At 38.8% G+C, this 72089-nt stretch overlaps 2 protein-coding genes across 2 annotated transcripts; both read left to right on the forward strand.

Annotated features, from left to right (window-relative positions):
• The first annotated feature begins 17295 nt into the window (after positions 1 to 17295).
• pop4 (POP4 homolog, ribonuclease P/MRP subunit) lies at positions 17296 to 25153 on the forward strand. The gene is made up of 7 exons (XM_028809664.2): positions 17296 to 17384; positions 20669 to 20721; positions 22394 to 22617; positions 22727 to 22804; positions 23445 to 23506; positions 23736 to 23837; positions 23934 to 25153. The coding sequence occupies exons 1-7, from the start codon at positions 17378 to 17380 to the stop codon at positions 24068 to 24070; spliced, it is 663 nt and encodes a 220-aa protein (XP_028665497.1). The 5' UTR covers positions 17296 to 17377; the 3' UTR covers positions 24071 to 25153.
• Positions 25154 to 63620: 38467 nt separating this feature from the next.
• On the forward strand, positions 63621 to 67641 carry plekhf1 (pleckstrin homology domain containing, family F (with FYVE domain) member 1). The gene is made up of 2 exons (XM_028809665.2): positions 63621 to 63743; positions 66506 to 67641. The coding sequence occupies exon 2, from the start codon at positions 66530 to 66532 to the stop codon at positions 67385 to 67387; it is 858 nt and encodes a 285-aa protein (XP_028665498.1). The 5' UTR covers positions 63621 to 63743; positions 66506 to 66529; the 3' UTR covers positions 67388 to 67641.
• The last annotated feature ends 4448 nt before the right edge of the window (positions 67642 to 72089 follow it).

Below are 72089 nucleotides of genomic sequence, written 5' to 3' on the forward strand. Positions count from 1 at the left end.
TGCATCCCTTACTGCTATATATTGTACAGCACATGCCGGTCCTCCAATTTGCAAGGAACACTTGGGTGATGGTGGCAGGGTTGGTATTCCAACCACTGTAAAAAACCTCTCACTGTTCCATTCCATTCGAACTAGTACTGTGCTGAGGTGTCACCCATTGCATGGCTGCGCTTGGGTCCTAATTTGGGATCCTGAGATGGTTTATCGCATGGTGGGTGCGGCAATTTGCTGTATCAGTTTATGCTCAAAAAGGGGAAGGTGGAACTCATGCAAAAAAAAAATTGCCAATAAGAAGCAAAGTCTGCAATTTTAAACCTTATTCTGAATATGTAAATGAAATCTCTATCCATCTCCCTGAGCAAACTGTACAGTTAGTTTGAAATAATAATTCTGTAGGTGCTGACAAATTATAAGGCATCTTCAAATTAAATAATATCAGTATTCTTCTATTATTTAAAATATACCTGTACTTATACAGTGTCCTTTGTACTGACATAACTTAATTCTTTATTCCATCCACATATTATCTTTACTTGGTTTTACAAAAGTGTCAACGGTTCCTATTCCAGTACATTGAATGGCAAGAACCAGTCCTGGGTAAGGCATCAATCCATCACAGAGCACATACTGCATACATTTTACAACAGTTTCAGGACTCCAGCCAATTTTTAACACCATGCTGCAAGAAACAAAGGCAACAAAAAATACCATATAGAAGGTGCCACTCCCTGTAATCGAACAGGTGCCTAAGGTGGCAAGGCTTATTGCCTTGATGGTTTTCCATTCGTTTAAAAGTTAACAATTTAAAAACCAAAAACTGTAACATCACATTCGCCTGCTTAATTTCATTTACCAGGACTAGAGAGTATCCTGGCAGTAGTAGGCAGATGGCAACAGTACCATTCCTAGACAGGGTGCCAGTACGTCACAGGGCAAGCTCATACAGTACATACACCCGCATTCATGCATACCAACTTGGAATCACAAGTTAATCTAACATGGATCAGAAACTCATTACTGGTTTGAATCAGACAGTTTTGATAGACAGATAGACAGCATGCTAACTTATAATAAAACACTCAGTTTAAATAACAATTTAAATCATTTTTATAAATCATTTTATTTTTCTTAGAGTACAGTACATTGAATGCATTGAACACACTAATCTTAGAGTAATCGTGGAACTTGATGAACTGAAATATAATTTAGTGTACCTTTTTGGTAAGTCGTATAATTCGATACAAATAAATACATTCATAAATATATATCCATTCGTCCATCCATTTTCCAACCCGCTGAATCCGAACACAGAGTCACAGGGGTCTGCTGGAGCCAAGCCCAGCCAACACAGGGCACAAGGCAGGAACCAATCCCAGGCAGGGCGCCAACCCACCACAGTAAATATATATTATTATTTTATTTAATGAAGAAAGGAGCTTTTTGTCCAGGAGTTTCACCAGTGTCTATTTTAAAGTAGTGAGTTTCCTATTTTGATGTTTGTTCACAGTAGGATCCACAGTTATGAAGCTGGACAGGTTGCACTGTGCCCATAAAAGTCTTGGCTTTTAACTGAGCTGACCAGATATCTGAAGTGAAGTACACCTAGGAGCCTCCAAGATTACCTGGTGCTTAGAGACAGCAATTGGCTTAAAATGATGACTTTTTAGCAGGGCAGTTAATACCAGTTTATGGAATAATTTACAAAAGATTTCCAAAGGTAAACAGACTGCCTTGTTAACACATTAGTCTAGGACCTGTCTGTGATTACCTACGTTTTCTCCATTTACTCACATTTCCTCCAAAGACTGTCAGATGTGTACGTTAGGTTGTGTGAATGAGTGTGCCCTGTGATGAAATGGTGCCTGGGTTAGGCTTTGCACCAAACGTTTATAGGATATGCCCTGGCACACCATATCACCAAGTGGTTTCAGAAAATAAATAAATTGATGACACCTAAGTAACCTCCAGTCCAAGACATTTCCATTTTCTCTGTCCAACACAAATCCTATTTAGGACTCAATTATGTTTGTATTACTTACTCCATTTAACAATATCTATGTCAGATGTGTCACTTTTACTTTAACCATTTTCTGATTACAAAAGTAATGTTGTTAAATATACTATCTATCTCACTACTTAAGTCACAGGCTCCAGTACAGTACTTTAACATTGTGTTACTTACCAACAAGCAGTTATGTGATCATTTTATTGTTTGCCCTAAAATAATTTAGATTTATAGTACAGACTTAAAGAGAATGATTTTGTAAGCAGTTACCTTCCTTAGTGCCCATGAAAAAATAAATAAAAATAAAATGATAATTTTTCTATCAGAAATTGTTCTCAATTTACTCATTATATACACCGAGTCAAGATTATTTCAAGCCAACAATGTCCAGAGCAAAACTAAATTTACAACGCAGAAAGAAAGCAATTTGCTACAGCTTGGGGGCCACGCTAGGCTAACACTTTACGTTCCACTTAAAGAGGCATCTCACTCGTGTTAACAAAAAAAGGGGGCTAGAATAAGACTTTGAACAAAGGGAACATTAAAAGAGTAATTTTAAGTTGAAATTATTCAAGGATAAAGGTCTGTTCTGGCCTACTGAGAATTACATGATTTGAATTCGGCATAGCTATCCGCAAAAGAAACCATAGCTCTAGATGCCCCAATTTTGTGAGAATAATTGACCTTAGCCCTCTCTATAATAAAAAAGACAAAGCCCCAGGATTCCAGAAGCTGTCAACAGAAATTTATACAGCCTTCTGGAAGTACCTAGCTGATCCATTATTGAATATGATCCACGTCTCTGTCAAGAAATCCACATTTTCACCCAGTGTCAACATCACAGTAATTACACCTCTTTCAAAAAATAATAACGACTCATTGCTCTGTCAAAATTAATCAATACAGATGTTAAACTGCCTGCAAATATTCTGCCACAAATACTCGACAAAGTCATACATTACAGAACTTAGACACTTGTGCCTGCGGTGGGTTGGCACCCTGCCCGGGATTGGTTCCCTGCCTTGTGCCCTGTGTTGGCTGGGATTGGCTCCAGCAGACCCCCGTGACCCTGTGTTCGGATTCAGCGGGTTGGAAAATGGATGGATGGATGGACACTTGTGCATTTCTATTATCATTGGATACAGAAAATTATTTTGATCACCTAAACAGATAGTACCTCTGTAGAATGTTACAGTTCATGAGCCTAGGGATATGTTTATTATAATGAAGAAAGCACAGTGCTCCTTCTTTTCTGCTTGGTAATTCTCACAAGTGAACCCCCAACACACGCTCACACACACAAACAGTTGCCCCCTTTTCCATACTTTTATTCTCAATCTTGTTTGAGCTGCTAGTGGTTAGCAGTCCCTCCCTCAGTGAATGCGGTGTGAGACTCCACACAATCTATACCTTTGTACGACATTTTGTTGTCTCTAAACAATAGGTTAGATGATGTGACACTAGTCCTCAACTTGTGTATTTGATTTGGAACAGTTTTGGGTTATTAAATTACTTGGGACAGCATTAAACACTGGTGCCAATAGAGCACATTTGTAGAATAGCAACATTTAAAGAGAACATTTAACTGAATTTTAGATATCTGGGTGTTAAAACTTTACAATCCATATCTAAGAGAGGGAAATTTCAAACATGTTTGCATCTTTAGGGGAGTAAACACTACCAGAGTGTTTATTCATCTTCCTCCTCTCACATTATGCCAGTCAAGAAAAACTTAGTTTTGTAGGTTTATAGATGTCATTACTGCTACATGTACAGAGTAATGTGATATTTAATACTGTATTTAATATTTAATGTTGTAAAATACAAAAATAAAAAGACAACTGAAGGAGGATCAGGAAAATAAGGATTTGGTCCCCTCTGGTGACTCTCCAAAGTATTGCAGGACGTCCATCCTACTCAGCCTTCTGCGGTAAATTGATGGCTTCTGCTGTGCCTCTGGCTCTTTTATCCAAGATGACTGACTGGAAAAGTTGGGGATTGTTGACGGGTGACATCAGGCTTCTGCTGTCTGATGTTTGTCCATTCTACAGATGGAATCAGATTCTCAGTAAACAAACATTCCACCCCCAAGATACACCCCAGTTTTCCATGAATAAAAGTCAGTGTCAAAGATTCACTAAGCCTATGTGTGACGAAACAACTTATTCTTCTTCTTCTTTTGGCTGCTCCCATTAGGGGTTGCCACAGCAGATCATCATTTTCTTATCTTCCTGTCCTCTGCATCTTGCTCAGTTACACCCATCACCTGCATGTTCTCTCTCACCACATCCATAAACCGTCTCTTAGGTCTTCCTCTTTTTCTCGAGAACAGAAAAGTGTGACACATTATTATGACTGAGTGCAAAGAAAGCAGCAAAATGGTGTGAGGCCTCAAAAAAGACCCAGTTACACAGTTCATGCAAGCTAACATGTAATGACACATTCTCAGCTATAGATTTTGTTTAATAAAAATAATGTATGAGCCATTTGCAAATAGAATGTGGAAACCATCATATAGTTTTCAGACTGTAACGTATAGAAACTTAAAGAAACATAAACAAGATATGTGAGCCTTAAACGGAAACGTCATTGACAAGAGGTTTTCCTTCTTTTGGGTGTATTATCATTTTTTCTCTTAATTTGTGTGAACTGTTTTTGCTTTGAATTTCACTAAAAATTTAAAACAAAGACACTTGAACTTTTGGGGAAATCAGCTGAGGCACTACCATCCCATCAGAATTAACAGCACTGAGGTGGAGTGCATGGGCAATTTTAGATACCTTTACTCTATTAATAACAGGGACAACTGCTAAGCAATATGAAATCGGTAGATAAGTTTACACTTACTGTATAGCGAAGTACACGTAGCAGCTTGTAGGCGGTCATGACGTCGTCGACCTTGTTGCAGAGATTCCTAAAGCAGATTCCATCCAGACTACTGCCTTATCACGTCCACTTGCAACTCGTTTTGCACCCTGGTTAAAGGACACTGCGGCCGTAGATCTTATATGCTTTTCCTCCTTTTTAAATAAAAAGAATCGTGGACTCATTGATGCTGTAATGGTGTCCTGCAGCAGTGTAGCTGTTCCCTTCCTTCAACATATCCAAAACTTTTACCTTTTCTGCAATCATTTGCATCTTCTGTTGGCGCTTGGACACGGCCCCTGAAGCAGTAGCACGTTAATGCTGAATGAGTGAGATGAGACTTCCTGGTTAATGCAACACTCCGTCGCTGAGCCAATCTGCAGCACACAGGAACTTAACTGCGTGCTCTGATTGGGTAGCTTCTCAGCCATCTGCCAATAGCATCTCTTGTATGAAATCAACTGGGCAAACCAACTGAGGAAACAAGTACCAGAAGTAAAAAGACCCACTGTCCACAGAAACCCGCGAAGCAGCGAAATACCCACGTTATATATTTAGATATGCTTACATATAAAATCCGCGAAGTCGTGAATCCGCGAAAAGTGAACCGCGAAGTAGCGAGGGATTACTGTACTTATTTGCTCTTAAAATTCTCAGCAACAGACCTGAGCAATGTCCTTTCTTCCTTTACATATGCCATCAGGAAATTTCTCAGTTGCCTTGCAAAGCATCAACAAAATCAGAGTCCTCAATTCTTGTCCTACCTGAGCATGTGGTTCCACCTAACTCTCTGTACCCATTACAAAACAATCTCACTAACTGACCCCCATCACCTGATGCAAAAGGGTCAACAATAAAGACACAATGGCAAAAGATATGGCCAAACTTGGAAAATGACAACATGCTTTGTTTCAGAATGAGAGTGCTTTGCAAGTCTCATAATTGTTTACTATGCAACCTCTTTCTTGGCAGACAGCATGCCAGCAGCTGGATTCTGTTCTTGTGATACACCAGCTGATACTTGCTTATTGCTTATCATCAGTCCTCAAAGCTTTCCTAGGAACAGCTATTGAAACACAGTCTAGGACTTTTACCAGATACTATACACCGACCTGTGGAGCTAGAATGCAGAGAAAAGGATGTTTGGTAGAAGATGCAACATATGGACATCAACCGTCCCAAAAATTATGAAGAAAACCGAGGCATAGCCTGCCTGAATTAACCGGTCCATTGTAATAAGCAACTCACTTCATAAAAAGTATTTTTTTGAAGTGTTGCCTTCTGAAGTCTGGGCTGCACCAGCATTTGTTGGTACGTCATGTGTAACTACAAGGGATGTGTACTCCCTGAAGCCAAACCAATCATATATGTGCAGTGTATACTGTATGCATGAAAAGATTACTCAACTCTAACACCTATATTTCTTTTTTGGTAACACATGAGTTAACATAGTGAAACAGCACACTTCCCACTGGGTGCAGATCATCAAACAAAGAAGTGACCATATCAAGAGGGGCATGCATCTAGCTGACAAATGAAGGCATGTGAAATACAACTGAGAATCATGGTTCATGGAACAACTTAAATGACTGTGTGAAAAGCAGTAGCCAAACTAATGTCATCCTGGCATTTCAACTTTGTTTTGAGGCCTAACACTGGATTGCCATCAAGAAAGATTCATGTACATGGACTTAAGCAGCAAATCAGAATAACAGAATGTAAGTAAGGATGTATACCAGCTGCATATACACATTGTATCTTTGAAGTACATTACGATGCACATATTCATTCATACATTGCACATAAAAGCAACCAATTTCTCAAATAAGAAAAGTAATGCTGGCATTTGCTCTGATTTTAGTTAAAGGCAGAAAGATTTATTAGAAAATGTAATATATATTTGCCCTAAATATTATAAGCATGTCATCTGCCCCATGAGGGATGCTAATACTCAGGATCACTGCTATAAACCTATAACAGCCACCGCCTGCTGATGCACCCATTTTTCAGGCAGATAGTTCAACTATCAGTACCCCTCCTGCCAGCTTACAAGCAGAGACTGAACCGTAAGGAGTCAGCAAAAAGAAGTGTAAACTTCTCCTCATATCTGAAAGAGTACGCAAATGCCTCAATGGGATTCATCAAAAATACGTGGACAATTATATATATAGAAAACAATCCACATATCTCCTAATAAAAAATACATGATTCACTAGTAATATTAGAAATTTGCTGGAGACAACAATACATTTCAGGAAGGCAACATGGAAACATAAAACAAATGCAGGTATAAGCTCAGTAAAGCAAAATGGTTAAATGTCAGCATGAGAATAAAGTAGAGACTGAATACAGAATCTGTAATGGTTCTTGCTAACTTTGTCCAGATCTGGCGATGCTTACAGACTACAAATTAAAGCCTAATTCAACCTCATCTATATTTTTTCTCTCTGATGAACTTAATGTCTTCTATGTCCTCTTTAATTATAATAACAAGCACATGCCATTTGACGGCCTGCAGCACCACATGGTTGATTCTTCTTTGTATTTATGTCCTAAGGAGGCTTTTAACATAAGTGAAAGACCAAAATATTTATCCCGTCCAGATGAAATTTCAGAGAATGTTTTGAAAACTCCCAATCAGCCAATATCTTCAATGACATCTTTATTATTATTTTGCTTAAAGAACCCATGGTCCCTACTTAAGGAAATAAAAGCAGACTGTCTGAATGAGCCAGCTTCAACTCCAGTGAGAGTTGGACTCCACCAGGGCTGCCCTTTGTCACCGATTCTGTTCATAACTTTTATGGACAGAATTTCTAGGCGCAGCCAGGGTGTTGAGGGGGTCCGGCTTGGTGGACTCAGGATTGGGTCACTGCTTTTTGCAGATGATGTTGTCCTGATTGCTTCATCAGGCCGTGATCTTCAGCTCTCTCTGGATCGGTTCGCAGCTGAGTGTGAAGCGGCTGGGATGGGAATCAGCACCTCCAAATCCGAGACCATGGTCCTCAGCCGGAAAACGGTGGAGTGCCCTCTCAGGGTTGGGAGCGAGATCTTGCCCCAAGTGGAGGAGTTCAAGTATCTTGGGGTCTTGTTCACGAGTGAGGGAAGAATGGAGCGTGAGATCGACAGGTGGATCGGTGCGGCGTCCGCAGTGATGCGGGCTCTCCATCGGTCTGTCGTGGTGAAAAAGGAGCTGAGCCATAAGGCAAAGCTCTCAATTTACCAGTCGATCTATGTTCCTACCCTCACCTATGGTCATGAGCTATGGGTAGTGACCGAAAGAACGAGATCGAGAATACAAGCGGCTGAAATGAGTTTTCTCCACAGGGTGTCTGGGCTCTCCCTTAAAGATAGGGTGAGAAGCTCAATCATCCGGGAGGGGCTCAGAGTAGAGCCGCTGCTCCTTCGCATCGAGAGGAGTCAGATGAGGTGGCTCGGGCATCTGATCAGGATGCCTCCTGGACGCCTCCCTGGTGAGGTGTTCCGGGTACGTCCAACCGGGAGGAGGCCCCGGGGAAGACCCAGGACACGCTGGAGGGACTATGTCTCCCGGCTGGCCTGGGAACGCCTTGGGATTCACCCGGAAGAGCTAGAAGAAGTGGCCAGGGAGAGGAAAGTCTGGGCATCTCTGCTCAAGCTGCTGCCCCCGCGACCCGACCTCGGATAAGCGGAAGAGGATGGATGGATGGATGGATGGATGGATGGATGGATGTCTGAATGACAACATTAAACTTAATAGGAATTCTGGTCCCCATTCTCGCTCTAATTTTTAGCCTATGTAGCCTATGTTTTCAAATGGACCAATGGCAACTGTCATGAAAAATTACAGGAAAATCAGTTAATCTGTTTTTGCATGATTGGTGAACAAACATCGATTTTTTTATATAATTATATACTGTATATAAAAATGTTGCATTCTATGTATACTTTTGTGTGTGTTTTTTGTTGGTATTGTATTTTTGCCACTCTTCTAAGGAAACATGAAATGAAGAATTTCTTTGTATTATGTACACATGTCAATAAATTTGAACCAACTGATACTGAGTGAAACTGTACAAATAACTGAATACTATATAGTAGTTTTGGTTCATCAGGTTCTGGAATGTAACTAATCTTCCATGTAGCCAAGTTGTGGTGAAAGACTTTTTGAGTGAATTAAATATTTGGTTTTTGAAGAAAGATAGTATATATATTTTGGTTATGAACTTCGCTTATTTATTGACAACATCAATTCTCCTGGTTACTACATCTACATAATAAGACCAAGATTTGAACCTAGTCTCTTTGAACTAGAAAGCAGCAAACCTAACCTTATTTTTGCAAATACTCATGCATGAGACTAACCTTTGAAAGTAAATTACTGCAAGTAAGGTTGAAGTATGGTGCACCTTGTCTAAGCATCAACCAATTTATTTACTTATTGTAGTTCAGGGTTACATGCAGCCAGAGACTGTCTGGGCTCCATCTGAAGCAAGGTATGAATCAATAACTAAAGAGATATCAGTCCATCGCAGGGCACAATAATGCTTATTCACAGCAAATTTAAAGTCATTATCATACCTAACACACATCATTTGGAATGTCAGGGGAAATTGGAATACCTGGAGAAAATCCAAATCAATGTGACTTCGCTAGGATTCAAACACTGTCACCAGGATCTCTGAGGAAGTGAGGCTAACCACTGTACTAATGTGTTACCTCAAGAGTATACTGGGCTTGTATTTCTTGCTTCTTGTCATAATGCCACCAATTGTGCTGCATAGAATCATAAATTCAAAAATATGCAGATATCAGGCTATTTTATTTTTATTTAAGCACAAAAATAAGAAGCACCCAGCTGTATAATTGAGATTTACTACAATTATTTCTATTAATAAACAGTGATGGACTACTACTTTCCTACTTCACCACACTCATCATTTTTCCCTTTCATTCCCTTATATACAGTATGTCTTTAATAGACTAATCTTCTTCCCATCTAGGAACACTATACTACTTCCTACTACATGTGTTTATTCCTGGTAGGCAGTAACTATTTGTACCCTAGAATGGTGGTACTTCTCCGATCTGAGGATTCCTTGAAGGTGAATCTGGCATAAGTCAATTGTATCTTCTAGTGACACTGAAACAATGACTTTCAGTTTTTGTATGTGAATTTCCCCTTGGGATTAATAAAGTATCTATCTATCTATCTATCTATCTATCTATCTATCTATCTATCTATCTATCTATCTATCTATCTATCTATCTATCTAAGTGTTAGTGTGACCCCAGATATACAGTCAGGTCCATGAGTATTTGGACAGTGACACAATTTTCATAATGTTGGCTCTTTACACAAATGGATTTGTAATAAAACAATCATTATGTGATTGAAGTGTAAACTTTCAGCTTTAATTCAAGGGGTTTAATAAAAATATTGTATGAGCCATTTAGGAACAACAGCCATTCTGCATAGTTCCCCTATTTTCAGGGGCTCAAAAGTTTATGGACAACTGACTGAGAAGCTATTCCAAAGCCAGGTGTGAACAGTTCTCTTGTTATTTCATCAACTATTTAGTAAATAAAAGGCCTGGAATTGATTCCAAGCATGGAATTTGCATTTGGAAGCTGTTGCTGTGAACTCTCAATAAAAGCTGTCCTTGTAAGTAAAAACTGGCTATCATTATGCTGAGAAAACAAAACAAACCCATCAGAGAGATAGCAGAAACACAAGAAGTGGTCAAATCAACCATTTGGCACATTCTTAAAAAGAAAGAAGACACTGGTGAGCTGAGCAACTCCTCTAGGCCTGACAATCACGGAAGACAACTCACCTGGATGATTACAGAGTTCTTTCCTTGTTGAAGAAAAACATTTAGCCAACGAAGATCAACCCAATGATAGACCTATCATTGCCAAAGTCTGCAATCAACAGAAAATGTCAGGAAAATAAATACAGAGGGTTTACCACAAAATTCACACCACTGGTAAACCTCAAGCATAGGAAGGGCCAGTTAGACTTTGCCAGAAAACAATTTTTAAAAGGCTGTCCAGTTCTGAAACAATTTTCTTTGGATAAATGAAACTAAGTTCAATACAGTATGAATCTGAATGATGGAAAGAGAAGAGTGTGGAGAAGATAAGGGATGACTCATGATCCAATGCATTTCTGCATCATCTGTGAAACATGGCGGAGGCAGTGTTATGGCATGAGCATGCCTGACTGCCAATGGAAGTTGGTCACTAGTATTTATTGATATTATGACTGCTGTCAATTCACTGACCTCAGCTCAATTCACATCCTAAGGAAATGTATTAAATTTGGATTTTACATTTCTTTAATATAGGTCAATGTCATTCAGATATGTTATGTTTCTTTGATATGATATTCACTTATTTCCTGAACTTGCATATTTCATTAAAGGGACATATGTAGCCATAATGCAATATTACAGATAAATAGTACATTTTTTAATGAGAGCAGCATGATGGCACAGTGGATTGGACTTTGTCTTTTAATCTTTTTATCAGTAATTCAAATCTGTTGTAAAATGCTGTTTGAGTGTATTTTTCATGTATACCTCTGTGCAGCTAGATGTTTCATTTGTTGATTTGTCTTTTACTTCAAACACATGCAATCAGATAACCTGATGTTGTGTGAATGTGTGTACATTATGTGGTTCTCATTAAGGGTCAGATGCCACAAACTGTCTTCAAAGTAAATGGATAGAAAAACTCCAATAAGCTCCACATCAACATCTGAGAGTGCATATTTATTCTAATCGGCATGAAAAGTGCCCTCTCTCTCCAGCAATGCTGGTTTCTTCAGTCACTAAAGCTGAGGGCTAGGAATATATATGACAGCTGTGGTTTAGAGTTGCAATGCCATTAAACAAACTTATACAATGGCATGAACTAGGCAGCCTGCTGGAATTGTGCCAGTTAATGTGCAGCAATTCACATTAGAGAAAGAAGAGAAGTCTGGTAAAATTCAGTTTGCACTTCCAACCATAAGGCACTATAGAGTCAAATATACCATTATAGTGAATTGTGGCTGCATTAAAACATAGAACAAAGCAGTCCAGTTGACTGAATAAACAGCTGCAGCTGTCAGCTTTCTCAGGTTGCACACTTTAATCCCATCAGGAGGGATATTTTCTTCACTTCTTATGATGACATACAATAAGCAAAGTTTTCAGAGCCACTGTTTTATATTCAAAATCACATTTTGTAAGAACAATGAAAGTCACAGTTTAGACTGTTTGGACTGTTGCCCACTACAAATTTGAGGTACTAAATACACCTGGCTTCAGTACCTAAAAACTTAGAATGTAACAGAGGTGAAACTGATGGGTAATGAAGCTCTCTCATTAGGATTTTTAATTTAGCCAACAAGACTCCTTGTCTGGGCTTTGTGTAGAAAATAAAATCAGACTTATTGGTCTTACAATATGTATGATATGATGTGTCTTGAATAGGGTTTGGCATTTATGATTGATTTTATTAACAAAACTATCCTTTTATGTTTTAAAGATAAAATGGAGAGAAAACAAAGTTTGTTATGTAAGCACATGCAAGTCAGCAATGGCACAAAAGATGTTTGTTTAGATTTCATTTTTCTCAATAGTAAAAAAATATAGCTCAGCTTATTAAATTTTACAATTATATATTATATCTGTAAGGAATGCTCCAAAACATTGTAGTAGCATATACAGACATGGGCAAAGATTAAAATATCAAGCAATATAATTGCTTTTCTTCTTGCCATGTAAAATATACTGCTTGAGCTTAACATAGCAGTACAGTATGGAAATCAGCATGGCTATCTACTAAATTCAAAGGTAGAACTGTCTGCAACTGGCCAAATGTTACAACAAATTAGAACTGTTTATCCATCTGCATCCAACAGGGGGTGTTAGTTCCCTGGGAATGAGTTATTTTGTAATTGCGGCATGTTACATAACCCAAATCTATATAGATATAATATAAAAAGGCGATACCCCTCCCTTACTGATACGGCAGTAAGAAATTACATAGGAGAAATAACAGCTTTGTTTAATGACAGCTTATGCTGCATAACAGATGAAGGAAGCCAATGGCAAGAACCCAGTTCGGGAGTGGGTGCCCGATGTGCCATTTTCACCGTGCAGTGGAAGGATTTTCAGAATCGGATGACGTTATCGCCCATCTGTCCGTCAGCTTCAAAGGTGAATCATGCCATTCCAAACAAGGCAAAAGAGGATACAGTTTCATGCTGACTTTGATAAAATAGTATACAATACTCCTCAGTCTGACTGCCTGTTTCGCAGTTGTGTCTATCTGTCTTTGCTTATAATGCATACCTAGCAGTTCTATATGGTGAACCCTGTGCTAAATCTGGCTCTGGGTCAACTGTGCATCTGAGTAGAAAAAGTCAGATTTACAGTATAAGATATATTTGCATGGAGTATACAGTGACAAATTAAATGTTGTTGCCCCGTGAAACCCAACAGACAGATGCTCTGAACACAATTGTAAAAGCACTAAGAATATTTTTTAATTCTCTTTTATCAAAAGTGCCTTCACAACACCACATCCACCAAATACACTATAAACTAACACAATAAATACAACAATTCTTTCCTCCCAGTAGCTCCTTCACACTCCCTCCCAACTCTGGCTCTCTTGCTGGGTCTTCACCAGTCCGTTTTATAGTCCTTGACCCGGAAGTGCTTCTCCTCTTCTGTTCACGTGATTTGACAACACTTCCGGGTCAGATGGAGAATTGTATTTTCTTCAGCCTGGAAGTACTTCTATCCTTCCATCCCCGTGACTTGGGAGTACTTCCGAGCTATATGGGAAAATGAAATCCCTGTGTTTCCCTGCAGCGTCACCTGGCGGCACCCACGTTATCCAGCAGGGCTGTGAAGCCGAACTCCATCTCCCATAGTGCCCTGCGGGAATCCGGGGTCCCGCTATGCTGCAGGGAAGTCGCCATCTAGCGTCCTGGGTGTGTCGGCCGGATTGAGTTGCCGGCCGTCCATCACAACGTATACTCTTATTACACCATCCACCCATTTTCTGAACTCTCAACAGCATTAATTCCAAGGCAGGAATCAACCTCAGATAGGGAGATTCTCACTTCTATTTGTTCAGTTTCAAGCCTTCTATTTGTTCAGTTTCAAGCCACCAATCAGTCTAGCAGTATGTATTTGGACTGAGGTTGGTTTCCAATTAAAATTTCATGCAAAAACAAAGAGAACATGCAAAGTAAAATAAAGAAGGAAGTTCAGCTAGAATCAACCTTCTAAAGCTTTAGGATAGCAACACTACACATTGCACCATCCATTCAAATTTTTGAGCAGTTTTACTTTTAACACAACACCAAAGTATTTACACAAATTAAAAATATTTGAAAATTTTAAACTTCATGGCAGTCACAGTAGACCTGTGGTTCTCAAGTTCAGTCCTACAGGCCCACTATGGCTGCAGGTTTAAATTCCAACCAACGTCTTCTTTTAATTGGACACTTACAATAACCATTCATTAACCAAGCAAGTTGCTACTTCCCAGTATGTGTGCTCTGTTTTTGTATCATTCCATAAATTTCAAAGTAGTTGAATTTTTACTGAGTGAAACAGGAGATAATAGCATAAGAATTTGTTTTTTGCTTTTAAATATGTTGTTCTTTTTAGCTTTCTGGTTTTATATACTAATAAGCACAGAGGTAAGTAACATTAAAATAGCTGCCCTATCATTCAGCGTCATTTGCCCCGATGTCTGCTGTGCTTGTCATTAATTGTCAGAATTCAGATATAATTAAGACAGTAAACTCCTGAGAAAAAATGAATTTAAAAGAAAATGACCTAATGAGTTAAGCTTCTAAATATACAATAAAAATACTAATATTTAGTACTTTTATGAATGCAAAATAAGAGAAGGAAACACAATTGAAGGCAATTAAACAATGAGATCAATTAAAAGCAAGAATTACTCGCTTTTGTTGAAACAAAATCATGTAGCCACAGGGTGCACCCGGGACTGAATTTGAAAACCACTGCTATAGCAGTTAGGAGCACGCATTGATACAGTGCGTTGCGGCACCCACTACACAACAGACCAACTCAGGATCCGAAATTAGGACACAGGACAACCATGCAACGCACTAATTTGAATGGAATGGAATACTGTGGGGTATTTTACAGTGGCTGGAGGGCCCACGTTTTCCATGCAAGTTGAAGGACCTGCTTGCAGGGCTGGATGTAGGCTAATGTCATACCCAGGATGATGTAATTACAGGTTCAGGGCCTTGTTCAAGGGCCCAAAAGAGTGGAATCATTTCTGGCAATTACAGGATTCGAGCCAGCAACCTTTTAATTGCTGGCACAGATCCCTAGCCTCAGAGTCAGCACTCCACCACCATCCATCCATTACCCAACCCGCTACATCCTAACTACAGGGTCATGGGGGTCTGCTGGAGCCAATCCCAGCCAACACAGGGCGCAATGCAGGAAACAAACCCCGGGCAGGGCACCAGCCCACCGCAGGGCGCGCACACACACACGACAATTTAGGATTGCCAATGCACCTTACCTGCATGTCTTTGAACTGTGGGAGGAAACCAGAGTATCCGGAGGAAACCCACACAGACACGGGGAGAACATGTAAACTCCAGCAGATCCAGGAAGCGAACCCGGGTCTCCTAACTGTGAGGCAGCAGCGCTACCCACTGCGCCACCGTGCCACCACACTCCACCACCATTACAGACAATTGCAAAATAAATCAGGGTTTGTTATAATAAAGTTTTTTTAGAAGTTACTAAATAAGGGCAAATCATAGAATATCCAAAAATATTTGAAAAAAAAAAGAGGAAGAATAGGAAGAAGGCTCCAAAAAAGGCTGACTTTCAGTTAATCAGCTATATGTATTAATACAAAATTACATTACTAAAATGAGCTTTTAACGATTACGCACATACTCTGGACACAGAGACTATATTCTCTTTTCACTCAGTCTGTATGTTAATAATTCTATCCCTGCATAATCACATAAAAACAAGATGCCTGCTTATTTGGTTGTAGACCTTTTTTGAAATTTAATATAACAAGAATAAAATGTTTATGTAGAAATACAGATAACTGAAGTCCTTGTGTAAAATGATACCCTCCAAACAATTATGATAGAATATAATTGGAAAAATTGATTGTCACTAAATACTTTGCAAAAATAATTATTTGCTTGCTTATTTGTTATTAATATATTTGATGTGTAAACTCACAGCAAACATAGACAGATAAGGTATCTGAAGCGTTAAGAATTAGGTATAAAAAGTCAATGAGAGAGCCATCAATTGAATGAGGTTAAAGTCTACAGCTAATAAGCACATCCTTTAACATTATAACCCACTAATTCCAGTTTAGGGTCGAGGGGCAGAGCCTTTCCTGGAAGTACTTGGGCACTAGCCAGGAACCAACCCAAAATCGGGGTAACAATCCATCCGTGCTACACTCACTTATACTGGGCCAATTTTAAGTCAGTGACTGATGGACCATACACAATTTCAGGAAGATAGAAGAAAACCATAACATCTGATGAAAACCCCACACAGACAAGAGTGCAACTACATACATAAAGAATCCATTTTACATAATATTTGTACATGTATATTCAAACCAACATACTTGAATAAATCAACACTGTAATGTAATACAGAAATTATTCTTATCCTAATATATCTTTCTTATGTTTCTTGATAAAGTGCCTGTCATTTACTATTAGCAAAATCTGCACTCGCTCTAGAACGATTTCATTATTATATATGGTTTTACGGAGCCGTGTAAGAATTTTTTTCTTCAAAGCAATTTATAAAATGACAAGCATAGTTGTGTATATGTTCATACAGAAGCAGAACTGCCAAGCACAATTTCACATTTGGTCCAAATTATTAATGAGTGGTGATGTTTACTGAACCTGCAGCCTTGTGCCTTACGGTCCGTAACCGCCGCAGATACGTCACACCCCTCAAATATGAATCAACAATTGGTTTATTCCAAGTTAATGATAATGAGCAGTTTACAAAACGAACGTGTTCTTTGAATTTTAACAAAAATGTGGTAGGAACAAAAGGTACTCATAAAAGGGATTTTAATATCCTTGAGTCATTAAATGATCCACATTCATTGTGCCCATAAACGTCGCCGACAATACATCTATATTCTGGTGGTACCACAAATGAATCGAGATTCGAGACACGAAAATGTTTTCAAAGTGTCCAGTATCATTCAGAAGTAAAAAAATAAGTATAAAATAATACGAAGTAACGACAATAACTTTACTGTCGCCTGTTTTTTTATTCAATTCAAAGAACTGCATGCATCTTTACCAAACGCCGTTATTACGCCGTGATTACGCTCTCGATAATAGACAAGTGCTGCCTTGTTAGTGGGCTGCTCGCTTGATCGGCAATCGGCTACTTTTGTATCGCAGCGGAAGTGAAATGCACGCTTATTGAGAAGCTTAACGAAAGAGAGAAGGATTTATTTACAATGGAGAGTAAGGTTTATTATATTTTTGGCATGTAATTTTAAATGTGAATTGAAGCGAAGTAATTATTTGGGTTTATATTTTATAAATGCATAGCAGAGTGAGTGTTCTGAACTGTACTTTTACCCTTTTGCATCTAGGCTATAAATCCGGAGGAGAGACAATCCGCTCAATTATTTCATAAAAATATAATGGATATATGAAATATGAGAAAAAAGAGCGATGAAACTATGTTATATGTTCAGGTATCATGTTTTCGAGTAGCTCGGTAGCTCGTTTGATGTTCCTTGTAAGTTGTAGCATGAGCCTTGTTTTCTGCACAAATAACATGACTTACTGTAAGTGCAAAAAAAGCACTTTTGCGCTCTGACAAGTTTAGATTGATGCCACTTTTAAAAAGCCGAACATTTCGTAAGTATTGAAAAGTTTAATTGAATGAAGCTGTAGCGTATCATCTCTTACTGATACATCGGTTTTTCGTACTGAGCATAATGTGCGCTCAAACAGATGAAATAATGAAACCTCTATCCGTCATCTGTTACTGGTTTGACCAGTCTTGGGTGTGCTTTAGCTGAAACCAATCTGGACAGAGTATCAGTCCATCATAGGACAAGCATACACATATACACGATAACTCGTGCTAGTTAAATATACGCAGGGTAGGGTGAACGACCATACGCCCTGTTTTTCCCAGTCGTGCTTTTCTTGGTACCTAAAAGTGTATCCGTCCAGGATTTCTAAATAGCATAAAATGTCAGGGATTTGATGATGCTTCCATATTGACACTTTCTTTCTATAGACGATGTACAGTTAGGTCCATAAATATTTGGACAGAGACAACTTTTTTCTAATTTTGGTTCTGTACATTACCACAATGAATGTTAAATGAAACAGCTCAGATGCAATTTAAGTGCAGACTTTCAGCTTTAATTCAGTGGGGTGAACAAAACGATTTCATAAAAATGTGAGGCAACTGAAATATTTTTTTTAACATAATCCCTTCATTTAAGGGGCTCAAAAGTAATTGGACAAATTAAATAACTGGAAATAAAATGTTCATGTCAAATACTTGGTTGAAAACCCTTTGCTGGCAATGACATCCTGAAGTCTTGAACTCATGGACATCACCAGATGCTGGGTTTCCTCCTTTTTAATGCTCTGCCAGGCGTTTACTGCAGAGGCTTTCAGTTGTTGTTTGTTTGTGGGCCTTTCTGTCCGAAGTTTAGTCTTCAACGAGTGAAGTGCATGCTCAATTGGGTTAAGATCAGGTGACTGACTTGGCCGTTCAAGAATTTTCCAGTTCTTTGCTTTAATAAACTCCCGGGTTGCTTTGGCTGTATGTTTTGGGTCATTGTCCATCTGTATCATGAAACGCCGCCCAATCAATTTGACTGTATTTAGCTGGATTTGAGCAGACAATATGTCTCTGAACACCTCAGAATTCATTTGGCTGCTTCTGTCCTGTGTCACATCATCAATAAACACTAGTGTCCCAGTGCCACTGGCAGCCATGCATGCCCAAGCCATCACACTGCCTCCACCGTGTTTTATAGATGATGTGGTATGCTTTGGATAATGGGCTGTTCCACGCCTTCTCCATACTTTTTCCTTGCCATCATTCTGGTAGAGGTTGATCTTGGTTTCATCTGTCCAAAGAATATTTTTCCAGAACTGTGCTGGCTTTTTTAGATGTTCTTTAGCAAAGTCCAATCTAGCCTTTCTATTCTTGAGGCTTATGAGTGGCTTGCACCTTGCAGTGCACCCTCTGTATTTACTTTCATGCAGTCTTCTCTTTATTGTAGACTTGGATATCGATACGCCTACCCACTGGAGAGTGTTGTTCACTTGGTTGGCTGTTGTGAAGGGGTTTCTCTTCACCATGGAAATGATTCTGCGATCATCCACCACTGTTGTCTTCCTTGGACGTCCAGGTCTTTTTGTGTTGCTGAGTTCACCAGTGCTTGCTTTCTTTCTCAGGATGTACCAAACTGTAGATTTCGGATGGGTTTTTTCTGTTTTCGGTTTGTTCACAGCAAAATCTTCCACATGCAAGCACCACACCTCAAATCCACTCCAGGCCTTTTACCTGCTTAATTGATAATGACATAACGACGGACTTGCCCACACCTGCCCATGAAATAGCCTTTGAGTCAATTGTCCAATTACTTTTGAGCCCCTGAAATGAAGGGATTGTGTTAAAAAAATGCTTTAGTTGCCTCACATTTGTATGCAATCGTTTTGTTCACCCCACTGACTTAAAGCTGAAAGTCTGCACTTCAACTGCATCTGAGTTGTTTCATTTAAAATTCATTGTGGTAATGTACAGAACCAAAATTAGAAAAAAGTTGTCTCTGTCCAAATATTTATGGACCTAACTGTACGTTCTGTGTGTAATTGCTTTGACCTTTCTCTATGGATCCAACAACATTCGATAAAGGGGTTTCGGGTGATGTTTTGACTGCCAAGGGGATAAGAAAAGCTGCCAGTACAATTTAGAAGAGGTGTCCATTTCAAGTACTGAATACTCACTGTGAAACGTGCAGTATCATGTGCTGCATCTGACCTGTATGGTGTGGCCTTACAGATTATTTTATGTATTATATTTATATTAAGAGTCGTTGTGCAAAGAGTATTGCATTGGTTTTGTTTTGCAGTGCATCATACAAGTCACAATGCAGCATGAGCAGGTTAAATTGGCTCTGTAAGGAAAAGACCATGAGTTAGTGGAGATGTTTTATCTGTGTTCTTGTAGTTTTCACTCCATCCATTTAGCTGCCTTTCGGCATTATCAGGATAGCTGCAATAAATACCTCATTCAGTTTTTAACACACAAGTCAGCCTCAGTTAGGGTTGTTCAGGTGCTCATGGTTAAGTCTTTTATAGTTGTAGCCATGAAATTCTCAAATCATGGTTGAAAATGATATTTTTTCCATCTCTTTGGAGTTTTCATTAGTTATTGACCTTATTAGTGTGACCTTTTTCGGGACTGCTGTCATTCAAGACATAGACATATATGGTGCTCAAAGTAGATAACAATAAGACGATGTGAAGTTTCTAATAGGTTTACACTTCAGCATTGTCACAGATATTTTATAACTGATATGAGAACATAGTACATGTACAACAAATTTTGCTAAATTTCTATTATTAGACTAGATTTCAATATGTTTGTATTCATTAAGTAATAGTTGGATCCTATGATTTTGTGATTAGTAATATTTGATGATTTTGAGGGTGGTTATGTTTTCCTTCATTCTGAATAATCACGACTGTTTTTACTTTTTAATTTTCAGATCTCCTTTGCTCCCATATTCCTAGTGAGCATGCAAAACTGTTGCATATTAAGGTAATCAGCAAATATTGTACTGTCTTGCATCGTTGGGTAATCCCTGTTTATTAAATGAATATATTTTCAGCTTTTGAAATTCTGCTTTATTAGACTGGCCTCATCTCAAATGTAAATGCCCTTTTGATATGTTGCTCTTTTTCCTGGTCATTCCCACACATCTGACTGTGGAGGTGGTTCTTTGCAGTGCAGTGGGGCTAAGTTGAGAGCGAGAGCTTGGCTGATGCTAACAGGATGTACTCCACTTCAGATTGCTTATACAGCCTGTGCCTGTGAGAACAGTTAACAGAATTCTCTTTTACCTTATGCTGATAAGGACGGGTGCTTCTTAAAGGCCTTTTTAATCCAGATGTCTTAGGGCCACTGCTGAATACCAAAAGATGTCACACTGCAAACTGTGCCACCTGGGATGGATCGTGGTGTGATTCAACAACAATAAACCAGACTTATCGAGTTATGCCATTCAAACTGGTCATTTGTGTTGTGGTATGTGTGCATTGTTGGAGCATCCTTCCCTGCTGCATGTGCGCATTTACTTTGTTTGAGCAAAGCGTTTATGTGATAAAGAGCTGTATTTTATTTTGCACAGTTTTTTTTAAATTGATGCTAAAAATAACAAAATTCACTAAATAGTTTTTTGTGGGGGTTAAAAGATTTTTTTGGGATGTAAAACAGAGACTATTACTCCTTGAAGCCTTTTTCACACTTTTGTGTTTACCTGAAATTTTTTTTGCAACTAATTAATGAAGGTAATTCATAGCACACGACTAAAATCAAATATATTTTATGGCTCTTGCTTACATTGCCACGAAGGAGCACAGTGTGCTTTTAAAAAATTTGATATGCTGTATGTTCTCCACACGGACATGCATCATCATAGATAGATAGATAGATACTTTATTAATCCCAACTGGAATACTGAAGAATGTATTTAGTAGGAGGCTGTGAAACTACACAAGTAAATTAACCTTCAGCTTGTTGAAGCATCTCAGGTATACATATTATCTTCCTAATAATGCTTTCACTCACTTTTCTTTAACTTCTAATTTTCAGTTGTACATGTCTCTCAGTGAACTTTGCGCTGTTGCTATATTAGCCAATTAATATGTTGTTACTGAACTGGACCCATGACCACCCTACTCCCCCCTTTATTTACTGGTCAATTCAAATGCCTGAGCATGCTTTGGTTTTGTTCACAAGATCATTTTCCAGAAATGACTTATTTAGCAATATTTTAGTAAAAATAAGTGTTTGGGTCACAGTGAGCATACAGCTGGATGACTTGACAAGTAGATAATGTGACACAAGTAATGTGGATATTTTGATATTGTTCCCTGTTTTTCAATGTTGAACAACAGTTAAGTTTTTCTCAGCCATTACTACAAACTACATCGGGTATGTAGCATATTAAAAAAAATGCTGATGTTGGGTGGAGTATTCATTTAATGACATTTGAGTTTTTAACCTGTCTTCATTTTAGTATGTTATTACAATATTGAAATAACAACAAACCTTGTCTTACATAGATGCTTTGTTTTTAGTTAAATAAGTAAAACGTAACCTAGCACAGTATACAGAGATTCTTAATGTTTAATCACACTGCTTTCTCCTTAATCAAGCTGTTTGTACTTTTATAAAAAAAAAATTTTTAATTCTTCTACCCTTTCTACAGCCTCAAGAATCCAAGCAGGCTAAAGCTTTTATAGATTCATTTTTGAAGCGTAGCCTCCATAATCTGCAAGAGGAGGAAATACAGAGACATACTGATTACAAGGCAGTGGTTTTAGAGCACAAATACAATGGCAAAAAAACACAAAAGAAAAAGAAATCTAAAGGCCTCTCTGCTAAACAGAAAAGAGAAATGAAGCTTTTTCATCTGAAACCTGAACAGCAGAGGTCAGTAGTGAGCTTTAATCCTCTTGCAAATGTTTACTTTCTAACTTCCTCTGAACCTGTATTTTCATCTGCTTAACGCTAGCTATTTTATTTTTTTATTCATTTAAAGGTATGCACAGTTTTTGCCTTTGAATGAGTTATGGAAACAGTACATTCGCGATCTCTGCAATGGACTATCCCCAGAATCGTAAGTTTTTATATTATAGGTGAGCATGGTAATGTCTCCTGTATCACATTCTATAATTACCTTTTCCATATGTCTCAAAATTATTATTTTTTTATTTGTGTGTTGTGGAGATTTGGGGTGTCCTTGGAGCATCCCAGAAACAATAGTCTAAACCTCAAAAAAAAATCTAATGTTTACTTAAGTCTTCATCCACTGTAATGAAGAATGTTTAACACTGGAGCATTTGGGTCAGGACCATAAGCACACCCTACACCATTTGGCATACTTCTATACACAAGTCATAGAAAAGTTTTCAAGTTGTTTTGGTGTAGAATGTGTGTGTGTTGGAAGTTCTGGTTCATTGGAAACTCAACAATAGCAGGCATACTAGAAAAAAATATTTTAAAGTAAACGCAAACACACCAAAAAAAAAAAAAAAGTGCAGCTCTTCTTTACTCCAAATGTTAAGTGGTGTAACAAATACGTTCCATTCTAGCAGCTGCATATGAGTTCAGTAGTTTAGTCAGTCCATAAAAACATACTTTCTAATGTGTTTTGATTGAGAGTATAATCTGTTAGGAGTTTGCAGTTTTTTCTTGTGTTTAAGCTGTGCAGTGAGAATGTTTCCACTGTAACATATAATTTTATTTACTTTTTATAGCAATCCCCAGATGATTCAGTCCAAGCTGTTAAAAGCGGACTTCCATGGAGCCATTGTCACAGGTAACCTTTTGGTAACATGTTTATGGAACAGTATAATATAGGACCTGTATTTAAATGTATCGACCAACTGAAAATATCATTTATTAATCACATATCTAATTTAAATAAAAATACCTTCACTGCTTGCTTAGGAATATTAAGGGTGTACTTTCAGATTACAGTTTTTATTCTGTTCTACAGTAGGTATTGCTGATATCGAAGAATAACACTTTTTTTTTCTGATTCACAGTGACCAAATCAAAATGTCCATCTTATGTAGGAACTACAGGAATTATTTTACAAGAGACTAAACATGTCTTCAGAATTGTTACACAACATGATAGGTTAAAAGGTGTGTAAAGCAGCCTATAATTAAGTGGTTGTATTTTGTGTATTTTGTACAGTTTCATTTATTCTAAAATATTTGTCTTATCCTTTTTTTCAACAGTCATTCCCAAACGTAATAGTGTCTTTACAGTGGAAATTGATGGATTTATTACCCATGTCTACGGTAGCAAGTTTCAGCTAAAATCAAGTGAGCGTTCAGCTAAGAAATTTAAACTGAAAGGAACCATAGACCTTTAATCTGAAGCCAGTGCAGCCAAAGATGGTTCTTTGAAAATGTCACTAGTCTTCCCAAAAGAGACTGAATAGAAAGAGGGAACACCTATTGATTTTGATTTTCCATATGTGATTTTGCCATTTAATTTATTTTTATGATTTCTTGTATTGCATACAAAAAAGGTTAATAGAATGTGCTTTTTCTCAAAGAGTAAACAGGCCTATCATCACCTTTTTTAATTTTCATGAAGTATTAGTACATTTTCATTAGTTGTCAAGTAGGATTATAAACAATTTACTTATGTTCTTAAGTTTTTGTTGCATTTGATATAAATCTATTTTATGTATAGCTGTGAAATGAATTAAACTGTTAGTCATTAAAAGATATAACAAATTTATTCTTTTTCAAAACGAAGTATTAGGACACATACATTAGTAGCCTAATATCTACAGTATAAGCTATTTACATCTGTCCTTATGAACTTTTTCATTTGTTGCATTTGATATAAATATATTTTATATATAACTGAAGTGAATTAAGCTGTTATGTTATTCTTTAAAAGATATAACATATGTATTCCAAAATATTGAAGAAAGCACAGTTTGGGGTACATGGTTTGTTATAATCTTTACTAAATTAGGTTAAAGAAGAGGTTATAGTTGCTTTGGAATACAGAAGAGAATCAATACATTGACGATTTAGCTGCCTAAACACCATGGCACTAGTCTCTGTTTGTTTGTATGTGTTTTCCTTCATTTATTTAAAAATAAGCTGATGAGTGAATTAACAGTAACTCTGTTTCCATATATATTTCTGCCACAGTATCATGAATTTCATAATGAGATTCCACCTTGTGTTTTATCTTGCCAAGATGAGATTGCACTTCTCATAGCACAGTAGTATATGCATATTAAAAATGACTTGATGGAACAGAGCTATTACCAGTAATCCTTTCTTAGTGTTTTGGCAGAATGATATGCATTGTGTCTTGCATAATTCAAACAAAGAGCAAAAAAAATGTACATTAAGACAATATTACAGAATCAAAATATTGTAAACTTGCCTATTTTGTTATTGTTCAAATAAAATTAAGTTTATTTACTGTATGTCTGCAATAATATTTTAGCTTCTGTTATTAGTGTGCATGTCAAACTTATTAAATATCATAAGTGACATCCTATCAAATATTCAAACATGGCTAAACTGCTAAATATCACGTCACCAAATGTTAATAAATTGCTCACACTATATGAAATTTGAAGAATTAGATTTGTTGATGAAAAAAGCTGTCTCAAAGTTTGCCCCTGCATCTTCCATTACTGTTTTGAGTAAGTTTACTCTCATGATTGCTTGAGACCACGCAGTTTTATTGCATTTGCTATGTTCTGTCTCCATTTTTACATCTTTTATTAATTGATTTCTTCAGCTAGAGTAAAGAGCATACAGACATATAATCAACCTAACATTAGCCTTAGGAAATGACAGTTTCAAATGAATTTGTCAATCACCTACTGTAGCTAGCAGCAGTAGCGCCAGTGATATTTCTGACCAGGTGGATCCATTACTCCGTCGCTGATACACTCATGGTCAGTATTAATGCTTTGCCAATTTCTTTTTTTATGCCAAGTCACTTATAAATATGCAGTCAGATTACATTTTTTTCTTACAGCGAATGTTATTACAGTAGCAGTAGATGTCTCATTTAGAATTTTTTTTGATCATCTAAAAACACCCTTCAGGAAAAGAGTTCAATTGAGGAAATTGTCACTGATCCTGTTAGGTGCAGGGCAGAGTTTGCTTTATTTAAGATTTTTTTAAAATACATATGAAACTTCATATCAGATTTGATTCACTTGCAAAATTAATCGCACATCTCAAAACAAACAAAATCATTTGTGGAAAAATAGAACAAGATACAATAAGTGGAGTCACACTTAGCTGCAGAAGTTTTTAGTGTGACCACAAAATTCATGAAGATTAAAATGGGAAAACACTATTTCAAATATAGTTGAGAAATCAGCATGCCCTCATCAGTACTTAATCACAAAATAAAGTGTATACACCACCCAGTATACATTTAAATGTTCTAATGTTTGCTGCTTAATAATTTTACCATGTTAGTAGTGTGAAGTTAAACAAAATAAAGTCCACAACCATCAGAACCTTTGTGCTCCTAAATTTTTCTTTTTGTGTATGACTGGATTTCATAATTGCCACAACTCCTTGTTGGGTTGGAACCATGAACCTCTTTGTATTTCCTGGTTTACCGTGGTTTCACAAATAGATTTTTAATCCCACATTAATAAACTGAATGGCTTGTTGAATCCATGGCCTGTTGGAAGCATCTACAGTAGGTGGGGTGAATTAAGGTTCACAGTATTATTACAGGAGACTACCAGTGGCGGTATTCAATAATGTTTATAAAGCTGATTCACAGTTGATTCCTTTAATGCTGATTAATCACAGTGCTGGATTGGTATCAAAGCTTGCAACGATCAATAAATGGACTTGAATAAATATCTACCATCAAGAAGCAGTACAAGTTACTACTCAGTTATTCTCCTTCTATCACGAACAGTAACTTGATTTCATTCTGTTTCATCATGGCTTATTTGGGTGTAATTTTTTTCAAAAAATGTAAGGTTTTGCTTTGATAATAAAATGTAGTGTAATTGGTTCATTTCAGAGTTATTCTTAAATGTACGTAGTAAAGTGAAATTTCTGTCCTCATATTTGACCAACACACAGCAGGCTGAAATAATAAATAGTGGTGAGTGAACGGCTGAGTCTAAATAGGCAAGATCCTGAGAATTTAAATCATGCATTTACTTCTCGTGTGGAAGAAAAATTAGACTGGGGTGGGGGTCACATAGTCATTTACGATAAAGTGTTTTGATTTGCTTTCCATATTAAAATATGGCATTCATTTTAAAGAAATAGCATAATATATGTCAGAAACTTGTTCAGGCATATCAGGAAACCAGGTCAATGTCAAGTGAACAACAGAGACAAAGATGTAATACACAGAATGTATTGAAAGATGATGTAAGTAATCAGCAGATGTCCTGTAAACATTCAGAATGGACAGTTGTTAACATACATAGAAATTTCAAGGTTGGTGAATCAACGCAAAGGGTATAAAAAGAATAAGAATATAATCAAATAGACTTTTATATAAGTCATGTGGGTGTAAACCAACGACCCAAAATAGTTGATGATTTGACAAAAAAAAAGCCACTAAATATCCTTTTATTGATTTAGAAGAAACATTCAATAAATCAGAAATAAAAAAAATCAGAGTTGGATGCATGGGAAAAGGGGGCAAAACAAAAAGAGGAGAAATTATATTAACATACCTCAAGATGGGGCACTCTCGATTAAATTATGCACAATTCAAGACAGGGCAGGATCAGTCTGGAGTGTGTAGATCATATAATCAATTAGAGATAGTACAGCATGTATTATTAAAGTGTGTGGCACTTGAACAATGAGTTCAACATTTTAAATCCCTGGGAATGGGTAAATTGACAGAATAGTTATTAAGGTATGGAGATGAGTGTAAATTGATTCATAGATCCATATTCTGTTTTTTAAGAATTATTTTTTAAGAAGAATTTTAAAGTTATTTGAGACCATTTAATTGGAAAATATAAGTATTTCAAGTTGTAGTGTTTTTTTCCTCTTTCTTAATAACACGTAAGTCTAGCAGGTGACCGTAATGCACCTTAAGTTGGTTTGCCGCCATTGAAAGAAGAAGAAGACAGAGCATCTTTTACAGCTGTGTGAGAATGGTCAAATCTTCTTCTTCTTGGCAGTAATGCTAACTGCCAGTAAAACAAGAAGAAGATTTGATCATTCTCATCATGCTGTAAGCTTGGTGCTGCAGGTGCAATAAATGATGCAGATGGACACGTTTTTATCCTGCCTGATTAATGACAAAGTTTTTGTCAGATTTGTCCTGTTAGAGGATATGTTTCTTTTCTTTAATTAAGATGTTGATTTCTACCGTGCTAGTAGGATTGACTATTGCAGTGTGGTGTTCATTGGCTGCTCAAATCATTCTTTTTACAGCCTTCAGTTAATTTTAAATGCTGCTGTAAGTATTATTACAAGAACCAGGAAGTACAAACACATAACTCCAGTTATACACATGGCTCAAAGTTAAGTTTAGGGCAGATTTCAAAATCCTGCTTTTTAACATTTAAAGCATTAAATGGCAAAAGACCTGCCTTCTTATCTGAGTTTAACATTACTGCTTATGATTCCGTGGATTAACAAAATAACAGTAGGAGGTTGAGCTTTTAGCCACAGGGCCCCAAAGCTGTGCAGTGGGCTGCCTTCCTCAATAATAGATGCCCCTTCAGTCTTAGATTTCAAATCCCAGCTGAAGACTCACTACTTCAGTTTAGCATACCTTGACTAGAGCTGCCAATTAGCTGTGCATACTGTATCTCTGTTATTAGTCAATAGTATTAAAATATAAGTAATATGATATTTACAGTATAAACGGGTGGCGCAGTGGGTAGCACTGCTGCCTTGCAGTTAGGAGACCCAGGTTCGCTTCCCAGGTCCTCCCTGCGTGCAGTTTGCATGTTCTCCCCGTGTCTGCGTGGGTTTCCTCCCACAGTCCAAAGACATGCAGGTTAGGTGCATTAGTGATTCTATATTGTTCCCTAGTGTGTGCTTGGTGTGTGTGTGGGCTGGTGTCCTGCCCAGGATTTTTTTCCTGCCTTATGCCCTGTGTTGGCTGGGATTGGCTCCAGCAGACCCCCGCGACCCTGTAGTTTGGATATAGTGGGTTGGATAATGGATGGATGGATATTTATAAACTATTACTAATCCTCCCCTATTCTGTTTCTTTTCTTGGTATCGTCATGAGGCACTTGGTGCCACTGCTCTATTTGCCTGCCCATGGAAATGTCATTTCAGATAAAGAAGCACTGGAATCATCGGGTACTAGTGTCCTTTCTTCAGATTGGCTGGCCCAGCACTGGCTTAACTGTAGAATGGCCAATAGGGGGAAGATGGCTTGTTGGCAGAGATCACCAGTACTTTGACTGTGTCTGGCTCCTCTAACTCCTTTTCTACGATCCGGCCATGGTTTCTCTGATTAGGTGATGGACAGATATTGTTGGTTTTCATTTATGTTAATTAATTTATACTTTGCTTCAGATGTATTTGAACAAATCATATATAAGATAGTTCTATATTTAGTGAGTGGTATAGTCTGTTCTTGTATTTTGCCTTGAAAGTTGTCATGGCAGTCTGCACTTACTGTACACTTGGTGAGGAACACTGTGCAAGAACAAAGTAGTTTGTACTGTTATATTGTATATTAGAGAGTCAGGCGTCAGGAGGTGTCACAAAACAGGGCCTGTTAAATCCCATTGAGGCATTCCTTGTGATTTAGATTAGATTAAGTGAACTTTATTAATCCAATGGAGACATTTTGGGCTATACAAGAAATAAATAGTTGTTTTTGTTGAGTTCCCTTTTACATACAGTCTTGCGAAATTGATGCTCTGAAACTGTGAAACTCACTAAACAGGATGTTTTGGAGTTTTGAAAGCTTGGGGGAAGGGGTTTGAAAGAAAGTAACAGTGGTCCTTGACACCATACTCCTCTTTTGGATCTGTATATTTCTCAGAAAAAAGTCTAGATGAAAATAAATAGGCAGAAACTATATTTTGGAAATTTAACATGGCTGAACACAACCCCCGATAAGACAATATGATGTACTTTTATACAAAAGTTGTAATCCAGTGTGACCATGAAATCTTTATCCAGATTGGTTAAGAAGAAAACACTGTACCTGAGATCCCGCTTTGGCCAGTGCAAAACTTTGTGTGCACTCATAATGATATCCTCGCATCTTTGAATGCACTCTCCTGCTGCCTGATGGGAACTGTAGTCCCCCTGCCGCCACTGTTTTTTGGGTTGCCCCCTTATATTACAGCCCCACTGCCCAATATATAGACTATATTTTAAGTTGGAAAACGGCAACACACACGTACAATTTCATGAAAATAAACTATGCATGATTTTTGTACAAATACACAAATACAAATCTTACAAATGTATTTATACATATTAAAATTATATTTACATACATCCTGCATGTGCCAGGTTATGGAGTTGTTGATTTAGAAGCTTCTAGAAAGCTTAAAAAGTAAGACTTCAACTGCCACTCCAGCTTTTAAACTGTACCTTTTTATAAGAGGCATTGCTGTTCTGACGTTTCTAACTGGTGTACAGCAAATGGAGCCGTGCATTAGAGGTATGCATCAGGACTGAGATCCTATAGGACACCACCTAACATTTGTGGGTACAGCTCCATTTCATTAGAACAGTCTAGATGAGAACAGGCCATTCAGCCCAACAAAGCTCGCCAGTCCTATCCACTCATTTCTTCTAAAAAAACATCAAGTCGAGTTTTGAAAGTCCCTAAAGTCTTGCTGTCTGCCACACTACTTGGTAGCTTATTGCAAGTGTCGATTGTTCTTCTTTGTGTAAAGAAATACTGCCTAATGTTTGTGTAAAATTTACCCTTAACAAGTTTCCATCTGTGCCCACATGTTCTTGATGAACTCATTTTAAAATAACAGTCTCCATCCACTGTACTAATTCCCTTCATAATTTTAAACACTTCAATCATGTCACCTCTTCATCTTCTTTTGCTTAAACTGTATATGCTCAGCTCTTTTAATCTTTCCTCATAATTCATCCCCTGTAGCCCTGGAATCAGCCTAGTCGCTCTTCTCTGGACCTTTTCTAGCGCTGCTATGTCCTTTTTGTAGCCTGGAGACCAAAACTGCACACAGTACTCCAGATGAGGCCTCACCAGTGCATTATAAAGCTTGAGCATAACCTCCTTGGACTTGTACTCCACACACCGTGCTATATAACCTAACACTAATGTTTGTACACATAAGGATAGGCTGTCAGCACTCAGAAATGCCAGATGGAAAATTGCCCATAATCTCTCTCTGTATAAAATCCAACATCTGTCTGTCTGTCTTTATGTATGTCCGCTTTTCACAAGAGAACTACTTAACGGATTTAGATTGGGTTTTTTTTCCATAATTTGCTTGAACATTCCGGTTGATTATGCGACTTCTTTCATTGCACTAAGTACTGTATGATAGTTCGCTTGTGGTACTGATTTATTTGCACGAATCCAGGCTGGGGGGCCCTCCTCAGTCACGCGCCAGCCTTGGAGTGTATTTTACATCCGCTGAGCTAGCGAACGAGAGAACTGCTTAACTGATTTAGATTGGGTTTTTTTTTAGAATGTTCTTGAACATTCCAGTTGATTTTGCAACTTCTCTCATTGCGCTAAGAATCATAGTTCGCTTGCAGGAGTGATATATTTGTGCTAATCCAAGACAGAGGCTGCGGGCTGAGGGGAGGGGGATCCGTGACGTCAGGAGTGGGGAGTCGGACTACCTCTGCATTTTGGAGTGTACATTGCCTCCGCTTAGCTAGCGATACCTTTTTGTTTATTGATTTTTAAAGTTTGTCCTGTTTCACTACTACGTGGGTGGAGCTGTGGGGGATGGCTAGTTTACAATATTATAAAAGACTGAGGTCTGTGTGTCCAGCCTCTCAGAGCAATCTGATTGGTCAGCTTGGCTTTGGCGTGATTAGTCTGTTTGACTTTGGTGACGCAACGAAAGACAAAGTGCAAGAGTAAGATGCCTGACGAGAAGTAAAGATGCACACAGAGAGAGTTGCCTTCAAAGACAGAAAACATTAAACTGGATAGGAGGCGAGAAAGGTAGCTCAAAAATAATGACAGAGTATGAGAAGCAGGTTTTATGGAAACACAATCAAGAAAAGGAGCACTGGTGAAGAGAGGTTCAGATACAGGTTGGTACAGAGCAGGGGTGGGCAATGTCAGTCCTGGTGATCCGCAGTGGCTACAGGTTTTCATTCCAACCCAATTGCTTAATTAAAAAACAATCCTTGTCAATCTCAGACCTTATTTAATTTTATGGCTTGTTGCTCTGCAATGTAAGGTCTTATATCGTAGGATATCATCCAAATCATTTTCAGTCTGTCACATTTTCTATTATGATGAACACACACAGATGTAAATGGAAACAAGCTAGATGGAGAACTGCTAGCTGCTTTGTCATTTACATCTTATTGTTAATAAGGAGCCATTAAAACAGTGAATTCGGCTGTTTAAGATTGAAATAAGCAATGAAGGGTGGGGAACCTTAACAAGTGAGACCACTAAAATGAAGCATCAAAATGTCATTTCAGCAATAGGCGCTTCATCAGCAATAATTGACTTCTCATTATAAAAAACTGGGTTGGAACAAAAACCTGCAGCCACTGCGGCTCTCCAGGACCGACATTGCCCACCCATGGTATAGAGGAAAGGTGCTGAAAGTACATATAGGGCAAGAGATAGAAAATATTTTTAAATTATTCTATTGCCTTCAAAAGGTACTAGTGTGCAATACAAATTTGAGTAAATTGTTAATGCTTTGAATATGAACAAAATACAATATTATAAAGGCTCTTGTTTATGTATTCAAAAAATGTTCATAATGGTGTTACACTTAAGATTTTTTTTCCAAGTGCCAGATATTCAAACCATATTTAGGAAAAGAAACAGACAACATGCAAAGGGAAATGGACCATTGTTCTGCAATAAAAAAGACAGGCAAGTCCAATATTAAGAGCAAGCTTTCACTGCTTTACGATTCGGTGTGTTTGATGTGCTCGCTGTTAGCATTAAGCAATGTAAAAAATAACCAAGGGTTTTGAACTTGTGTGTGTGAAGACTTTCATGCCTATGATTTTGTAGCCACTTAAGGCATTGCTCATACTTTGCTGGCACAACGGCAAAATACGGCAGATTTGATATCCATATATGAGTAATGCCACCACAAACAATACACAATAAAGTATAAACATTTTTTTTTCTAACTCGATTCCTAGCAGTTGTGAAATGTAAATGTTTGCATACGAGGGACATTGTGATACATCCTTGATACATGTGTGTTCATTAAGAACATACGACCTGGGATGCGGCTCCCATATCAAATCAAAATAAACAAAAGTGGAACTTGGCATCTGAAGCCAAACCATCATTTATAAGTAACCAAAGACATGTTCATGTCAGGAGCACCTACATTAAGAATCCTAAGTTTGCATTGGTTTATCCTCATTTAATAGATTTTAAATTGCTTTGCAGTGGACGAGAGCAGTCTGAGTATCTGTGGAGATGCCCTGGCATTCTCTTAATTCATAACCAGTTTGTGCTGCGTAGCTTAAATCACAGCGTGGCCCCTGTATTTGCTACCAGCCTGCATTTGTCATTGCATTCTTGTGCCCAGCTGCCCTCCCAAAACACGTGTGGTCTCCACGTGTGCGCAGTCTGGTCTTCGACACTTCCTTGTCTTTGACAAACTCTGTCTAAACATCCTCTCCCTAACACAAGATCTCTGCCACACCATCATCCAATTTAAGTGCTTTAAATCATTTTCTAGCCCTTTTGGCTGTAACATTTTCCATCTCTCCACTTTACGTTTTATTTTCAAACTCTTGAATTTGACCCTCCTCCATTGTACACCTAACAGTCTTATGCAAATCTTTTCCTTTACAGCAAAAACCAACATCTGCAAATTTTCTATACTTCTTTTTTAATTTTACTGCATATTCATAGCCTCCTGGTCCCTCGACCACCTTTGGCTTTATATTCGACCGCACAGTCAAGAGGCCTCATCACTAATGTGCACCACAGAGACACAAAATATTGGAATTTATGTACAAAGACTGAAAGCAAAGTGTGCAGAATTCCCTGCTTCATGCTCAGGCTAGGCAAGAGACTCCCCATAGGACTATTGCACATGCACGACATTATGTATTATATATAGCTTGTGCTCTACTTTGACGTTTGTGCGTGATGAGGCATTCTTTACGAATATTGTCCCACCTCTAACTAGACATTTTATATATGCTTTGGTGATGGTTGGATTAATTTGGTTATTAGGAAAATCTGGGCACATAATGAATGGCACATATCAACTCTTCTGTATTATCTACAGTGTGTAATTGGGAAGAGAGTTATAGCAAGACCAGTTTAAGGCCCCCACAGGCCCAGCACTGTCATACATATATACTTATAATCTATGAACATCACATTTAAAAAATAAAATGAGCCAGGTGTTGGTCTTCCTCAGAGTTTTAAGCCAGCAGTCACTTGTGCATTAGATCAATGGCTGACAATATAATGTGCAAGTATTTTGTTAAAGAGCACAAGGCACCTCTGAAACATGAGCTATATGAACGCCACTGAGCCCCAAGCCCCAATCACAAACACACAAACATGTCCCAGGTTTAAAACAAAGGGTTGTTTATTACAAAATACCTTTGTACAGCAATCACAGAGGTTGTCTCTTCTTCTTTCTCTCTTTGCATTGCTACTCCTTCAAGGTGAGTGTTGCCTGTTTCAGCTCCCAGCTGTGACTCACCTGGACAAGGCAGTTCAGTCTCTTTTATTGAAGACTCGGGAGTACTTCCGGTGACAGGGCTGTGCCTGTTGGAAGCACTTCTGGGCCATATGGAATTCCCAAAGAATAGGGAACACCCCCTTTCAGCACCCGTGGACCCCAGCAGGGTTGCGCTATCGGACTACAATATAATCGGTGCCGAGGCCCAGGGATGCTGCCACCTAGTGTATGGCAGGGGGAGAAAATATTCTGTATACATCGCTCTCCCCTGTCCTTTCATATTATTGGCATCCCAACCAGGTAAAAATCCTGGTCTTCTCGTGTCGTCTCTCACAATGCCAAGGCCCCAGGGTACGCACCCTGGTCACCCTGACAGTGGATCTGCTCATGAGTTACAGAGAGGCAGTTAGGCTCTAGATTTGATTCTACTAATGTTTACCTTTCGTAGTCATAACTTTCCATAAAGGGATTTCAGGTGAAGCAAATAAAATTTACAATAATAACAGCAATACTCATTTCGATCTAGTGTAGCTTAATGATTGCAATAATTTGTAATAAGATTACACGACAATTAATCTTTTCCGTGTGCTTTGTACCTTTAAATCGAGAGGAATGTGTAGACGTTAATTACTGATGTGCCGCCATTAACAGGCAATCTGACAGACAGCTGAGCAAACTGAAGAGAAACACAAAACAAAAACAGTGGTTCATTTAAACTTGGTATTGATCTTATTCCGCTGTTCACTGCAACAGCACTTTGACCTGAGGATTATCTTCTCTTAGTACCGTACTACAAAGTCTGGTCTTGATCTGGTCTGAGCTACACCGCAACTGACCCTGTATTTCCAAACACATGCCCTTTAGTAGCCATGAGTTTTCATATAGAGGGATTTGACAATTGAGAGGAGACCATTCAGTCCACTAAGCCCTTTTATATAGCGAATAGCTAAGTTGTCCCAATATCTCATCCAGATTCTGCTGTATCTTCACTGGCCTCACTCAAAGAGACCCTGGTATCAGGGCCATCTTAACAGCATTATAGGTCCCCGGGCAAAGCAGTGCACTGGGGCCCCTACCTACACAACCACTCAGCAAGTCACAACATACATAGATTAGCATGGGGTGTCCCCAGGCAACTGCCCAGCATGCCCATGTTTTAAGACGGCCCTGCCCGGTATCTTTACTGATAGCTTGGTTACTTGCTAGCATCAGACAGAGTTCCCCAAGGCTGCTGCCTTTTCTCCATCATGGTAGTGCCCTCCATAAAGCCATCCTGAGGTAGGGTCTTGGTGCTGTCCTTCTTCCCATACTGTAACGGCATAAATAATGAAATCCCCAAAGATTGGGGTTGGGGAGTTGAGGTTCTCTGCTCATGACTTCCATTATCCTACTTGCACAACAGTATAAATATGAAAATATTTTTTTTCTATTTGGTGTTTTTCAGCAGGCAATTGTCCTTACTAATAAAGCTCAACAGAAATAATTATAGCCCATATATGTAAGAAGGACAGGATAAACTGAATTCTTTCTTTTAATTGTTTCTTTTATTTATTTTTGTTTCACAAAATGGTTATAGTGTAAAATACTTAAATTGCATTGTGTTTCATATTATCTTTATGTTGAATTAAAGTAATATTGACACAGCAATGTTTGACTTGTCCATAGTCTGGATGATTTATTCAGCTAGTGTTTACAAATGCCTCCGCAGAGCACAGTGCCTTGTGACAGACATTACAGCAGCCACTAATGCCATTTTAGGACATGACCTGACATACTGCATGATGCCGCACAAACAAAGCACCCGGAAATTGCAATGTCAAAAAAAACTTCCAAGATAAACAAGATTGAAGGACTGCTAACATCGCAAAAGGCTCAGAATATATGACTAAAGTACACACGGGGCTTTCCATACTTGAGGTGATTTTTCTAGCGGAATTCAGTACGCCCATTAATACAAGCAGACTAACATGGAAAAATGAAGTCAGTGTTTCACACTGGCTTTCTGAGTGACTTGCGTCACACCATTCTGCCAGCCTGAGAACAACTACTACGAACCTGTGTTCTCACTATAATGTTTACTACAGTGTTTTAGGAAATTATTCATCACAACATAACAAGCTAATTCTTTTGCTACACCTTTGTTTAGTGTCATATTTAATTGGTTGTAATGTATTTTTCAAAATGAAAAATGCATCATAAAAGATATATTTCTTATCAGCAAAATTTTCATAAGTAATTAAAGATTTAAAAATTTCATTTTTTATGTTAACTTAATGCTAAAGGGTAAATTAAAAAAATGCTTTTATGATATACAGTATAGCAATAAAACAACTAAATCAGAAAAATGTATTACAGGTTTGTCTAATTTGTAACGTCCTTCAGCAGAGTTACCACATTTCATAACCACTCTTGGCCACAAGCTGCGAGATGCATGAAGTGTACACTAATCTGATTATGGGTCTACGTGTCTTTAACCGGCAGCTTGTGGGATGTTCAAGGGTGAGGAATGCTGTCATCCTTTTATTTGTATGAGCTTCACCAAATCAAACCCAAAGCAAGTGACAGAATAATTACAACACAGTAAAATAAAAATTAGGACTAGTTAGTTCATCAAAAGTTGAGTTTGGTTCCAAACTGAAAATGCTTGATGACCATATTAATGACGTTTCAGATCAGCTGGAAGACGTTAAGCAGGGACTCACGGCTCGAGTTGAAACAGCGGAACAATTGGCGTCTAACGCCGATGAAAAAGCCACAGCTGCGAACTCCGAATGCAAAAAACTTGGAGACAGACTTGCAGCCCTGGAGGATGGGTGCAGAAGAAATAATATAAGAATTGAGGGTATACCTGAGAAACGAGAAAGCTCAAGCTCAAGCCCAAGCCCAGTGAAATTTGCAGTAGAATTACTGTCTAAAATAATTGGAGATGACTTTAAACTCGACATTGAGATAGCCACGGCTTATCGCACAAACAGACCAAGCACCTTTAAACCTAGGTCTTTTATTGTCCGCTTCGAGCGACTACGATGTAAGCTGGATGTGATGGCACTTCTCAGACACAAGCAAGAGATTATATTCGAAAATAATCTTATTCGTATTTTTCCCGACTTCTCACTATCAACAGCTGCAAAACGCAGATCCTACATTGACATTAAAAAGTTGCTACAGAAAGCCGATATCAAATACAGCCTCTTGTATCCCGCCAGACTGAAAGTGGAAGTTCAAGATCAATATTATATTTTCCTAAGCAAAGAAGAAGCTGAAAAGGAACTAAAGAAGCTGTTCCCGACACTTTTTTGAAAGTTAATAAGGAGCCGTATTCTATCAAGGCACGGGAAGGACCTATGATCTGCTCTCTGGATCAATGTTTAAAGAGACTGGTATTATAATTATACATTCCTTTTCTTTATCTGGACTTTATATGTTTATGTTTTAATCAGAGTTATAGAGTTATAGACGTGAGTGTGAAAATGTGGAAGTAATTAAAGTAGGATTCATTTTTTTCTTCTTTTTTTTTTTTTTTTCTTCTACTATACCTTAAAATAGACTGTTTAACATCATACCCTTGGTTTATTGCTTTTTCTACTATTTATACTATTACCATTATACTATTACAGTAGGAATTACCAGGTTCATCCTAGACTAGTTTTTAAAATCATTCCCAGGGTTGATTCTTTTTTTTTTTTTTAATCTTAATATCTTAACTTAAAAGCGCTGAAGATTATTTCAAGCTTAAATACTGTGAATGAGAATATTTTTGGCAGATAGTATTAAGAATTTAGCTGCAAAAGATATCTCTGTTTTAATTCTCTAACGCCGCTGCAGGGTGGGGTTTGTTTTGTTTTGGACGTGCTCTGTCTCTTCGTATGTCAGAGGACTGGAACATCGCGAAGTGGGATCTAGCCTCGTGTGGGGAGGCAAAATGGGGGGGTGGGGGGATAAAGGGGGGAGAGAAGGAGAGCAGGCTATATCTAATCTATTCTTGTAATCCTTATAATTATAAATATCAATGCAACAATAGGCTAAAATGCAATAACTCATGGGGAATCTTGAAACTAAGATTAAAACTGCCATATTACCAATTAAAACTATAAAATGACATTAAAAACTCAGAATCAATGTCTCTATGATGGGACAGTTAACTTTGTGAGCTGGAATGTTAAAGGCCTGAATCACGAATTAAAGAGAAAGAAAGTATGCTCTCACCTAACAGGCTTAAACGCTAAAATAGTATTTTTACAGGAGACCCACTTACTAACCAAGGATCAGTTCAGATTACAAAAAGACTGGACTGGCCAAATGTTCCATTCTAGCTTTATAAAGAAAACTAGAGGGGTGGGAATTCTCATACATAGAACAGTTCCATTTGTAGCATCAGATGTAGTGTCGGACCCTGAAGGGAGATATGTGATGGTCATGGGCAACTTATATAACAGTAAAATGATTTTGATAAATGTTTATGCACCCAATGTTGATGATAAGGAATTCATGCAAAATCTATTTGCATCCATTCCCAATGTGAACACTCATAAAATTATAATGGCTGGGGACTTTAATTGTGTTTTAAATCCACTCTTAGATAGGACTCCTGTGACAGGGGGGACGACATCTAATACTGCAAAGATAATTACACAGTTTTTAAATGATCACAACTTATCAGACCCCTGGATGTTTCTTAACCCAAACTCAAGAACATATTCGTTCTACTCACCAGTGCATTATAGCTACTCAAGAATTGATTATTTTTTTATAGATAATAATTTCCTGCCTACAATTAAATCATGCAAATATGACACAATTGTTATGTCTGACCATGCCCCTCTAGTCTTAGAGCTAAAATCAATAAGCCCCTCACAGTCACCTCGCAGATGGCGTCTTAACCCTCTTTTATTGGCAGACGAGAACTGCACAGAATTTATATCCAAACAAATCAGCTTCTTCCTAGAGACAAACACGTCCACAGAGGTTTCTGCAGGAACACTCTGGGAAACTCTAAAGGCCTTCTTAAGAGGACAGATTATTTCATATCTTTCCCACAGAAATAAATTAGAAACCAAGAAAGTGTCAGAGCCAAGAAATTAAATTACTAGAATAGATGAAGAACAAGATAGGCGTCCAAATTAAGTTCTCCACAGGAAAAGGCAGGCCCTGCATACTGAACTTAACATCTTAACAACTAAAGAAACTGAACAACTTATTTATAAGTCTAGACAGCATTACTATGAACATGGAGAAAAAGCTAATAAGCTTTTAGCTCAACAAATTCATAAACAAGAAGTTCACAATGCAATACCAGTAATCACCAACAAGAATGGAGAAGAAATCATCGATCATAATAAAATAATGCACACATTTAGAGATTACTATAAATCTTTATATTCCACTGAGCCCAAAGAAGACAACACACAATCTAATGCATTTCTGGATACATCACAGATACCACAAATAGATGCTTTAAGTGCTGAGGAACTGGATAAACCTCTAACGCTAACAGAATTATTAGACGCTATAAAGTCACTACAAAGCGGGAAATCATCAGGCCCTGATGGTTACCCCGTAGAATTTTATAAGAAATTCTCCACTCAGCTAGCTCCCCTCTTATTGGCAACATTTACAGAAGCTAGAGACAACCAAATACTACCTCAAACATTTTGACAAGCATTAATCACCATCTTTCCTAAACAAAATAAGGCCTTGTTACAATGTGCATCATACAGACCAATTTCACTCCTGAATAATGATGTTACCCCTCCTTTAACCGCCACCTTATCGTGGTGGAGGGGTTTGCGTGTCCCAATGATCCTAGGAGCTCTGTTGTCCGGGGCTTTATGCCCCTGGTAGGGCCACCCAAGGCAAACTGGTCCTAGGTGAGGGATGAGACAAAGAGCGGTTAAACAAAACCTCCTATGATGAAAAACAATTTTGGACGGCGTTTTCCCTTGCCCGGACGCGGGTCACCGGGGCCCCACTCTGGAGCCAGGCCTGGAGGTGGGTGCTTGATGGCGAGCGCCTGGTGGCCGGGCCTGCACCCATGGGGCTCGGCCGGGCACAGCCCGAAGAGGCAACGTGGGTCCCCCTTCCCATGGGCTCACCACCTATGGGAGGGGCCAAGGAGGTCGGGTGCAGTGTGAGTTGGGTGGTGGCCGAAGGCGGGGACCTTGGCGGTCCGATCCTCGGCTACAGAAGCTGGCTCTTGGGACGTGGAATGTCACCTCTCTGAAGGGGAAGGAGCCTGAGCTAGTGCGCGAAGTTGAGAGGTTCCGGCTAGATATAGTCGGACTCACCTCAACGCACAGCTTGGACTCTGGAACCAATCTCCTTGACAGGGGCTGGACTCTGTACCACTCTGGAGTTGCCCCCGGTGAGAGGCGCCGAGCGGGTGTGGGTATACTTATTACCCCCCGACTTGGAGCCTGTACATTGGGGTTTACCCCGGTGGACGAGAGGGTAGCCTCCCTTCGCCTTTGGGTGGGGGGACGGGTCCTAACTGTTGTTTGTGCGTATGCACCGAACAGCAGTTCAGAGTACCCACCCTTTTTGGAGTCCCTGGAGGGGGTGCTAGAGGGCATACCTTCTGGGGACTCCCTTGTTCTGCTGGGAGACTTCAATGCTCACATGGGCAATGACAGTGAGACCTGGAAGGGCGTGATTGGGAGGAATGGCCCCCCCAATCTGAACCCGAGCGGTGTTTTGTTATTGGACTTCTGTGCTCGTCACGGATTGTCCATAACGAACACCATGTTCAAGCATAGGGGTGTTCATATGTGCACTTGGCACCAGGACACCCTAGGCCTCAGTTCGATGATCGACTTTGTGGCTGTGTCGTCGGACTTGCGGCCACATGACTTGGAGACTCAGGTGAAGAGAGGGGCGGAGCTGTCAACTGATCACCACCTGGTGGTGAGTTGGCTTCGATGATGGGGGAGGATGCCGGTCAGGCGTGGTAGCCCCAAACGTGTTGTGAGGGTCTGCTGGGAACGTCTGGCAGAGCCCCCTGTCAGAAGTAGCTTCAACTCCCACCTCCGGCAGAACTTCGACCACTTCCCGAGGGAGGTGGGGGACATTGAGTCCGAATGGGCCATGTTCCGTGCCTCTATTGTTGAGGCAGCTGACCGGAGCTGTGGCTGTAAGGTGGTCGGTGCCTGTCGTGGCGGCAATCCCCGAACCCGTTGGTGGAGACCGGCGGTGAAGGATGCCGTCAAGCTGAAGAAGGAGTCCTACAGGACCCTTTTGTCCTGTGGGACCCTGGAGGCAGCTGATAGGTACCGGCAGGCCAAGCAGAATGCGGCTTTGATGGTTGATGGGGCCCAAATCTCGGGCGTGGGAGGAGTTTGGGGAGGCCATGGAGAACGACTTTCGGACGGCTTCCAATGAAGAAGCAGAGCCTGGGACTGAGGTCACCGAGGTGGTCAAAAAACTCCTTGGTGGCAGGGCCCCAGGGGTGGATGAGATACGCCTGGAGTTCCTCAAGGCTCTGGATGTTGTAGGACTGTCTTGGTTGACACGCCTCTGCAACATCGCATGGACATCAGGGACAGTGCCTCTGGATTGGCAGACCGGGGTGGTAGTCCCCCTCTTTAAGAAGGGGGATCAGAGGGTGTGTTCCAACTACAGAGGGATCACACTCCTCAGCCTCCCTGGAAAAGTCTATTCAGGGGTCCTGGAGAGGAGGGTCCGTCAGATAGTCAAGCCTCGGATTCAGGAGGAACAGTGTGGTTTTCGTCCTGGTCGCGGAACAGTGGATCAGCTCTATACCCTTAGCAGGGTCCTGGAGGGTGCATGGGAGTTTGCCCAACCAGTCTACATGTGTTTTGTGGACTTGGAAAAGGCATTCGACCGTGTCCCTTGGGGAATCCTGTGGGGGGTACTCCGAGAGTATGGGGTACCGGCCCACCTGATAAGGGCTGTTCGGTCCCTGTACAATCGGTGCCAGAGCTTGGTCCGCATTGCCGGCAGTAAGTCGAACCCGTTTCCAGTGAGAGTCGGACTCCGCCAGGGCTGCCCTTTGTCACCGATTCTGTTCATAACTTTTATGGACAGAATTTCTAGGCGCAGCCAGGGCGTTGAGGGGGTCCGGTTTGGTGGGCTCAGGATTGGGTCACTGCTTTTTGCAGATGATGTTGTCCTGTTTGCTTCATCAGGCCGTGATCTTCAGCTCTCTCTGGATCGGTTCGCAGCCGAGTGTGAAGCGGCTGGGATGAGAATCAGCACCTCCAAATCCGAGACCATGGTCCTCAGCCGGAAAAGGGTGGAGTGCCCTCTCAGGGTTGGTAGCGAGATCCTGCCCCAAGTGGAGGAGTTCAAGTATCTCGGGGTCTTGTTCACGAGTGAGGGAAGAATGGAGCGTGAGATCGACAGGCGGATCGGTGCGGCATCCGCAGTAATGCGGGCGCTGCATTGGTCTGTCGTGGTGAAAAAGGAGCTGAGCCGCAAGGCGAAGCTCTCAATTTACCAGTCGACCTATGTTCCTACCCTCACCTATGGTCATGAGCTATGGGTAGTGACCGAAAGAACGAGATCGCGAATACAAGCGGCTGAAATGAGTTTCCTCCGTAGGGTGTCTGGGCTTTCCATTAAAGATAGGGTGAGAAGCTCAGTCATCCGGGAGGGGCTCAGAGTAGAGCCGCTGCTCCTCCGCATTGAGAGGAGTCAGATGAGGTGGCTCGGGCATCTGATCAGGATGCCTCCTGGACGCCTCCCTGGTGAGGTGTTCCAGGCACGTCTAACCGGGAGGAGGCCCCGGGGAAGACCTAGGACACGTTGGAGGGACTATGTCTCTCGACTGGCCTGGGAACGCCTTGGAATTCTCCCGGAAGAGCTAGAAGAAGTGGCCGGGGAGAGGGAAGTCTGGGCATCTCTGCTCAAGCTGCTGCCCCCGCGACCCGACCTCGGATAAGTGGGAGACAATGGATGGATGGATGGATAATGATGTTAAGATACTCTCAAAATCCTAGCTAGAAGGATGGAGAAAGAGGTGCCCTCGGTAATATCACAAGATCAAACTGGATTTATTAAAGGCCGACACCTATCTTCAAATCTCTGACGCTTGTTTAATGTTATATATTCACCAGCAAAATCAAACACCCCAGAGATATTACTATCATTAGATGCAGAAAAAGCATTTGATATGATTGAATGGAATTACCTTTTCACTGCATTGGAGAAATTTGGGTTTGGCCCGAATATTTGTGCATGGATCAAACTACTGTATACCAATCCAGTTTGTATTAATAACATTTGCTCAGACTACTTTAAACTAGAACGTGGTACCAGACAAGGATGTCCCTTGTCGCCACTGTTGTTTGCAATCACTATTGAACCATTGGCGGTTCACTGCCGAAATTCTCATCAGATAAAGGGGATTGTCAGAGAAGGACTGGAACAGAAAATTTCTCTATATGCAGATGATATGGTCCTATATATATCAGACCCAGAAAACACTGTCCCCGCTGTTTTAACAGCACTAACAGAATTTCAAAAGATATCTGGTCTTAGAATTAATCTGAATAAAAGTATACTCTTTCCAGTGAATTCACAAGCATATAATATTAGATTAGACACCCTACCTTTTACCATAGCAGATCAGTTTAAATACCTAGGGGTAAATATCACAAGTAAACATAAAGCTCTTTATCAACAAAATTTTGGCGTCTGTATGGAAAAAATGAAGCAAGACTTGCATAGATGGTCAACCCTTCATCTCACTCTAGCCGGAAGAATTAACATTGTTAAAATGAATATCCTTCCTAAACTTCTCTTTTTATTTCAAAACATTCCAATATATATCAATAAATCGTTTTTTAAACAGTTAGATTCAACAATAACCTCATTCATTTGGAACTCAAAACACCCACGTATCCAAAGAGCGACCCTACAAAGACCTTAGGCAGAAGGTGGCATGGCTTTACCTAATTTTCAGTTTTATTACTGGGCAGCAAACATACAAGCCATAAAAACCTGGACACAAATAAATGAACATACACAGGCTTGGTTCGCAATAGAAGTAAAATCCTGTAGTACTTCTTTATATTCCCTGCTCTGCTCTCCAATAAATGAAAGTTATCGCAAATATACTAATAACCCAATTGTGCTTTACTCACTCAGAATATGGAACCAAATTAGAAAGCATTTTAAGATGGAAAATCTTTTATCAGTGGCACCTCTGCAAGAGAACCACCTCTTTCAACCTTCGCAAGTATATCCAGTTTTTAATACCTGGAAAAGTTTTGGGATTAAAATGCTCAGAGATCTTTATATAGACAACATATTTACATCTTTTGAACAATTACGTTCAAAATTCAACCTCCCAGCTACACATTTCTTTTACTATCTTCAAATTAGAAATTTTGTTAAACAGAAATTGCCCGATTTCCCCCACCTTGTACCCTCCACAATGCTGGAAAAAATACTGCTCAATTTCGAGGAAATAAACACCATTTCCGCAATATATAAAATCTTATTAGAGTCCCTACCTTTCAAAGATCCAAGAGGACATTGGGAAGAAGATCTCTTAATCAATATATCAGAAAAGGAGTGGAAGGTAGCAAAGCAGAGAATTCACTCGAGTTCTATATGCGCAAAGCATAGAATTATTCAACTAAAAATTATATATCGAGCCCATCTGTCTCGCTTAAAACTGTCCAAAATGTTTCCAGGGCAGGATCCAACCTGCGAACGCTGCAACCAAGCTCCTGCCTCACTGGGTCACATGTTCTGGGCCTGCACCAAACTAACATCATTTTGGACAAAAATTTTTAAGTGCCTCTCAGACAGCCTGGGAATCACAATCCCTCCTAACCCATTAACAGCTGTGTTCGGTGTTCTTCCAGATGGACTTGAATTGGAGAAGGACAAGCAAACGGTGATTGCATTCATTACACTTTTGGCACGCAGACTTATTTTGTTAAATTGGAAGAATCCTAATTCTCCTCTTATAAGTCAGTGGGAAACCGATATTTTATATTATTTGAAATTGGAAAAAAACAAATTCTCAGTTAGAGGATCTGTACAAAATTTTTTCAAAACCTGGCAGGATTTAATCAATATTATTTTAGAATAAGAGAAATAACTATTACCGCATTTAACTCCCTTCTCCATCTCTTATTTACATAGATATTTACTTCTCCCTTTCTTTTGTCTAATGTTGCCTTATTAAAAAGCCTTAAGCAATTTTCCTTTAGCTAAGCTCTCCTTCTCAGGGGTGGGGTTTGATTTGTCTTCAAATTTGTTGGGTTATAAATTGATCTATTTGTATGGAATGATTACAATGAAAATTAATAAAATAAAAATATTAAAAAAAAAAAAAAGTTGAGTTTGGTTCAATCTCTTGGTCTGGAAATTTGGCTTATTTACCCTATTTCTCATATGATTCACTTCAATAAAATTCTTCCTCCATCAATCCATCCATTTTCCAATCTCACTTTTTCAGAATTGGATTGGAAAATGGATGGATGGATAGGCTTTTCCAGAGTAGGGTCACAATGAAGCTGAAGCTTATCCCATCAAGCAATCCTTGGACAGGGCACCAGCCATCACAGGGTGACCACACATACACCCATCAGGGGCCAATTTAGCAATCTTCAACGACATGTTTACATTTCTAAACATTGGACTGATATATCCATCCATCCATCCAACCTGCTTAAACCTAACACAGGGGCACGGGAGTCAATCCCAGCCAACACAGGGCGCAAGGCAGGAACAAATCCTGGGCAGGGCGCCAGCCCACCACAGGGCACACACACTAGGGACAATTTAGGATCGCCAATACACCTAACCTGCATGTCTTTGGATTGTGGGAGGAAACTGGAGCACCCGGAGGAAACCCCCACAGAACATGCAGCGAACCCAGGTCTCCTTACTGCGAGGCAGCAGCGCTACCACTGCGCCACTGTGCCGATATGTAAAAAGAAATAATATGTTCACCTTGATTCTTTTATTTTATATATTAATGTGTTACGCAACATGATCGTAATCAGAAGAAGGCACCCACAATGCACATAAACCACAATTTAAAAAGAAATGGACCATCTGGGCTCATTACACCTACCAGGGCTGCTGTTAATACCTCAGACCCTTTTGATATCTGCTTCTTTTGCAAAAAGATAGATAAGTGTTAAGAAGCTTAAAGTCCTCCCTTGTTCCCCTTTGAAAAGCTCTCACTGTAAAAATCCATCTTTCACACCTCATTCCTTCACGTGGCTGTAATAGTCTTTGTACAGTAAATAGGCCCAATTTTTCACATATTATTTCAGTCATTATTTCGGTCTTCTGGCTCCTATCCCAGCTAGCACAGGGTACAAGGCAGCAAGAATAGGGGACAATTGAACTATTATTTCAATTGTTCAATACTTTATCATATTTTTGGTTGATTATATTTTAAACTGCATGATGTAAAATAAACATTGTTTCACAAAAGATTAGGTGGCTGAAGAGGATATAAAGGACTGGAAAACAGTACAGTAGGTCTTGGTAAATTTAAAACTATTGAAGTTTATATAAATATAATGTGAATATTTAATACAGTGCGTGGCCAATGGGGGTAGATCTGAGCCCCACACCCTAGACACAACTGAAGCACCACAGTAACAGGTTCAAATAAAAAGTTTTTCTTTATAAAAATACCTTAACAGGTTTCTTTTCCCTGCCTTGAGCACCACACAGCACAATACAATAGAATATAATCCTTCCACTCTTCTCCATTCATGCAAGTGTTGTTCTCCTTCTCCGACTCTAACTTTCAGGCCGAGGTGAGGTGGCCCTTTTCATGAAGGATTCGGGAGTCATTCTAGTGTTACAGTATTGCACGGCAAACAGAAGCCCCTTCAAAGTAGGGTTTGTTCTCCCTGGCATCTCTCACGTTGGCACACATAGCACCCAGTAGGGCTGCTCAACAGGACTATAGTTCCCAACATACTCTGTGGGTATTATGGTGCACCAGCCCAGAAGTGCTCTAACTAGCATATTGGGGGGTTATACAGTCTTGGATGGCTGTCCCCCCCCAATCCACATATTTTATAGTTCCGTCCGGGAACAGGAATGCCATCCATCCCAGCTGAGACCTCAGTTCAATGCCACCTCCTATCACAAGTGTTAAAAATACAGCAAATCGATGACATTCCATATGTGGTGTATTTTGAGGCACTTTAAGAAGAGCACTTTGGTAGAAACATATAAATTATTAAAATTAAAAACAATACAAATAAAACTGTTTTTCATGGTAAACTCTGGTAAATCATATTATAATCCTCTGTTTTGAAAAGTGTGAACTTTCTGAGCGTGTACAGTTGCACATTCACATAAATGCTCCAGCATCATGTCTCTAGCATGTCAATAGTTCACTTCAAGTGAAAGTTTAGTCAGAGGCATTTTTCAAATCATCTGTAAAATAAATAAGGTTAATATAAACAAGGGGTGTCGAGGTGGTTGGGAGGCTAATGGTGGGAACACTTTTTGCAGACAATGGGCTTGTAGTATCCCAAGCCAGTCTATGCAGAAATCTATTGTTTTTGCAATTGCACCATCAGTGACAACATCGGTAAGAACGATGAGTTACAGAAAGTGGGAATGCATAGTGACTTGAACGAGCAGGCCAATATGCAGATCATCTCCTGCTTTTAGTGCTCCACTGCTTGACACAGTGATAAAAGCGTCCTCCCACCTCCCGAGTGGCTAACTGAGAGGTCCTGTTGAAGATAGTGGTCTGAAATCAATTTTTTCTTTATTTGCAGTGAGGTACCAAAAAAGACTGAACAGTTTTGCAATCCTGTCCCTCAAATGGCTGCTTGCACATCAAGTGAGATTTGCAGATGTCTTTCATGACTTTGCAACTGTGAAACCTCAGAGGTGGAAACTATGGAAATGAATGCAGTAATATAGGACCTGCTGTTTATTATATTTTTATTTTTACATGATGTTAAAAAGATACTGTGTTAAAGTAGCACAAAAAACAAGATGATAATAATGATAAAGGGATTGAAGGATGGCAGATTGAACGTAAAGGTACTGTATTGTCAGTACAATGTGCTGACTAGATTTTTAATTGGAGAAGAAAGGAACATGAAAAAGCAAAAAGGAGATGTGAGGGAAATGTAGATTACAGAAATCCACATGTATGAAAGACTAAACTCAGCTAAAATACCAAAAAGAAAAAACAGAAAGAGTTAAGAAACCTGGATCACAGCAAATGGAACATCAACAAAACTACAGCGATGTGTGTTGATATCTATATGTGTACAACGTGGTAACAAGATGGAGCGTCCACCATTCTGAAGCCTCACTGTGAAACACTGGAGTGTGAGAATGCCATTTCAGGTAGGATCTCAAGTGTCTTTCAATCCAACACCATAGGTGGTAGAATGATCAAAGATGGGAGCTGAGACTTTACTTGTGGATAGTTGAAGACGAACAATGGGAGAAAATAATGGAAACCAGGCTAAGGGTCACAACAACTCCAGGTTTGCTGGAAGGGTAATCCTAATGATATAGTTCTACATCTGATAGAGATACGGCCTCATCCAGCCAATGCAAATTAGAGCAGGATGCTTAAGAGAAGGTTTTTTGATGTTCCAAAGAAAGTAGGAAAGAAATATTCAAAGAGAGAGGATGTTGATAACATAATAAAAGGCCACTTTGTCCAGCCTAAAAATTGAGTTATAAGAGAATATATGGGATGGCACGGTGGCGTAGTGGTAGCATTGCTGCCTCGCAGTTAGGAGACCTGGGTTCGCTTCCTGGGTCCTCCCTGCGTGGAGTTTGCATGTTCTCCCCATGTCTGCATGGGTTTCCTCCGGGTGCTCTGGTTTCCTCCCACAGTCCAAAGACATGCAGGTTAGGTGGACTGGCGATTCTAAATTGGCCCTAGTGTGTGCTTGGTGTGTGGGTGTGTTTGTGTGTGTCCTGCGGTGAGTTGGCAACCTTCCCCTGGATTGTTTCCTGCCTTGTGCCCAGTGTTGGCTGGGATTGGCTCCAGCAGACCCCGTGACCCTGTGTTTGGATTCAGCAGGTTGGAAAATGGATGGATGGATGGAGAATATGTTGTGTAAACTAAAAATATGATGATCTTTAATGACTATCGTCCATCTATTGTCACACTCACGTGCTTGGGAGACAGCTTCACGGCTTGTCGACTTGCAATTCCATCCCAAGTTGGGACCTTCCCTCTGCAGTTCCAGAGAATCGCGGGCTGATGACACATGATGTCACTTTCTGTTTTCGGATGCCTGATCCCACCCCTTCTGCCTCATTGCCCTCACAACCAGCACCAGCTCCATTTTTCCCCAGTCTAGTCAGAGACGCCCTTCTGTAAAGATCTTATTTTTTCTCAAAAGCCTTTTTCAAAACTTCACATTATATGGGTATCACCATTTGGTACCTCAACCCCTTACCTTTGTTTGTGTTTTCTATACCATCCATCAGTTTTCTGAACAACCGTAAGGATTTTCAGGAACCAAGTGTTTACCCCAGAATCATTAGGACCTTAGGACCTTAGAAAGAAGAATATCAACCATCACACTAGAACAATTTAGAGTGGTCAGTAAGCCTATCTTGCACATCTTTGAATTGTGATTGGAATCTGGAATATGCAAATAATACCCATGTGAGCATGAGGAGAATGTGCAAAAAGTGATTGGCCTATGATGTGAAGTGAGGTCCCTAGAGCCACCTAGAGCTCTGTGGCAGGTGTACTAACCACTGTGCCACCATGATGCTCCAATTCTAATGGCATATGTAATAATCAGTATATTTATGCTTTTATTAATATTACACTGCATAATGCAAAAGCCAAGGAAAATAAATTAAAGTGTGCCTACAGACTTTAATGTAAATATAACAATACATAATAAGATGAATAAATTATTCATAGCCTCCTTCCTTCCCATCGGGTTTCTCTGAATTGATAGGCTACTTCTTTTAAAGTTATTCCACTCTTACAAAACCTTTAGTCTCTTATGAAGGAAGTGACTAATAGAAAAGCCTTTGGTGGTTTACCAGTCAAGTCAGAGGAAGCTGAAGATTCACAAGCTTGCTGGCTCAGGTCCAAGCTAACTGTGCTAGGGGCGCGCAAACCTGCTTTATCTTCATGGCACAGCTGTAGCTTATTTGCCTCTCAAGGTGCTATGTACACAGGCAAAGAGATTAATAACAACGTGACATTTTTATTATTTTGCCAGTATTTTCACCTTTTAATAGCAATATGTCAGTAAACAGGTAACAATGCTTATATAATGCATTTTAAAAAATTAATAAGTGTACTGTATGCGAGTGAGCCCTGAAACTGGTGCTCTAAGCAGGACTGGTTGTTATCTTGTGCCCACGGCATTAATTAGGTTTTAGAATGTCATGTTTCAGATTTAAATAATCATGATTTTTTTTATCAAAGCACTAGGAATCTGTTTAGAGTTTGAATGTTCTCCCTTTGTTCACAGAGGGTTTCTCCTGCTTTACACAACATCCCATTCAGATACTTCTTAAAGGAAATCTTGACAATCTTCCAGAAGTGAATGGATGGCATATTGGAGAAGCTTAGCTATTAACTGAACAAACAAGCTTGATGGACTAAACAGTCTTCTCTCCTTTGTCAAATTTCTTATGTTCTTATATTCTTATTTAGTTTGACTGGCAATCATGAATTTGACCAGTATGAATCAGTGCAATTGTGCTCTTTGATGGAGAGGCTTCGCTAGTGACACATGCTATTGGACATTAGTTCTACCATAAAAGCAAACTGGAATAAATTAATAAGAAAAATTTATGACTGAATGAATCAATGTTACGATGTCATTGTACATAATCCTAGCAGACACAAGACTCAGAAAAGGAAGGTAAACTGCAAAAAGTATAATTTATAGGGTTGAATGTTTATATAGTTATTACTTTCACATGCAGAGTACAGTTAGGTTCTTACTTGCCATGTGTTAGTGAATACACAGTGGATATGGAAAATATTCAGACCCCTTCACTTTTTGCACATATTGGGTTGTAGATTTAATTTTAAATGGATAAATGTACCATTTTGCTAATCAACCTACACTGAATAAACAATAGTGACAAAATGACAAATGACAAAGGCAGACAGAGTGGTGTAGTTGTTAAGGCTTTGGACCTAGGACTTCAAAATCCGAAACCGAGCAAGTCACTTCATCTGCCTGTGGTCCAACTGGAAAAACAAACGAAATGTAACCAACTGTATCTTAAATGTTGTAAGTCATCTTGGATAATGGTGAAAACATGTTTGAAATAAATCTCTCAATCATGTTAAGTATTCAGACCCTTTGCGGTCACACTCCAAACTGTGAACATGTTCTTCCTGTTTGCTTTAATTATTCTTGAAAAGTGTCTAGAACTTGACTGGAGTCCAGCTGTAGAAAACTGAATTGATTCAACATCATTTAGAAAGGCACTCACCTCTGTATAAATGTTCCCACAATTCAAACTGCAAGTCAGGACAAAAAAACAACCCATGGAATCTAAAGAACTCTCTGCATTGAAATTGTGATGAGGCATAGATCAGAATAAGGTCATATAACCATATGTAAAGCTCTGAGTGTCTCAGGGAACACAATGGTGTCAATAATTGTGAAATGGTAGAGGTTTGGAACCACCAGCACACTTCCCGGAGTTGGCTTTCCAGGCAATCTGAAAAAACGGACAAGAAGGACCTTGGCCAGGGAGGTGACGAAGACCCCATTGATCACTCTAACAGAGCTTTGGAAGTTCTGTGCTGAGATCGGAGAAACTGTAGGGAAGATGGCCATGTCAACAGCACTCGAGCATTAAGGCATTTATGGAAGAGTGGCTAACTCACATTTGAAATTTACCATACAGCATTTAAAGGACTCTTAGAGCATAACCAAAAAGATTTTCTGGTCTGATCAGACAACATCTGAACTCTTTTGGCAGAACTCCAAGCACTTTAAGTATTCAGATCCTTAATTCAGTACTTTGTTGGTTCTTGGTCACCTCCCTGGCTAAGGCCTTCTTGGCTGGTTACTTAGTTTGCCTGGACAGACAACTCTAAACCTCTGCCTTTTTCATAATTATTGACACGATTGTGCTCAAGGGAACACTCAAAGCTTTATACAGTAAATGATTTTATACCCTTGTCCAGATCTATAACTCACCACAAGTTTACCATGGAGTTCCTTGAACTTTATGGCTTGTTTTTTTTGTTCTAGCCTAAAGTTAAAATTCTGGGACCATCTATAGAAGTGTATGTGTCTTTAGAAATTGTCTGATCAATTCAGTTTGACACATATGGACTTCAATGAAGTGCTAGACACATCTCAAGGTTACTTAACGCAAACTTTTATGAGTGCCTCATACTTATATGAATGAGAGATAACAGCTTTTATTTTTAGTAGATCTGTAAACCTTTCCGAAAACATGTTTGCACTTTGTCATTATTGCTTATTGAGTGTAGATCAATGGCCAAAAATTGCATATTTATCCATTTAAAATTAAATCTACAATCCAATAAAGTGAGCAGAAAGTGAAGCGGTCTGAATTCTTTCTTATTCTACTGTGGCTACCATACCTTGAAACGTCGAGATTGAATGAGGACACCTCTGCCAGTGCTTCTCTGGGTTTCCTCACAGAACACATTTGTCTGACTGTTTATACTCAACCTGATTTAACTGTAATTATCTTTGGCTCCATGCAAATCAATAATGTCAGAAGTGAATATGGAAAATAGATGAATGTGGAAACCAGTGAAAACTCCATTGGCCTTCCAGAGAGTGGGTACTTAAAGGATGAAAAGTCAACACCATTTAAGAAGAATTCAAATAGCAACATTTCTCAATCATTTTCAGAACCCTCTTGTTCGATTACTGGGTTGTCAAAAGGCAGAACCTCCCAGTTTCCTCAAGTCTAAGAAAAGATTCAATCCATCACAGAGCACATTTAGTTTTACCAGTAGAAGTCACCACATTTATCAGATCTTTCAGATAATTCTGCAGAAAGAAAATGAAGAAGAAACATGGCCCAAAAATGAGAAAGTCCCATGGTTAGGACAAAGAGGAAGAAGTGCAATACTTATGTGTAAAGTAAGGAGAAAATGGCATTGCATAAACTGTTAGACTACCTCTTTTTTCAAGCTTCCTATAATGGTGAGACTTAATGTAGAACAAAACTGAAAGATATTTTACATTTCCCTATTTGGTGGACACCCTTATCCAAGGTGACTTCAAACATCTGAGATACAATTGGAGCACAGGCAGGTGAAGTGACTTGCTCATGATTACATATTGCAGTCTGATTCTTATTTCATGAGGACCCTCAAGTACAAATGTCCTACACTTGTTTATCTTATCCTGTTTAAATGTTAGTTTAATTGATGGATACACTTGAGAATGGACTAGCTTTCACATCCAGGGTCAGTCCTTCACGTGGACAGTGTCATGTTAGCTAGGTTCTATAATAAGTACAAGCCTTTTGTAATCAGAGTCTCAGTTTGACATGAGAAAATAGAAATGATCATCCCTTCCTTTTTTGAACCTGTCTATTTCACACCAGAGACTGTCCTGCAACCAAGAGGCAGATGAACGTTTCCATCACAGAACATACTACTCTCAAATCCTCATACTGGCCTGTGTCAACAGTTAGGCTAACCTGTACATCACTGGGGTGTGAAAATAAACCAGAACTTCTAGAGAAAATTCAGACAGGAATTAGAATGCTATGCAAACTCAACACAGGCCATAATTAGTCTGGGATTTGATCCCAGCACTCCGGAGCTGTGTAGGAATATCTTTCTGGCAGCTGGTTTTAATATGTGAATGTGTTGTTATTTTTCATCATGAAGTGATACAGGCAATACTTAAAGGATTATAGGGACTTTATTGTATCATGTACAGTAAAAATTCCAGCTGGCATTTGTAAATCTACATACAACATAGTAGAAGCTTCACTTCTGGTGCTTTCTGATAGTGAAATGTTTTTGCACACTTCTTACCAATTAAAGATGGCAAACAGAAGAGTGCAAGGTAAGCCATTTGAGGTGTGGTTTTGGGGGGGTTTGCAAGCAGAGTAGGATTTCGGCAAACTATTGCCGTGTTTTAATTTCCATAATTACAAAAGCATTCACTGGTTTGAATGCTAGAGGAAATGTACGGACTGAATATGACATATGACAAATGTGATTTTACCTACAGTATTTCTGAAGGGTGGACACAAATCATGGCCAGGAATATGAGGTGGCACACTAAGTGACAACTAAAGTGTAGTGAATACATTTCAGTAATGTCTCAATAAAACAGTGGCTCCAGCTAGGATGCTCACTCTTTGCAATCTACATGTTCTCATTGTTGACTCTCAAATTCTACAGATGTACTGGCCATTAATGTATGTGTGTGGATTAGCATCCAGTCTGGGATTGTTAGCTACTGACCATGAATTGATCTGGGGAGGTTTCAAGGTGCAAGGCACAGTGGCACATGGTTTGAATGCCAGCCTGGATGTTGTCTGTGTTAAACTTGTACATCCTCCCATGGTGTGTGTGTGTGTTTTTTTTTTTTTTCCAAGTGCTTCGTGCTTCCTTATCCATCCCAAAGACAACCACATTACATCATCTGCTCACTCAGAATTTGCACCATGTGAGTGAAAATTTGGATGTGTGTCTAATGATGGATGGGTCCCCTGTCCAAATCTGGTTCCTACTTTGAACCTAATGCTGCCAGAATAGGCTCTGGCTCACACATCCTTGAAGTACACTAAACAGGGATTTGGATGGATGGATGGATGGATAAAACGTGACTGAATGGACAAAGGAGCCCTTCCAACCTATTCATGTGTTTAGAATCTTTGAAGAAAGCACGAGAAAAATAATTTTCCTGATGTTTTGGGACATTATGTAAGGTTTCTTGACTAATTTCTGAATGAGTATTTTAATATCTTTATTATTATTTTTTTTAATTTTAAGACAATGCGTGCTATATAGTCGTGGAAATAACTAAATGTCTCTGATCCAAAAATAAGTCACTTTCATTTCCTTAAAGGATTAATAAAAATCAAGCATGCAAACATGATGTTTATAGTGTTCAAAAAAATGAGGAAGGCACAAAAGCAGAACTACTTGCTCCAGACTCCTACATTCGAATCAGGCTACGTTGCTGTTTGTGTGAAGTCAGCTCAATGTCCCCATTTCTGCCTGAAGTTTTCAACATCTTATAGAACAGTGGACTTTCTATCATTTCTCAGCGTGGGTCTGAGGTCCTCAAGATAAGAGTTCTTAAATCTGAGCAAACTGGTATGAAATAGCACCCGGATCAATCTGCCATTGGGTTACTGGCTTTCTCACAGATATGAAAACAGTATATGCAGTTGAGCATACACATGCCTGACCTTCTAACCCTTAGTACTGGTGCACCGCAGGACTGTGTCCTTTTACCACTACTCTATTCACTATATACAGATGACTCTGGTGATTCACCTGTCAGACGTCTTAAATTTGCAGATGACGACACACTACAAGACCTCAAGTCCAGAGGCAGAACATCTGACGGTTTGGTGTAACCATAATAACCTGGAACTTAACATTCAAAAAAACTCAGGAGATGATCATAGATTTCAGAAAACAGTCACCTGCTCACTTATCCCTTGCTATAAATGGCTCAATCATATTAGGTTTCTGGGCACTGTGCTGATGCAAAAAAAACCTTAAGTGGGACAAAGACATCACATATATAATCAAGAAAGACCATCAGAGAATGTTTTCTTTATATGTTACACTAATGTCCCAAGTGGCTCAACATGGCTGTGTGCATTTGTGTCTCCTGCAATGTCTGTGTGGGTTTTCTCTCAGGGTACTCCAGTTTTTTTCACACATTACAAACACGTGATTTCCAGATGAACGTAACTTGTCCTGATGTGAGTCAACATGGGTGTGTGCCTTATCATGGATTGGCATCCCATTCAAACTTTGTTCCTACCTTGAACGTAATGCTGCCAGGATATGCTGTAGCTTTCCTTGATTCCAAAACTGATAAGTATAGTAGGTTCATTACATGGATATAGCAGATGAACAATTTTTGCCAGTTAGAGCTCAGTTGACCTGCAAACACTGTCACAGGATGTTATTAGCCTGTTCTTCCATAACTTAAAGTTTTATTTTTGATATATATTTGTTGTCTGTTTTCAGTATTGTACTACTGTCATTATTCTGATGAGAAATGCAGGTAACACTTTCACTGTACTTATGTACAAGGGATATTCAAAAAATTTCTGCACTTTTATACATTCATTGTAAATGGTGAAGGCAGGAGGAGTAGTAATTGAGCATTAAAAAAGTCAGTATGACGCTGGGAAAATTGCAAGGCAAACGAAGGTGACTATGTAGAAAAGTGATGTAATTTGGTTTTGAAATTCTAACTTAACAGAGTTAAAATAAAAGTGCAGAAACTTTTTGAATGTTCCTCATACTATGTAAGAATTTCCTTGTACTGCGTAAGCTTAATAATAAATTTGAACTCAAATGTGAAGAAGTTGATATTACTTACTTTAAGCTTCCTGAATAAGTTTTGTTAGTTTGTTTGTTTATTTCAGGCATCCATGCAGAACTGTTTAGAGATAGCCACTATCAAAAATGGATGGCTGATAATGTGCTTGGTAAATATTTGCTTTATTTCTTACTTTCAGGATGTCCCATTGCTCGCTGTAAAAAATGATTTGTTGCATTTACTCAAAGAAATTATGGCAACATATTGCAAGCGATACTACTGAGTAAGTTCAACTACTTTTATATTTAAGTAATGTTAGTTTATAATTGGTATGTAAAATGTACTCATTTGAAATAAGTTAAAAATTACACTGAAAAAAGTAACTTCTTGGATTTACTTAATTAAATTATGAAGCTTTTTTTTTTAATTAAATGAAGTCATAATAAAAACAAGCATGTTGGTCTAACACATTTATCTCTTGTTAATATGCTCAAAAAATCTTTTGACTTAATTAATTTTCTGTATCAAGTTTTTCTAGGTTTCATTTCCAAAAAAATTAAAGTAATCTATGCAAGCATAATAATCATTCAAATAGCGATTTACACTATGATAACACAAATAGTTGAGAACAGCGTTTTTCATTTTTTTGGGGTGATTGCTCTTTTTGTGTAATAATTCTTTTGTACAGGAGGTAACAAAAACAATGATTTTCTGACAAAGACAACAGATTTAAAAGTGTATCAAAAACAAGTAGCAAAAATCAGTTTCTAGAACCACACAGAGCCCATGGCATTCAGAAAAAATTAAATTTACTAAGTCTCACTGTCTTTCCAGCTCTATAAAGTTGTGGGGATCCCTTGGATCATAATGCATCAAAAGGGTTGGATGTTTATGCAGTGTGGACCTCCACTTTTGGGGCCCTAAAGCTTGAACTGTTATGGGGCCCATTTGCAGTAGTGATATGCAATGAACGAACAAACTAGTTCATTTGTATTTGTCTTAGTGGTACAATGAAATTAAAGAGCAAATCTTTTCAAGGCATGTGCGGTTTGTGCTACATTTTGTATTGCATTCCATGACAGCCCGGAGCTATCATCTTAACTTCATTTCACTGAAGGCTTCTGTCTTCAGGAAATAGCCTGTTTCAGCAAAACAACAACTAGCCAATGACTGACTTGGTTGATGACGCCAAGCACCTCCCATTATTCGGTTTACTCTAACTGAGTGACTATGACCTTCTTAGTATACTGATTGGCTGAATGAACCTGTATGACCCTACTAATCTGGAGTACCATTGCAAGTCTGTTCACGAAATGCAGACAAGAGACTCACGCTCACTCCAGTATGGTACACTGAACCAGTTCGCTGAAAGAATCAGTTTGTGTACTGAATGGAGGAAGAAAGTGCAGACACATGTAACGCAGTACATTGAATCTCAGTTCACTGACTGACTGGAGGCCGCATTAGAGGACGGCCATCTACTGGAAATCACTAATATTTTTACAAAGCTACATTAATAAATGTACAATTATAATATGAACATTACAACATTGTTAGCATATTTTTTAACAGCAGTATATGCTAACAGCATATTATAGACATATAGAAGTTTGTCATACACAACTTATCCCATTCTATTTATGTAGGTTATTATTTAGTCATAAAAGATGTAAGAACTCGCATGTTCCCTTCTTTTGATATTTAGACTAGAGAAATGTTTGCTTATTCGATTATGTGTGAATTACTTATTTTATTGCTTGCTTTTAATATTGTTTATATTGTTTGGTGGTTGGGCGGCATGGTGGCGCAGTGGGTAGCGCTGCTGTCTCACAGTTGGGAGACCTGGGGACCTGGGTTCACTTCCCGGGTCCTCCCTGCGTGGAGTTTGCATGTTCTCCCTGTGTCTGCGTCAGTTTCCTCCCATAGTCCAAAGACATGCAGGTTAGGTGGACTGGCAATTCTAAATTGGCCCTAGTGTGTGCTTGGTGTTTGTGTGTGTCCTGCAGTGGGCTGGCACCCTGCCTGGGATTGGTTCCTGCCTTGTGCCCTGTGTTGGCTGGGATTGGCTCCAGCAAACCCCCATGACCTTGTGTTCAGATTCAGCAGGTTGGACAATGGATGGATGGATGTTTGGTGGTTAAAGGTGTTACACTTTTATAATACTATTCTAGATTTTATACTGGAATATAGCCTGTTGTTGCTTTAGAAGTGCATCGATTCAAAGATTTGAGAAATTAACAAAATTATTCGAATCACTAAAAAGAATCGTTTTGCACATCACTAGTGTGCAGCCAGCTCTTATCTTTTTCTATGGGGTTGCTCCAGGACAGATCATCATAAGTTCTATATTTTTGATACTTTAATAACCTTTTAATTTTTATTTTAACTATTATTTTTTTATTGAATTACACCTAAGTTTGGAATATGGTATTTTTCTATCCAGCCATTTTAGCTCTGGACCCTCTTTAAGAAACTGTGACACACTGACACACACAGACAGACACACACCCATCATGAAGATATCAATGTTTTCGGTATCAGGAGACCCTAAAACATTGAGATCCATCGAAAACCAGAGAAGAAAATTTTTAATGAATCTAAAGCTTTCACTCCCACCCCCCAGAGACGATAGGTAATGGTGGGGGAAAGCACAAATAAAAAATATTAATTTTAAGTAAGATTAACATAAAATAGGTGAGTAAAGACCTCACTTCTGTTAACAGAAAATTATTTAATGGCTTTGTTTCAACATAATTTAATTTTGTTAATGTGACATCTAAAAGAAGTATCTCACTGTAACTAGAAATAAGCTATACAATATCAACAAACATGATTATTTTAAGTTATTAGGGGGCTTTGCCCCCTGCTCGCTTCACTCGCCAACCCCTCAGCCTGCACTACATGCCAGCCACTTTGCGTCTCTGCCGCTCGCGTATGTGGATTTCTCTTTCACCAAACAACAAATCTTTTAATACTCGAGGATAGGCCTCTTCATTGGGAAGAAACACTACTTTTCCCTGCTGACGACATGAATTAGACGATCTACAAGACTCCAACTTAAAGTTTAAATCTGAACAATATATTCGATATCTTTTTTCTGTTCCGTTATTTCACCAAGTAATAATTTCCATTTGTTTGTGATAATTACGTTAACATTATTCAAAGTTATTGTCTGTCTGTATACCTGCATTGTTATCACTCTTTAATTTAATATTTTCTTTATCAGTATGCTGCTGCTGGAGTATGTGAATTTCCCCTTGGGATTAATAAAGTATCTATCTATCTATCTATCTATCTATCTATCTATCTATCTATCTATCTATCTATCTATCTAATGCGATCTTTATTATCATTTTTTTGAGACTTTTGAATTTTAGTACTTTCATTACGTCAAACTTGCTCTGCATGTGTATTGCACCAACGTTTTTGAACCTCTTTACAATGTTCTACTTTGTCATCTACTCTTTGTCTTTTATTTCCGGCCCAGAGCGTGGTTAAATCTCTTGGCACAAAGTCTCGTCTCACGGGACTTCAAAGTATCTCTCTGAAAAAGTCACGTCTCGTCCCAGGATTTTTTTATATAATAGAGAGATATTAAATTAGATACATAAGTGAACAACCATGTTAGTTCATTTTTTACTGTAGCGGAATTGACTTTCACTCTGTTTATTTCTTAATTTGTTTGCCTCTTACTTTTTGATTCTTCTCAATAACAATATAAAATAAATATAAAGTATAAATACAGTATTTTCATGCTCCTGAAGTTTGACCTTCTTTGCAAAAAGCAAACATTCAGTGTGCCTTTGATTAATTTTTAAATTACTGAGCCTGGCTCTCTAAATCCCATGCCACCTTAGCTTCATCATCTTATCACCTGATATAAGCCATTTTCACTTAATTACTGTTCATGTCCATACTCTTGTATGATTCTTGTGCAATTACTTCAGTGTTTTGCATGTTCTCTGTGGTGCAGTGCATTAGCAATCGGGATCTGCGATCTGCTCAGGTAAAATATAGTAACTTGATTGTCATTAGTGATCAGTGATTAAACCTAAGACAGATTATCTTCTAGTCCAAGAAGAACACATTGCTGAGCCAATAAACACAAGCAGGACACATTTCTAGTTAGAAATATGTCAATTCTTTTTAGCTCTTTTAGTGACACTACATAAGGCACATTTGTGAAGAGAGAGGCGATAGAAAGACACCGATCAGAGAACTAGAAATGAAAGCTCTGTAGGTCAAATAAACTCCACACGCGGTGACTAGATTCAGAAGGCAAACCTAGTCTGCTAGAACTGTGATGCACCAAGACCCTACGTATGTATAGTAAAAACATGAGTATCACTTTAGGTTAGGTGTCTCTAATTACACCGTACTTACCATGTAATTAACTGTCTACTTACAGAGCAACTAGGTGTCATTACCTGCTGTGTAACACAATGTAACACTATAATTGTAATTGTTATTCCACAATTTATACACATACATACTTATAAAAATTGTGGAATAGCAATTACAATTGTGTACTTAATTTTGTAATTGATATTCCACAATTTATATATATAAAAACTGTGGAATAACAGTTAATATTGTGTACTTAATTATAGTATTACACTGTATATTACAGTGCATCCGGAAAGTATTCACAGCGCATCACTTTTTCCACATTTTGTTATGTTACAGCCTTATTCCAAAATAGATTAAATTCATTTTATTCCTCAGAATTCTGCACACAATACCCCATAATGACAATGTGAAAAACGTTTACTTGAGGTTTTTGCAAATTTATTAAAAATAAAAAAACTGAGAAATCACATGTACATAAGTATTCACAGCCTTTGCTCAATACTTTGTCGATGCACCTTTGGCAGCAATTACAGCCTCAAGTCTTTTTGAATATGATGCCACAAGCTTGGCACACCTATCCTTGGCCAGTTTCACCCATTCCTCTTTACAGCACCTCTCAAGCTCCATCAGGTTGGATGGGAAGCGTCGGTGCACAGCCATTTTAAGATCTCTCCAGAGATTTTCAATCGGATTCAAGTCTGGGCTCTGGCTGGGCCACTCAAGGACATTCACAGAGTTGTCCTGAAGCCACTCCTTTGATATCTTGACTGTGTGCTTAGGGTCGTTGTCCTGCTGAAAGATGAACCGTCGCCCCAGTCTGAGGTCAAGAGCGCTCTGGAGCAGGTTTTCATCCAGGATGTCTCTGTACATTGCTGCAGTCATCTTTCCCTTTATCCTGACTAGTCTCCCAGTCCCTGCCGCTGAAAAACATCCCCACAGCATGATGCTGCCACCACCATGCTTCACTGTAGGGATGGTGCCAGGTTTCCTCCAAACGTGACACCTGGCATTCACACCAAAGAGCTCTATCTTTGTCTCATCAGACCAGAGAATTTTCTTTCTCATGGTCTGAGAGTCCTTCAGCTGCCTGTTGGCAAACTCCAGGCGGGCTGCCATGTGCCTTTTACTAAGGAGTGGCTTCCGTCTGGCCACTCTGCCATACAGGCCTGATTGGTGGATTGCTGCAGAGATGGTTGTCCTTCTGGAAGGTTCTCCTCTCTCCACAGAGGACCTCTGGAGCTCTGACAGAGTGACCATCGGGTTCTTGGTCACCTCCCTGACTAAGGCCCTTCTCCCGCGATCACTCAGTTTAGATGGCAGCTCTAGGAAGATTCCTGGTGGTTTCGAACTTCTTCCACTTACGGATGATGGAGGCCACTGTGCTCATTGGGACCTTCAAAGCAGCAGAAATTTTTCTGTAACCTTCCCCAGATTTGTGCCTCGAGACAATCCTGTCTCGGAGGTCTACAGACAATTCCTTTGACTTCATGCTTAGTTTGTGCTCTGACATGAACTGTCAACTGTGGGACCTTATATAGACAGGTGTGTGCCTTTTCAAATCATGTCCAATCAACTGAATTTACCACAGGTGGACTCCAATTAAGCTGCAGAAACATCTCAAGGATGATCAGGGGAAACAGGATGCACCTGAGCTCAATTTCGAGCTTCATGGCAAAGGCTGTGAATACTTATGTACATGTACTTTTTCAATTTTTTTATTTTAATAAATTTGCAAAAATCTCAAGTAAACTTTTTTCACATTGTCATTATGGGGTGTTGTGTGTAGAATTCTGAGGAAAAAAATGAATTTAATCCATTTTGGAATAAGGCTGTAACATAAAATGTGGAAAAAGTGATGCACTGTGAATACTTTCCGGATGCACTGTACATAGTAAGTACAAGGTAATAACACTTTGTTACTCTGTAATTATACAGGTGCTTACATGGTAAGTAAAATGTAATGAAGGACACCAAATCTAAAGTGATAACACAAAAACATACAATCTAAGCCTCTAGGCACGCTTGTTGTCAGGAGCTGACCTCTGCCTTATACATGTGACACTTGTCATCTCAGCTCACCTCTTAGAAACATTACATGACTTTCAAAATGTCCGTTATCTTCCATATGTATTCATCTGCAACAAATTATTTTCCTGCCAGTCTTACAGGTTTTCTAACTTGCTGCACGTGACCTTCAACATCATTGAGTTTTATTCTCAAGAATTTGGAACCAGAAAACAGTTACAAGAAATCTGTCAGTTTACTTTTGATAGTGGGTGGGCCCTGAATGGGAAATTACAACACAAGGAAGTACTGAAATATAAACGTCCACCTCCTTTCTGGTGAACCATTAACAACAAGAACAGGACTTTCAGACGCAGATGTAAAACGCGGAGACTCCAGCTGTTCATTGATCGAGCACATTCACGTACGTCTCACTGAAGGTAAGCCATGAAAGAAGAAGGATCACTTCTGGTATTTGGATATCCAATTATTTAAACGTTCTAAGTCGAAAATTAATCGAATTGAGGTTTTTCTAACAAACTGGTTCAAAACTGTGTTGGTGTGCACAGGTGGAATTGTAACGAAACAGTCCTAGTCCAGTCTCATTTTATTACATGATTTACAGTTATTAAGTCGTGCGCCGCTTGCCATTTATCTGTTGTCTTCGCTCTTTTGAAAGAACTTTATTTATTTTTTCTGACAAACGGACTCGCAATCATCCGATTGAACTCGGAGTACGTGACTAACATACTTAACTAGAAAACACAAGGACGCGAAGTGAGCCTGCATATTAATAATAATAACCTGTGAAACGCTTTGAGATGCACTCCCTCGTCCATTGCCCGGCACATTGGCTCAGTACGGAGGAATCTGCAGTCACTGATTAACTTAGTGGTCACATGTTGGGGAGCAAAAATGAAATAAACATCGATGAGAAAATGTAGAAATTAAGAAAACGTGCAGCTTTTACACTAACGGTGGCTTCCTTCTTCTCACTTATCCATTCATTTAGTCCATTGTAGGGTTATGGAAAACTAAAGCCTGGGGTCACCAAGTCGTGCATTGAGGGATATTTACATTTATGCTTTATCCAAAGCGACTTGCAGCATCTGAGATAGGCTACAATTGGTTACATTTCTTTACTTTTTCCAATTGGCGCACGGGCGGCTGAAGTGACTTGGTCAGGGTCACACAGTTGCAGTGGTGGATTTGAACCCACACATCTGCATTTGAAGTGCAGAGCCTTAACCACTGAGCCAAACTGCCTATTGAGTATGGGTATGGGATTTGAATATAATTTGTTGTAGGCAAAAACGCACACACACAAACACACACACACACACACACACGCACACACATATTGTAGCGACGGACGGCACTGACGTCCCATAAAGCTCTGCGGCGCTGCACCTAAATTAAAACTGTTAATTATGATTTATTTCATGTTGAATTTCAATCAATTGTGTTTATCTATCTATCTATTTAATGATCGATTATAGCTTTTGGCAACGGGAGTGGTTTATTAAAGTTTAAAGGGGGTTTTGGGGTTTGCCTACCACCACTAACCGATGCTGCAGGCGTATTAGTCTGGGTATCGGGACTAAAGAGGAAGGTTTGATTTGAATTTTGCCGTTTTGTAGCCATCGCGTTACTTGAATGTACAACTCTACTAGTATTGAAAGAGAGTGTTTTCTTTATAAATTGAGTGTGTGTATATTTGACACAATATATTAAATAAAAACACATAACACATTCAAACCTGCTTGAACAGTTTAACGGTAGTGTTAATGGTATTGTTAGTTTAAATATATGTTAATTCATTGGAACTGTTTTGCTTTACTGAGTATTTAAACAGATCTGTATCTTTATGTATATGCATTATGTAATTATTAATATTTAAAATTGTAGGCCTACTGTACAAAAATAAGCTGAAACGGGGATAGATAGATAGATAGATAGATAGATAGATAGATAGATAGATAGATAGATAGATAGATAGAATTACGCAGTAAAATCGCTAGTGTTGAATTAAATTTTAGTGTTAAAGTAACTGTTTTTCGATGTAGAGACATTTCATTTTCTTTTCTAACACTTCCCACTAAGACGATCAGAGATAAGATCAGAGTTTTATTCATTAACATAAAAAACTGAAGTATAAAACAATAATCAGTAAAAGTATTTAACAATATTCATATGTACATTAATGCTTATATACTGTATACTGTATATATACATACTGATCATCTATTTATATATGCTTGCATTAAGGTGGTTTGAAAATGGCTGGATGATTGATTGATTGATTGATTGATTTTAAATTGTGCTGCCAAAACTATAAAAAATATAAAAAAATGTTAAAGCACACAGGTCTTAAGCTAAGGCCAGCCTGAGAATAATTTAAGCTCTAGAGTACATAACTGCAGAAGTATAACTTCCTAATATCTGTGTAGTTGGTAAAAGGCAAGATGTTCTTTTGGGTTCATTGTATTTGCTACTCGTGTATTGGTATTGGTTTGATGTATTAGACTTTTAGATGTTTTATTGATGTAATTATTGCCTTTAACTGATATACTAAAGTAATAAGTAACTTCATGGCGTGACACTGGTCACATTTTTCTGAATGGCATACATTTGACTACTGTTGGGAGAAACTTCAGTTTGCTGAAGCTAAGGTTCTATCTCATGCCTGTATTTCAAGTATCATTTCATTTAATAATCAGCAAAGAATGTATTGCTTCTTCTCTAACCATAATGTTGGCCTGGAAATCATAGTGATGATTATTACAATTTTGCACCCGTCTAATCCAATTCAAGGCTGTGTTAGGGCTAAAGTCTGTCCTTGTAACATCAGACACGTTGCAGGATGTAATGCTAGCTGTGAAGTCTCTCTGTTTCCCCGACACGCACAGATCCTCCATGGGGCCAATTTAAAGACAGCCATGTTTATGCAATGAATGACTTTATAAGGAAAATTACAGTACTTAGAAAAACATCCATGCAGATTAAGGAAGAATTTGTGTACTCAGTCTCCTGGATTTATAATATGTAAATTATTTTAGTGAATTTTGTATGCATTCTTGAAATATGGCTTTAATCAATACTGTATTTAAAATAATCAAATTTTATGCATAGCTAAATAAAGATCATTTAGATGATGAGAGGATGTATATTTATGTTCTGATGGTTGCATTTCTGCCCTTAGGATCTGCAAGTTAAACAAAGATCAATGGAATGCCATCTGGCTTACACCCGAGCAAACTATGAGCGTATAACTGCTGTTGAAAACTCCTTTGGCGCCTTTGGGCAGCCCCTGATGAAACCCGGACGAGTTCTTATTGCGGAGGGCCGCCTGATGAAGATGTGCCGCCGCACCCACAAGCCCAAGATGTTTTTCCTTTTCAATGACATTCTGGTTTATGGCAGCATTGTGATGCACAGTTGCTGGTATAACCACCAGCATATCATACCCTTGGAAGACATTGTCATAGAGAACCAAGAGGACTGCCCAGAACTGCAAAACCATTGGCTCCTCAGAACACCTCGAAAGTCATTCTATGTGTCTGCTGCCTCTTTGAGGGAGAAACAGGAATGGTTAATCCATTTGGAAGAGTATCGAGCTCAGCAGCTGACAAAATCAGAGCGAGCACCGTCTGGTAATCTGGCTGCAATCTGGATCCCAGACAGAGCTTCCGAAATCTGCATGCGCTGCACAGACAAGTTTACAGTGACACAGCGAAGGCACCACTGCCGGCAGTGTGGCTTTATCGTGTGCAACGCCTGCTCAAAATGTAGGTTTCTTATTCCAACGATTTCATCGTCACCTGTGAGGGTCTGCATTTTGTGCTTCAACAACTTACAAGAAGAGAAGGACAGGAAAGACAAAGGCAGGAACAGGTGGTCCGATGACTTTGACTGTGCCAGGCCTACATATGAAGTCGCAAGTGAAGATGAGACTGTGGAAAGAGTTGAAAGTAAGTGGGCAGGATCACAAGGCCCAGCATTACCTGTGGGACTGAGAAACACAAAAAGTGAAGTCCTCTCAAGCCTCCAGGGTGCACTTTTAAATGTGAAATTCAATAAGTGAAGTTTACACTAAGTGTCTCATTGTTTGTTGTTTATTTACTAGAAAATGTTTAAATGGATTCACATATAGCTGCTATCTGATAATTGTTTTATAACTACAGTAATATTTTGCAACCTCTGCAAAATATTTCAAAATAATAACATTAAATGATGGAAAAGTCTGACTTGCATGCAGGTTGGAATTATAGTTTACATGGAATGGTTTGTTTACCTCTTATCAGTTTATTTATTTATTAAATAAAATATTTCATAATATTTGTTTTTGCTTGTTTAAATATTTATACATATGATACATTTACAAAAAAATGAATAATTATGAAAGGTCAAATTCATTTTGCCTAAAATACAAAGGTAGTCACATATCCTTCAGCAGTATTCAGAAGGGAGGATAGGGAGTGTCATTCAGCCATCCATATCCTGGCAGGAATTTGTTTTTCAAAAAGGTTTCCTTTATGTATGGTGTCATCTACTGTAGCAGATTATTAACACTTCGGAAGAAATCATCTCAAAGATATAGGACTTTTAAAAATGAGACTACTATTGGTCTGTCTTGTAATGTTAATTCAGCATTTGTCAGACTATTTCTTAAGTCAAGAAACTTCTCATAACTGTTCACAAAATATAATATTTAATATGTTTACAGTATATATGTTAATGGATACATAACAATCTTGATTTACTCACAGTGCAGCTGGACTCTGCCACCCTGACATAATGTCCTAAAAATCTAGCACATGTTTTTCCGGGGGCTTCATCAGACACATCAGAGGAATCATCACTGCATTGACTGTAGTTTATCTCTGGACACACTCACATGAAATGAATTTAGAATTACAAGTTAACCTAACATTAATGTATGATTTTTAGAGTCACGAATAAAGACCACAATGGGAGACATAACCACATCTTATTCTGCATTTTTATGCTGGATGTTTCTGTTTACTGTATGTTGTCCCAGAAGCATCCACATTTCAGAGGTGCAAAGTACTGTTTAGAGTCAACATTAAATTAGTTAGCACATTAATTAGTACAGTGGATTAAGACTGTTACTTTAAAATGAGTTCAGCAAGGACATGGGGACACAGTTGGAAACTTGTTAAAGGTCAATTTCGCAGACACGTTAGGAAGTTTTTCTTCATACAGAGAACCATAGATACATGCAGTAATTTAACAAGTTGTGTGGTAGGCAGTAGGACTTTAGGACTCAATGTTTTTTTGGAAGAAGTAAGTGGATAGGACTGGGGGGGCTTTGTTGGGCTGAATGGCCAGTTCTCGTCTAGACTGTTCTAATGTTCTAAAGCATTTATTAATGTATTTGATGTTGTAATTAACATAACTTGATATTCTGAAACCTACTAAGTCAAATTCAGGGCCATGGCCTAGTCAAAACCTATCCTATCAGCATCACGCCCAAGGTAAGAACTATCTATGGGCAAGACACCAGTCATTTGCTTGGTCCAATCATGCGTATACCTACACTGGACAATTTAGAACCTCCAATTAACTTTATCTTTGATGATGCAGGTGGAAAATTGTAATAGTCAGAATTAAATGTACACAGGTGTTGGCCTATAACCTCCACACAGACAGTGATTAGGTGATTGTGAGACTGCTGAAGCACCAACCACTGTGCTGCCATTAATAGGTTATAAATGCTTATTTTAAACCAAGCACTTAGGAATCAGCTAATGGAGCAGGTTCTATAAAAGCAAAGGCATCTCCTATGGTATGGTACTCTGAAATTTGTTCCTTTTTATTTGGTGCTAGGTATGAGTTATAGCAGTGGTTTTTGAGTGTCTATCTCCCCTAAGAACTGCTGGCCTACTTATCGGGGAAAATCCCTTCTCTGTACACAAAGTGGTCTCACCTTTACCCTGTAAGTATACAGACAGTCTCGTGTCCTTTCACCTTGAATGACAGTATACTTATAAGGAGTGTGGCTCTCACAACAGCCAAGATGAAGAAGCAATGACAAACAAGGGCTCATCCTCTCTTATCAAACTATGGTCTTGTTAAACTTAATCAATAGAATCAAATATTATACTTCTTACAAACGCAAGCAAAATTTTACATTTAATCAACAACAGCAGTTAAATATTTAAAGATACTTCCCAAAATAATATACAGAAGCCAAAGATGACATTGATGTCTATATGCAGAAGGAGGCATTGCAACTTTTTTCACTCTTTTCAGCTTAGTTCTTGGCTTGTGGCTTTCTGTTAGGCTGATGGCTGTTATCATGTTGAAGCTGTCTTTGCGAAATGTGTGTCTCCTTTTAAAATATACTGAGTTATGTTAAATGTACTTGTTTTCATGAAATGCAACAGGCTTCAAAGTATGTCAATATGTAAATCAATATTCTGATTGGTTTATTCATATGAAAATGTCCATCAGTTCTTAGAAAGTCCTTCTTTTTTATCAACACTCTTCTACCACTGAAGCTGCCCAAGGTGTAGCTGTTTATTAGGTTTTATTGTCCATTTTCTCTGTGTTCACTCTGAAGTACATTACTGGATGTCTCTGTTAAGTATTCTCAGCATCTATAAGAATGTAGTGTCAAGTAAACCAACAAGGCCAGTTACTCCCTAGGACATTTTTACATTTTGTTGTTATGAAACATTGAATCGCAATAGATTTAATTTGGCTTTTTGATACTCATCAACAGAAAAAGTCCCTTTAACGTCAAAGTTAAAACAGACTTCTGAAAAGTGATATAAGTTAATTCCAAATATAAAACACAAAATAATATATCACATAAGTACACACTGCCCATTCAAGTCATTATTGAGTAGATACACCTTTGGCGACCATGACAGTCTTGAGTTTGTGTGGACAGGCCATTGTCTATCAGGTTTGCACATCTGGACATGGCCACTCTTCTTTGTAAAACTGGTCAGACTCTGTCAGGTTGCATGATTATCAAGAGGGAACAGCCTCTTTCAAGTCCAGTCACAAGTTCTCTGTCAGATTGAGATCTAGACTATGATTCAGCCATCTTAACTTGTTTTAAAGCCAATCTTGTGTAGCTTTGGCTTTATGTTTAGGGTTGTCATCTTTATGGAAAAGAAATCTTCTCCCGAGGTGCGGAGTTTTTGCAGACTGCAATAGATTTTTCTCTTAGATTTTCCAGCATTTTGCTCTACCTTCACCAGCTTTACACAGTGAAGGATCCTACATCATGATGCTGCCACCACCAGGTGGGGATGTCATGTTTTTGATAATGTGTAGTGTAACATGGCATTTGGCCTGTTGGCCACAAAGCTCAATTTTGGCCTCATCAGATCTTAGAACCTTCTCCTTGCTGACTTCAGGGTCTCCGATGTGCTTTTTGTCAAACTCTAGCCAATGTTATGTGCATTTCTAACAGTGCTTTTCTCTTTGCCACTCTCCCATAAAGCTGCAACTGGTGAAGCATTTAGGAAATGTCGTAGGTATAGTTTGCTCAGTCTTATCTTCCTCAGTCTTATCAACTATGTTTATAACTCTTTTAGAGTTCTCATAGGCATCTTGGTGGGTTCCCTCTGTTGTCTTCTTCTAGCACGATCATTCAGTTTTTGAATGATCAGCTTACTCTATTCAGATTTACAGATGTGTCACACTCTTACCATTTCTTAATGATTGATTTACTGTAACTGAGGTCCAAGATAATAGCATATTTCTTGTCTCCTTTCCCTGGCTTGTGCTTTTCAAGGACTTTTTCAGAGAGTTGCTTGGAGAGTTCTTTTGTCTTATTTTTACAGGTTAGGCCACCATACTGGCTCACTACAAGTTGGACCTTCCTGATACGCTGCATTTATACTGTAATCAAGTGAAACCCCGGACAGATGATCTTCATTAAACTAATTATATAGCCACTAAAACCAATTGGCGGCACCAGTGAACATTCAAATGTATCATAACAAAGTGGGTGAATACTTATTTGATCTTTTTTTGTGTATTTTAAATGTGTAATTAATTTACATCACTTTGCAGAAATTTGTTTTCACTTTGACATTAAAGCATCATTTTCTGTTGATCACCGTCAAGAAAGCCAAATTACATTCACTCTGATGCAATGTTGCACAACATGGTATTATATTATTATTAAAATTACACAATAACCGTCTAATAAATGCAGACATCCAAAGATACAGCATAACACATTTATTTAGTCTCTGTTTAGTCTCTGTTATTTGTGACTAGCTGGTGCACATAAAACAAACACCTCATATCCTGTACATTCACAGTTCACTCAGCCAGGAAATGGAAGTTGCACTCTACTTGAGCACTTGATATTTCGTAGTTACTTGCCCATTTTCTCTTGAAAAACATGAGTATGAATAACATCACTAAAGAAAATCAACTAAATGAAAAAGCAAAAATGAGAATGCATTCATAATGACGGCAGATGAAACATTTAGTGGCATCATGACTCACTAGCCATGACAGGCCTCTTAGGAACTTGGGACAGCCTTCCCCTTCCTTGAAGGTACAATTGGATGCAGTCCTTCAAATACTTTTCATTTTAAAAAAAGTAGCTCACCCTAAAGGTAAAGGTTGCTGGCTCAGGTCTGACAATGAGCAAGTCCGTATTTGCTGTTGTACAAATGTTTAGATGATTGCACCTTACATTAGTGATTAGTAAATTGTTTTAGATTAAGTTATCAATGGAATACATAAATATAAGCCCTGCTGGATGCATTTAACTTCTTTGAAATATCCAA

This window comes from Erpetoichthys calabaricus, chromosome 9 (genome assembly GCF_900747795.2).
Source record: "Erpetoichthys calabaricus chromosome 9, fErpCal1.3, whole genome shotgun sequence".
Lineage (NCBI taxonomy): Eukaryota > Metazoa > Chordata > Cladistia > Polypteriformes > Polypteridae > Erpetoichthys > Erpetoichthys calabaricus.

What these genes read in the sequence shown, in the direction of transcription:
- plekhf1 (XM_028809665.2), top strand. Translation starts at nt 66,530, where the DNA reads ATGGAATGCCATCTGGCTTACACCCGAGCAAACTATGAGCGTATAACT.
- pop4 (XM_028809664.2), top strand. An exon ending in CAAAACTGTTGCATATTAAG is followed by an intron (nt 20,722 to 22,393) that starts GTAATCAGCAAA and finishes CCCTTTCTACAG; the next exon opens with CCTCAAGAATCCAAGCAGGC. An exon ending in CTGAAACCTGAACAGCAGAG is followed by an intron (nt 22,618 to 22,726) that starts GTCAGTAGTGAG and finishes ATTCATTTAAAG; the next exon opens with GTATGCACAGTTTTTGCCTT.